Source organism: Nicotiana tabacum, chromosome 13, assembly GCF_000715075.1.
Source record: "Nicotiana tabacum cultivar K326 chromosome 13, ASM71507v2, whole genome shotgun sequence".
Taxonomy (NCBI): domain Eukaryota; kingdom Viridiplantae; phylum Streptophyta; class Magnoliopsida; order Solanales; family Solanaceae; genus Nicotiana; species Nicotiana tabacum.
Window position 1 is genome coordinate 52,326,851 of NC_134092.1, and position 72,089 is coordinate 52,398,939.

Consider the following 72,089-nt stretch of genomic DNA (forward strand, 5'->3'; position numbering starts at 1 on the left):
CAGCCAGCTCGGGGTGGGTCCCAGTCAGCTAGAGGTCGCCCTAGAGGGGGAGGCCGATCAGGTGGCGGTCAGGCCCGATTCTATGCTCTTCCCGCCAGACCAGATGCCATTTCTTCGGATGCTGTGATCACAGGTATTATCTCAGTTTGCCACAAAGATGCCTCTGTATTATTTGATCCTAGTTCCACTTATTCATATGTGTCATCATATTTTGCCCATTATATGGATATGCCCCATGAGTCTCTAGTTTCATCTGTTCATGTATCTACGTCGGTAGGAGATACTATTATTGTGGACCGGGTATACCGGTCGTGTGTAGTGACTATTGGGGGATTGGAGACCAGAGTTGACCTCTTGTTACTTAGTATGGTTGATTTCGATGTGATCTTGGGTATGGATTGGTTATCTCCATGTCATGTTGTTGTAGATTGTCACGCTAAGACGGTGACATTGGCTATGCCGGGAATTCCGAGGGTTGAGTGGAGCGGTTCTGTAGATTATGTACCAAGTAGGGTGATTTCATATTTGAAGGCTCAGCGCATGGTTGAGAAGGGTTGCCTATCTTATTTGGCTTTTGTGAGGGATGTTAGTGCAGAGACTCCTGTCATTGATTCTGTTCCGGTGGTACATGATTTTTCGGATGTGTTTCCTGCAGACCTGCCGGGCATGCCACCTGACAGGGATATTGACTTTGGTATTGATTTGGTGCCGGGCCCATCAGCCCATTTCTATTCCTCCATACCGTATGGCACCAGTTGAGTTGAAGGAGCTGAAGGAGCAACTTTAGGAACTCCTTGATAAGGGGTTTATTAGGCCTAGTGTGTCACCTTGGGGTGCACCTGTTCTATTTGTGAAGAAGAAAGATGGTACTATGAGAATGTGCATTGATTATAGGCAGTTGAACAAAGTCACAATCAAGAACAAGTATACTTTTCCGCGTATTGATGATCTGTTTGACCAGCTATAGGGACTGAGGGTGTTCTCCAAGATTGATTTGAGGTCTGGGTATCACTAGTTGAAGATTCGGGACTCGGATATTCTTAAGACAGCTTCAGGTTTAGTTATAGTCATTATGAGTTCTTTGTGATGTCCTTTGGGCTGACCAACGGCCCAGCATCATTCATGCATCTGATGAACATTGTATTTCAGCCTTATCTCGACTCGTTTGTTATTGTGTTCATTGACGATATCCTGGTGTACTCTCATAGTCAGGAGGAGCACGCCCAACATTTGAGGGTTGTGTTGCAGCGGTTGAGGGAGGAGAAGCTTTATGCCAAGTTCTCCAAGTGTGAGTTTTGGCTCAGCTCGGTGGCATTCTTGGGGCACGTGGTGTCCAATGAGGGTATTCAGGTGGATCCGAAGAAGATAGAGGCGGTTCAGAGTTGGCCCAGACCGTCCTCAGCTACGGAGATTAGGAGCTTTCTTGGCCAGTTATTATCATCGCGTCATGGAGGGTTTCTCATCTATTGCTTCTCCCTTGACCAAATTGACCCAAAAGGGTGCTCCTTTTCAGTGGTCAGATGAGTGTGAGGAGAGCTTTCAGAAGCTCAAGACTACCTTGAACACAACTCCAGTTCTAGTTTTGCCGTCAGTTTCGGGCTCTTATACAGTGTATTGTGATGCTTCTCGGATCGACATTGGGTGTGTGTTGATGCAAGAGGGTAGAGTGATTGCTTATGCTTCATGCCAGTTAAAGCCTCATGAGAAGAACTACCCTGTTCATGATTTGGAACTAGCTGCCATCGTTCATGCATTGAAGATTTGGAGGCATTACCTCTGCGGTTTGTCTTGTGAGGTGTTTACGGATCATCGGAGCCTCCGGCATTTGTTCAAACATAAGAATATCAATTTGAGGCAGCAGAGATGGTTGGAGCTGCTAAGTGACTATGACATTACTATTCTGTATCATCCAGGGAAGGCCAATGTGGTGGCTGATGCCTTGAGTAGGAAGGCAATGAATATGGGTAGTCTTGATTTTCTTCCTGTTGGAGAGAGACCTCTTGCAGTTGATGTTCAGGCTTTGGCCAACCGGTTCGTGAGATTGGAGATTTCAGAGCCCAGTCGGGTTCTTGCTTGTGTGGTTTCTCTTTGTCTTCCTTATTTGATCGCATCAAAGAGCACCAGTATGATGATCCTTATTTGCTTGTCCTCAAGGACATGGTTCAGCACGCTGATGCCAGAGATGTGACTATTGGGGATGATGGGGTATTGAGGTTGCAGAGTTAGATTTGTGTGCCCAATGTGGATGGGCTACGTGAGTTGATTATTAAGGAGGGCCACAATTCACGATATTCCATTCATCCGGGTGCCACAAAAATGTATCAGGACTTGAGGCAGCACTATTGGTAGAGGAGGATGAAGAAGGAGATAGTGGGGTTTGTAGCTCGATGCCTTAACTGTCAGCAGGTAAAATATGAGCATCAGAGACTGGGTGGCTTGCTTCAGAGGATAGAGATTCCAGAGTGGAAGTGAGAGCAAATCACCATGGATTTCGTAGTTTGTCTCCCACGGACTTCGAGGAAGTTTGATGCTATTTAGGTGGTTGTGGATCGGCTGACCAAGTCCGCGCACTTCATTCCAGTGGGCACCACTTATTCTTCAGAGCGACTGACTGAGATTTAAATCCGAGAGATTGTCCGCCTTCACGGTGTGCCGATTTTTATCATTTCAGATAGAGGCACATAGTTTACATTGCAATTTTGGAGAGCCGTGCAACGAGAGTTGGGCAAGCATGTGGAGTTGAGTACAATATTTCACCCTCAGACGGACGGGCAGTCCGAGCGCACTTTTCAGATATTGGAGAATATGCTACGTGCGTGTGTCATTGATTTTGGGGGTTCATGGGACCAGTTTCTGCCACTCGCGGAGTTTGCTTACAACAATAGTTATTAGTTGAGCATCCAGATGGCCCAGTATGAGGCTTTGTATGGGAGGCGGTGTAGATCTCCGGTGGGTTAGTTTGAGCCTGGTGAGGCTAGGCTTTTGGGTACAGACTTGGTTCAGGATGCATTGAACAAGGTTAAATTGATACAGGAGCGGCTTCGCACGGCACAATCTAGACAGAAGAGCTATGCTGATAGAAAGTCCGTGATGTGTCTTACATGGTTGGGGAGAAGGTTCTGCTGAAGGTTTTCACCCATGAAGGGTGTTATGCGGTTCGGGAAGAAGGGGAAGTTGATCCCTCGGTTCATTGGGCCGTTTGAGGTACTTCAGAGGATTAGGGAGGTGGCCTACAAACTTGCCTTGCCACCTATCTTGTCGAGTGTGCATCCAGTATTTCATGTTTCTATGCTCCGAAAGTATGTTGGCGACCCGTCTCAAGTTTTGGATTTCAGCATGGTTCAGTTGGATGGTGATTTGACTTACGATGTGGAGCCGGTGGCTCTTTTGGGTTGACAGGTTTGAAAGTTGAGGTCAAAGGATATAGCTTCAGTAAAGGTGCAGTGGAGAGGTCAGCCCGTTGAGGAGGCTACTTGGGAGACCGATCGGGAGATGCGAAGCACATATCCACACCTATTTGAGACTCCAGGTATGTTTCTAGACCCGTTTAAGGGTGGACATTTGTTTAAGAGGGGGAGGATGTAACGACCAGATCGGTCATTTCGAGAGTTATAGCCCCGTTCCCCTTTTTCTGCTCATTTTTGTACTTCACCGTTGCTTTATGACTTATCGGGTTAGTTAGCTCGGGGCCGGAGAGAATTTAGAGTGAATTGAGACACTTAGTCTCTTAATTGAAAGCATAAGTTGGAAAAGTCGACCAGATGTCGACTTAAGTGTAAACGACCTCGGATTTGAATTTTGATAGTTCTGTTAGCTCCGTTGGGTGATTCTGGACTTAAAAGCATGTACTGATTGTGATTTGGAGGGCGGGAGTAGAATTAGGCTTGAAATGGCGAAAGTTGGAATTTTGGAAAGTTTGACCGAGAGTGAACTTTTTGATATCAGGGTCGAATTGGATTTTCGGAAGTTGGAGTAGGTTCGTGGTGTCATTTATGACTTATGTGCAAAATTTGGGGTCAATCGGACGTGATTTGATAGGTTTCGACGTCGTTTTTAGAATTTGGAAATTTCAAAGTTCATTAGGCTTGAATCTGTGTGAAATTCATGCTTTTGACGTTGTTTGAGGTCATTTGAGGGTTCGACTGAGTTTGTATTAGGTTATAAGACTTGTTGGTATGTTTGGTTGAGGTCCCGGGGGCCTCGGGTTGAATTCGGGTGGTTAACGGACTTGGAAGTAAGTTGAGGAAGTAGCTGAAGTTTTGCTGCTGCTGGTGTAATCGCACCTGCGGAATGGGAACCGCAGGTTCGAGCCCGCAGAAGCTGGAAGGAGCCCCTAGAAGCGAAAAGGAGGAGGCTTGGCAGTGGCCGCAGGTGCGAGGTCCTTTCCGCACATGCGAGGCCGCAGATGCGGACCTGTTGCACAGGAGCACTTCCGTAGAAGCGGAAAAGAGTGCGCAGGTGCGGTAGCTGGAGAAGTTAGTGATTTCCGCAGAAGCGGACTTTTTACCATAAAAGCGGGACCGCAAAAGCGTGATTTGGGCCGTAGGTGTGGAAGACCTGGGTAGAACATAGAAATATGAGGTTTCGAGATTTTTCACCATTTCTAACATTTTGTGCTCGGATTTTAGAGATTTTGAGAGGGATTTCAAGGAGAATTCTTGAGGTAAGATCCCTGTGTCCATTTTTCTTCAATAATTACGTTTCCCCACTGATTGTACACCTAGTTGGTAAGTTTTGAGGTGAAATTTGGGGGTTTGAGGCTAGGGATTTGGAGAGTTAATTTTGGGAAATTGAATGGCCATTTGATGTCGGATTTTTATAAATTTGGTATGGTTAGACTAGTGAGTGAATGAGCTTTTTGGTGACTTTTGTCGGATTTCGAGACATGGGCCCGGGGGCCGAGTTTGAGCCAATTTCGGATTTTGGCTTATAATTTATATTTTTCTTATGGAATTAATTCCTTTAGCCGTATTGATTGTATTGTATTACTTATGGCTAGATTCGGGACGTTGTGAGACCGATTCGTGAGGCAATGGCATTTTGGATTAGAGTTTTAGCTCGGTTTGAGGTAACAGATTTAAATCTGGTCCTGAGGGTATGAAACCCCGGATTTTGTTGTTATATGATTGTTTGCTGGTGACACTCATGCTGGGTGACGGGCATATAGGCGTGCACCGTAGGAATTGTGACTTGGTCCATTCCGTGGAACTGTTAAGTTGAATAACTTGTTGTTAGCTATATGCTCTCCATGTGTTATAGAAATTTGACTGCAAATCAAGTTAGGAGTCATTCTTAGGCTATGTAACTGCACTGTTGGGACCCGCAAAGGTCGTATACTCGTTGAATTAATTGCTAATTGCTATTTTGTACTCAGTCACGTTTTACTTGTGTATCATATCTCAGTCTCTTCTTGTTTCTTGCTGATACATTATATTATCTTTGTTTAGGCTGATTTTTATGATTTCTGAGAGCCCAAGAGACTGGAGAGGTTGGTGACTGAGTTAGGGCCTAAGTACCGAGATGTGAGCTATATGTAGGTATATGGATCGGGTTGCACGCCGCAACGAGCCTTAGGGCTATATATATGGATCGGGTTGCACGCCGCAACAAGCCTTAGGGCTGTATATATGGATCGGGTTGCATGCCGCAACGAGCCCCAGGGCTATATGTATATATGGATCGGGTTGCACGCCACAACGAGCCTTATGAATATTTATATGGATCGGGCTGCACGCCGCAACGATATAGCGCTTGGGCTGAAGGAGCCCTTCCTGAGTCTGTACACCCCCAGTGAGCACAGGTACCTATTGAGTGTGAGTGTTGAGGGCTGAGAGCTGAGTGATGATCTATTGAGATAGATTGAGTGACTGTTGCCCTGAGAGACGATATTTGCTTCTATTGTTGTTGCACATAGTTGTTATATGTCATTGTTTTGAAGCTTCTAAGGGATTTTGTATCAGGATTCTTCTCAAACTTGGCATTTATAAATTGATTGACTTAAACTGCCGAATTTGAAAGCAGGTCTACTTTCTTGTTGAGAATTCTGATAATGAACTATAACTGCATAGCTCATCACTATCTTTCAGTTCCTTATTTATTATTGTTACTTATTGAGTTGGTTGTACTCACGCTACACCCTGCACTTCGTGTGCCGATCCAGGTGTTCCCGATCATAGCGGGTGTTGATATTTGAGTAGTTGATCTCGGAGACTATCGAGGTAGTTGCATGGAGTTCGCAGGCCTTGGCTCTCCTTCATTATCTTTATCGCATTTCAGTTCTTATTCCTTAGATATTGTATTAGACTGTTCCTGGTATAGATGCTCATGTACTCGATGACTCCCCGGTTTTGGGATAGATTGTATTGTGTAGCGGGTTTATTTTTGTTCCTAAAAGGCTTTCTTAAATGTTAATTGCTTCCATCTAAAATTTTAAAGCTTTTACTGTGTTAAGATAGTTAAGTAGTGGCTTGCCTAGTACCACGATAGGCACGATCACGACGGTTGGTTTTTGGGTCGTGACAACCCCATTGCAATGCGTGACCCATCCAAACACTGGTCCATATGAAATACCTCAAGCCACAATGCTCAAAATCAACAACCACACGCGATTATACATCAAGGACATGAAGTGCATGACCATAACCATGGAGAAGTGAATAACACAATATACCACAGCTTGAAAAAACCATAACTGAGGCGCAATCCACCATTTAACACCCCAATAACCATCTCGCTCGAATTCTGCCGCAAGGCCTAAAAAGAAACTCATCTAGTGTGCAAATAACCAACATATCAAGACCCATTGTAGCATAGAAGAGTAACACATTGAACATATCGGAAAACGAACATGCTAAACTCCAACTGAATGACACACCCCTCAATAATAACAATGCTGAGTCAACAAATCCGACCCGGTGTAGAATACACATACTCATTGGCCCTACCAATGGGCTCCCATAACACATACTATTAACTGTCTAACTTTGGCTATACCTTCACAGTCTACAACCAAGGAATAATCTGCCTCTGAGAACTCCTCGTCTACAAATCCCTAGAATACCCGAATCACCATACCCTAAAACTGAACCGCAAACTTGTATATGCAAACCTCAATCCCAAACGACGCACCACATCTATCATATTATCAAATAAAATACGAGAATCCCATTATCAACTCTGAGTAATAAGCAGAATACATACTCAATCGGCCCCAAATCTTCCACTTGATCTCATCCAGGAAAAAAAAATGCACAACAAACTCCTTATGCCTGTAGAATATATCTGTAAGGCCCCGTAAAATTTTGCCAAGGAATTTAAGGTTTCATGGTGCCGAGGTAGGCTCACGTGTTTGAGAATTGTAGAAATTCTTGACCTTTTGGGTTGAGGAATGCAATGAGGAGTTGATGGAAATCTTTGGCTGAAGAAGGCGATTTTGCAATCAGTTTCGCAATCGCAGAACCATTTCACGGGCCGCATAATCATCGCAGAGTTGAGCAGAGAATTTGTTGAATTTTGAAGGTTGTTCTGTGGTCCATTATGCGATCGCATAGTTGTTTCGCGGTCCGCACATCCGTCGCAGACTTGGCATAAAGAATTTTGGAGAGTGATTCTGCGGTCCACGCGACCGCATATCTGCTGCAAACCTATCTAGACTAGCCCGGATTTGGAAGACCATTTTGTGTCCATTTTGCGGACCGCAGACGTGATCTATGGTGCATTCCGCGACTGTAAAATTGAGATCAGAGGGTCCATTTTCTGATTTTATAACCGACCCCAATTTAATTAAAAGCCCTTGAAGCTCATTTTGGAGCAAAATTGTGATATTTTTAGAGAGAAGTGAGAGTGTTCTAGAGAGAGGTGAGGAAACCATAGGCTATTTGTTCATCAATCCTTGCTCAAGACTTGGATAATTCACAAGGAAAACTCACAAGGTCTTCATCTAAGAGGTAAGGTTCTAACCCTAGTCTTCAAATTCAAGTTTGGGCAGAAGATGAGAGATTGAGAGTATGATTCTTGGGTATGAGAGTTGTTATTTATGCATGCATGTAAATATAAGGATAGTGGGAAGGTAATTGAGCTAATATGAGTAAACTCTTGGTATTGAATGGGTTATGGAGTGAAGGAAATCTTGTAGAAGAACCTTGTGGTCCAATTTGCACACCTAGTGTTTGATAAAATGCCCAAATGAGCTGAAACCATGAATATCTTTCTAATTTGTGTTCAATTGTGTTATGTCTCAAAATAGATTGGGATTTCTAGGATTTCCGGAACATTGTAGTAACTTAAGGAAAGCTCAAGAAAGGTATGTTGGCTAAACTACTCTCTTAGAATTGAATTTCATGATGTTCCCGTAAGTTTCAAGTATGGTTGGCTCAGGTTCCTTATTCCCATGTTCCGAGTTGTTCCCAATAAATTTGATTGTCCTGAGTAAGCAAATTGTCGAGAATTATGTATTCAAAATGTGTTCCGAATGTTCCTATCACATTATGTTATCCTTCAGGAATGTGTTCAAGAATGATATATGTATTAAAATGTTATGGCTTTGAGTCGTGCTTCAAATGGAAGTCCATTATGCTTAACTTGGAAAGAATACTCCATGCGTCTAAAACTCCTATTGCTCATATGTGTACTTAAGGCCTTGAATTCAAATGCTCATATTATTGATAATCCATAAAGATGCTTGAAAGTGAAAGAAGTGAGTTGGAGATATAAAGTGTGGCCACCGTGCCAAGAATGAAAGTTATATTTGTGGCCAATGGTGCCAATGAAAAGAAATTATGTGACAAAGGTTAAGAAATGAGCCTTGATTCAACTGTTCCAAATTGACTTCGAAAATAGATTTGCCTAAAAGCTTATCTACTCAAGTCGTGCCCAAATGTGGTTGTTTCAACTTATGCTATGCTTTGTAAGTATTTCCAAAGTGTTTTGAGCTCATATATATTCATGAGTTGTAATTGTGTATTTCCCTTTTGGGGAAAAGTATTTCAAGAATAAATGATGTGCTACTCGTTTATGATTTTAACTTGTGCTTCGATTGCCAATCAATTTACTCCATTTCTTGGAAAGAAATCCATTGTGTTTAACGTCTTCATCACTAATGAACCTAAAGTTGTGATTTTCGGAATATTTTATTTGTTGATATTTATGATGATGATCCATAAAAGGAAATAAATTAAAGTGTAGAATATGAAATACGGCCATTGTGCCATGAATGAAGAATCATATGTATGGCCAAGAGAGCCAATGAAATAATGATGTTGTAAGTGGTTGAAAGTGCCAATGAGGCTATAAATGGAGTGAAAGGTTATGAGGTAAATGAAATTGTATTTTTCTTTCCCTTGTATGAAAATCAAAAATATTTTTTTTCCAGGAGTATTGTTAGTCACTGAGGAAGGGTAGGTTAGTCACTGACATAACCTAACCCCGGAATACACCTCCACCCGCATACATTGGGGTGAGGCGGCAGGGCCGCTTTGTGTAGAGATTGTAATTGTGAATACACCTCCACCCGCATACATTAGGGTGAGGCGGCAGGGCCGTTTGTGTATGGATTGTGATTGTGAATACACCTCCACCCACACACATTAGGGTGAGGAGGCAGGGCCACTTTTTGTAGAGAATGTGATATTGAAATTACACCTCCACCCGCACACATTAGGGTGAGGCGGCAAGGCCGCTTTGTGTAGAGAATGTGGTATTGAAATTAAACCTCCACCCGCACACATTGGAGTAAAGCGGCGGGGCCACTTTGTGTAGAGGTTGTTACAAGGGATCTCCCAACCAAAAATAATATTACTATTGTATTTTGAAAATTATTATGTTTTAACTTGGCATTTGGATCTCATTGGTTGTTGTTGCTGTTTCCATGGTTCTCCCTTTTTATGTTGGCATTCTATTTTGAAAGAGGACAGTTATCTTTACATACTAGTACTATTCCATATGTACTAACGTACCTTTTGCCGGGGGCGCTGCATCTTCAATGGATGCAGGTGGCTCAACAACGGACAGCTTTGGACCTCGTTAGTAGTTACTCCCTATTCAGCAGGTTTTAGTAGGCCCTACTCTGTTCCGGGCTTTATGTCATTGTTGTACTTTACGTTTTGAGGTATAGCCGGGGCCTTATTATCGGCACTTCCATTATACTCTTCGGTTCTACTTAGAGGCTCCGTAGACAGGTTGTGGTTGATGTTTGAAGTTTGGAATTAAACTAGTAAGTGTTGCTATTGGGCAAACATGTTTCTCATCATATCTATAAACTTGGAATATTTTTGGAAATCATAAATGAATATCCTTTAGTAATGGAAAAAGAATGTGGAACACTTGACTCTTCTCATATCTATCACTTGTACTGGTTCTTATATTGTTAATGGGCAAGGTTGGGGTAGAAGGTATCTAACATGCTTGCTTAACCGGGGTATCTCGGTTGAGCGCCAGTTGCGCCCCCCGAGGTCGGGGCGTGACAATGTCCATCCCAAGCCATGGTAGAAATCATCGAGAACTCTACGAAGCCCATTTGCACATAACCAAGCCATCAAAACTGAATCCCTCTAAATCAACCAAGTCATGCAGGTCGCCAAACCCAGGAGAATTGCCACCTCACACCTACACAGCCTCGCCAAATTAGAGAACCAAAAGAACCGATCATATCCATTACCATGCTGATCCAACCTACTACCAAGCTGTCCTATTTATTTGAGTTCCCTCCGAATTGCCTTCAAGTTAACACTTCTCCTTGCCAATACACTACAACCCTTAACCCTATAAATCCTAGCATGAAAACACACCGTCCTAATGTCTATAAGCCACTGTATTCCCTCTTAAGTACCCAAAAATGCCACATCTGAGATACCCATTCTGAAGAGACCTTGCGTGAATATAAAGATGTTTCCTTAACCTCGCTGATACTGAAATATAGAATCCACAATGATACATAAATACCGCAAGCCTCGACACCATCCATTGCAAATATCAGATCATAGCCTTTTACAATTCCTGAAATTCATCAAATACCACATATGAATCTTGAATCCATTAGAACCTCCTCGAGGGTTATCCACCCTATCCAAATTAAATGCATCGCCCAAATGAGCTGAAAGACATGTGCTCCATTAGCACACCAACACCCAAGGAAGTAATCCACCCCTCTAAGCAATCGAGTGAATCCCTTTTATTAGTACATTACCTTCAACACGAGCAACAAACCTAAACCATTCCAAGACCTCTGTATATCTATAAGGTGTAATGCATCATGCATCTAAAAATTTCCTTGCTTAAGTCATCCTCAAAACCAACCTCTGCAAGTCATAACCGATCCACAAGTATGCCTGTGATCGAAACCAATACAACACATAACTATACAATCAAATTGTCGATAACACGCTCCCCCACTTGGCTTATATCCATAAAATAAACCATCCAATAACTCACAATACCCATACTATATTACCACTATACCCGCCACACTGAGGTTCAACTAAATCCTTCATGAGCCCCTGCAACACAAACCATAAAATGCCTCAAATCATCATCTAAGCTCGCATTCATCCTCGTGAAAGTCAAGTCAACTTTCTCAACCGACCCAAACTCAAATTGCAACACATATCACTCACCGGTAGAAAGAAACTCTCCACACAACATCATAAGGATCATATTTCCGTAGACCACCCTACAGGAGATAACCCACCTGCTTAGCTTCAAATTGGCATTTCACTACACCCTACCATGTCCACGACCATCATGCAATCACTTAATCTTCCCGAGTCAAAACTTATCAACAAGACATAAGAATCCGCTTCATCCCATAACTGGACAACATAAAAGATCCCTCGACACAATCATAACTCGAGACTGTACAACAGATCAAAATAGAAATCAAGCATCCAATAGTCCTTTTTACATCCCAAGAAACCCTTCTCGTCATATCAAAGTCATCTGAACATATCCCGCCGTCACCTCATATTCTGCATATAGCTATCCAACCACTCATCGAGCCATAAATCCCTCTCCTAGAGATACTATCGGACATATAAGTCCAAAAGCATATTCTTAAAAATTTGAAACTACCGAGCCCAAGCTGCGGCCCAAACCCGGCCTCAAGTCCTCAAGACTAACCCATCACCAAAACACAGAAAACACATCTCGCCCCTCATCCATGGAATCATAAGCCATCAATGCACAGCTAATTCCAAGCACTCACATAGCATATGAGTGAGTGGAAGGAATTCAAAGAGATACTCTTCAAACTGAACTAAAGTCACACGATAAGGAAAGAAAGATGGGAAGTTTATCCTAGATGCCCTATAGCCCCTTGAAGATAAGTATGGATGTAATCATACCGATCTGCAAGACTCTACTAGATACTTGCTCATGACTCGTAGAACCTATGAACCTTGAGCTCTGATACCAACTTGTCACGACCCAAAATCCAGCTAGTCGTGATGGCACCTAACCCAACCCACTAGGTAAACCAAATGATAGACAATACAACTAAAATAGGATAAAAGGAATCAACAAATAAAATAACTGAGCTTTCTATATATAATCCAAAGGATTGGTAGTACAAATCATGAGCTTCTAAGACTTTGAATTTACAAAGTTGGCACGAAATAAATACATCATATGTTCGGAGCATACATAAATAGATTTTACAAATCTGGAGCTACCAATGACAAGAGATAGCTATGACCAGAATGCAGGTACATCTTCAATGCCAGCTCTCGCCATATGCGACATCATCAGCTCTAAGGTCTGCTCGCAAGGTAAGAAGTGTAGTATGAGTATAACCGACCCTATGTACTCAATAAGTAACATACCTAACCTTAGGTTGAAAGTAGTGACGAGCTCGGGTAAAATGTTAGATTCCAACATCAATAGCCAATAACAGTTCATAACAGTATAGTGAAGACAATAAAGGTATATGACTCAGGAGATGCAATGCCAACTCATTCACAGATACGGAAAATATGCTTTTCAAATATAATAGTCCCAGCCTAAATCTTAGAAATGAAATCAATTAAACATGAGTTTATCAAGGAGCTGTGTCTTTCCCAACTTACAACATCAGATAAGACCTTTCAGTTACCAGTTAGTATGAGGAAGATGCATCTCTATGCCTATATATCAGATATACATATCAAGTGATCAGGTGTCATGTCACTGTCTAGCATACGAAGATATATCTCTATGCCTACATGTCAAATACTCAGTTTCATAGTGGAATCATTAAGTACACACACAATCTTAGGACACTCAAGGTACCTGGCTCACCTCAATATCAATATTACTATTGCAACGTGCAACCCAATTAAATATCAATATCGGCTTTATGGCCACATCAGTCATCAATTCGCTCAAGTCTCAATATGCAAACATCTCACTGAAACACATTCCAATTATATAACCCGGGATAACACAATATGTCTCAACTATAGTTCAAACTCGTGTCACGTACATGGACACCAATAACATGTGAGATAGCATATCTAAAATGCACATAGACCGACATATAACATGCGGATGTAACTATCATGACTGTACAATATGACTACGGCTAAGGCAAATAGCTCAACATGGCGAAAATAGCCCTATCATGTCTCAAACAATTGAACAAGTAGCCTAGGCATGATATCAAACATGAATAATATCCCATGTAGTCACATAAATGGAGAAAACATGATACCAAAGAAGCATGATAGAAAAACAAGGCATGTAATAGTCTAGGAACTACCCGCATCATGAATACCTCGGTGCAAGCCCACACGCCTGTCACCTAGCACGTGCATCACCCCAATACATCTCATATAACATAGTTCCTAGGGTTAAATACCCTCAAATCCAAGTTTAGATATGTTACTTACCTCGAACAAGCCAAATCCAATACCGAGTAAGCCAAACAATACACTAGCAATGCCATCCCATGTGTATCAACCTCCGAATTTCTTGAAACTAGCCAAAATCAGCTCAAAAACATCAAATAATGCCTAAGGAAACAATACCAAATGATAAAGGTCAAATCTTTACACATTTACTCAAAGTCAACCAAAAAGTCAAACCCGAGCCCGCACCTCAGAACCTGACAAAACTTACAAAATCCGATAACCCATTCATTTACGAGTCCAATCATACTAACTTCACTCAAATCCAACTCCGAATCGATGTTCAAAACTCTAAAATTCACTTTAGGGAAGTTTAGACAAAACCCCCAATTTCTATTTAAAATTCACAATTCAAATTCCAAAATCGAAGATAGATTCATGAAATATAATCAAAACCAAATCAAGAATACTTCCCCAATCCACGTGGTGAAAATCCTTCCCAAAATCACCCAACACCGAGCTCCAAGTCTCAAATGTGAATAAAAATGACCCAGCCCTCGATATATAGCTTCTGCCCAGGCATTTCCACTTTTGCGGAACGAAGGTCGCTTCTACAACAGTGCCTCTGCAGTTATTCCATCGCAGATGCGAGACCCACTCAAATCTAGCCTTTCCTCTCATGCGCTCCAAAATGCACATCTGCAACCTCACAGGTGCGCTCCAGTTCCACATCTGCACTTATCGCACCTATGCGCACCTTTCGCGCCTGCGGACATACATGACCTCGCCCAAAATACGCTTCTGTAGCTCTATAGGTGCGTACAAAATCCCGTATTTGTGGAAACAACCCAACTCCAGCTTCCTCACAGGTGCGTTAATAAAATACGCTTCTGCGACCATCGCACCTGCATAATTCCAACCACAGGTGTGCAACACCAGAACCAGCTAAGACCATCAACCACACATTAATGAGAAATGGTTCGAAACAAGTTCGCAACTCCCTCGAGCCATCGAGGCCCTGTCCAAACATACCAACAAGTTCCAAAACATAACACGGGCCTACTCGAGGCCTCAAATCACACATAACAAAATCAAAACTATGAATCGCACCTTAAATCAAACTTAATGAACTTTTAAACTTTCAACTTCCAAAACTCGTGCCGAACCATTTCAAGTCAACTTGGAATGTCCTCAAATTTTGCACATAAGTCCTAAATGACATAACGAACTATTCCAATTCCCGGAACCACAAACCAAACCCGATATCATCAAGGTCAACTCCCGGTCAAGCTTATGAATATTTCAGACCTTCAAATTGCCAAATTTTTCCAAATAGTGTCGAAACCTTCTAAAAACATTCAAATGCAAATACATGCATACGCCCAAGTTCAAAATCACCATCCGGACCTAACGAAACCATCAAAACTCCGATCCGAAATCAAATACTCAAAAGTCAAACTTGGTAGACTCTTTCAACTTAAAGCTTCCTAGCTGAGAATCATTCTTTCGAATCAATCCCGAATCACCTGAAAACCAAAACTGATGATTCGCACGTGTCATAATATATCATATTAAGCTACTCAATACTCCAAACAGTTGAACATAATACAAATGCTCAAAATGACCTACTGGGCCGTTACATTCTCCCCTACTTAAACATACGTTTGTCCTCAAATGTGCCAAGAGTCATTCCAAAGCCATCCAATCACTATGAAAACTCATCCAGCACATTCCCATGGGTGATCCCATGTCACCCCAATCCATATAAGTTTGACAACACGACCTAACTGAAGATACTTCCTTCAACCTTAGCCTATATACCTTGGAATCAAATCTCCCAGACCCGGAATCCATTATAAGACCCGATTCTCACGTCTACACATTGTATAAGTTAGAACAAGATGTACCGATCCATAACCATAACCCGAAATGTAAACACAAGATATACCACATGACTCATATACTCACAACAGTAATTTCCGGCCACAATAGCTACTAAAAAACAAATCCGGTACCGATAACAAACCTCATATCAACTAAAACCTTGTCCTAAACCTTCGTACACGGGGAATGGTGAATGAAACACACATAACATCATAACCACTCATCAGATCAACAAGTCATGGAGCTCTCTCTCGTCCGACAAGAACCATAGCCAAATTCTAGTTGATCAGTGTCATAATCCTTCCAAATATACCGTAATCAAATTTGATAGCACCCATTCTAGGTCCAATGACCTCATCTCATCAAACATAGCTATTCTACTGACATTACACACCAATACAACCTAAATCCAAAAGCCATGCAATCTGCGCACCAATAAGCAACAATTCGAGTGTACTCAAACATGGAAAATGACTCAAATGAGAGAAACACCCCGCAAGCTCAACAAGTACCACCACAAATGTAATGCTATAAACCCATCATACATAGTAGAACCAAGACACACGAATCTATAACAAAGGATCATATCCTAACATAACCCCGCTGCAATGCGTCACTCATCTGAACACCGGTCCATATGAAATACCTCAAGCCACAATGCTCAAAATCAACAACCACACGCGATTATACATCAAGGACACGAACTGCATGACCATAACCATGGAGAAGTGAATAACACAATATACCACAACCCGAAAAGACCATAATCAAGGCTCAATCAACCATTCAACACCCCAATAACCATCTCGCTCGAATTTTGCTGGAAGGCCCAAATAGAAACACATCTAGTGTGAAAATAACCAACAGATCAAGACCCATTGTAGCATAAAAGAGTAAACATCAAACATATCGAAAAATGAACATGCTAAACTCCAACTGAATGACACACCCCTCAACAATAAAGTGTCGAGTCAACAAATCTGACCCGGTGTAGAATACACTTCCTCATTGGCCCTACCAATGGGCTCCCAAATTAACTTCGATCATCCACAATTAGATAAATAACCCCCCAAAATTCCATAATAACCTAACCATAACACATACTCTTAGCTGTCTAACTTTGCCTATACCTTCACAGTCCGCAACCAAGGAACAATCTGCCTCTAAGAACTCCTCGTCTCTAAATCCCTAGAATACCAGAATCACCATACCCGAAACTGAACCGCAAACTTGTACATGAAAACCTCAATCCCAAACGATGCAACACATCTATCGTACTATCAAATAAAATACGAGAATCCCATTATCAACTCTGAGTAACAAGCAGAATACAGACTTAATCAGCTCAAAATCTTTCACTTGATCTCATCCAGGAGAAAAGCACAATGCATAACAAATTCCATATGCCTGTAGAATATATCCATCCCAAGCCGTGGTAGAAATCATCGAGAACTCTATTAATACCATTTGCACATAACCAAGCCATCAAAACTGAATCTCTCTAAATCAACCAAGTCATAAAGTTTGCCAAGCCTAGGAGAACTGCCACCTCACACCTATAAAGCCTCGCCACATCAGAGAACCAAAAGAACTGATCATATCCATTACCATGCTGATCCAACCTACTACCAAGCTGACCTATTTCTATGAGTTCCCCCTGAATTGCCTTCAATTTAACACTTCTCCTTGCCAGTACACTACGACCCTTAACCCTATGCTCACCACAAGAAATCCTAGCATGAAACCACACCGTTCTAAGGCCCATAAGCCACTGTACTCCCTTTTAAGCACCCAAAAATACCACATCCGAGATACCCATTCTAAAGAGACCTTGTGTGAATCTAAAGATATTTCCTAAACTTCTCTGACACTAAAATATAGAATCCATAATGATACTGAAATACCGCAAGTCTCGACACCATCCATTAAAAATATCAGATCATAGCCTTTTACAATTCCTGAAGTTCCTCAAATGCCACATATGAATTTTGAATCCATTAGAACCTCGTCGGGGGTCCTCCACCCTATCCAAATCAAATGCATCGCCCAAATGATCCAAAAGACCTGTGCTCCATTAGCATACCAACACCCAAAAAAGTAATCCACCCCTCTAAGCAATCGAGTGAATCCCTTTTATTAGTACCTTACATCCATCATGAATAACAAACCTAAACCATTCCTAGACCTCCGTATATCTATAAGGTGTATTGCATTATGCATCCAAAAATTTCCTTGCTTAAGTCATCCTCAAAACCAACCTCTGCAAGTCATAACCGATCCACAAGTATGCCTCCGACCGAAACCAATACAACACATAACCATATAATCAAATCGTCAATAACAGACTCCCCCCACTTGGCTCATATCCATAAAATAAACCATCTGATAACTCACAATACCCATACTCTATTGCCACTATACTCGCCACACTGAGGTTCAACTAAATCCTTCATGAGACCATGCAACACAAACCATAAAATGCCTCAAATCATCAGCTAAGCTCGCATTCATCCTCGTGATAGTCAAGTCAACTTTCTCTCAACCGACCCAAACTCAAATTGCAACACATATAACTCACTGGTAGAAAGCAACTCTCCACACAACATCATAAGGATCATACTTCCGCAGACAACCCTGTAGGAGATAACCCACCCGCTTAGCCTCAAATTGGCATTTCACTACGCCCTACCATGGCCACGACCATCATGCAATCACGTAATCTTCACGAGTCTAAATTCGTCAACAAGACATAAGAATTCGCTTCATCCCATAACTTGACAACATGAAAGATCCCTCGACACGATCATAACTCGAGACTGTACAACACATAAAAATAGAAATCAAGCATCCAATAGTCCTTTTTAAATCCCAAGAAACCCTTCTCGTCATATCAAAGTCATTTGAACACATCCCGCTGTCACCTCATAGTTTTTATATAGCTATCCAATCACTCATCGAGCCATAAATCCCGCTCCCAGGGCTACTACTGGACATATAGGTCCAAAAGCATATTCTTACAAAATTGAAACTACCAAACCCAAGCTGCAGCTCAAACCCGGTCTCAAGTCCTCAAGACTAACCCATCACCAAAACACAGAAAATAGATCTTGCACCTCATCCATGGAATCATAAGCCGTCAATGCACAACTGATGCCAAGCACTCACATAGCATACGAGTGAGTGGAAGGAATTCAAAGAGATACTCTTCAAATGGAATTAAAGTCGCACGATAAGGAAAGAAAGATAGGAAGTTTATCCTAGATGCCCTATAGCCCCTCGAAGATAAGTATGGACGTCATCATACCAATCCGTAAGACTCTACTAGACACTTGCTCATGACTCATAGAACCTATGAACCTTGAGCTTTGATACCAACTTGTCACGACCCAAAATCTACCTAGTCGTGATGACACCTAACCCAACCCTCTAGGTAAACCAAATGATAGACAATACAACTCAAATAGGATAATATGAATCAATAAATAAAATGACAAAGCTTTCTATACAAAATCCCAAGGATTGGTAGTACAAATAATGAGCTTCTAAGACTTAGAATTTACAAAGTTAGTACGAAAAAAATACATCATCTGTTCGGAACATACATAAACATATTTTATAAATCTGAAGCTACCAATGACAAGAGGCAGTAATGACCAGAACGCAGGTACATCTTCAATGCCAGTTCCCACCATATGCGACATCATCAGCTCTAAGGTCTACACGCAAGGTACAAAAGTGTAGTATGAGTATAACCGATCCCATGTACTCAATAAGTAACATACCTAACCTTAGGTTGAAAGTAGTGACGAGCTCGGGTAAAATGTTAGAGTCCAACATCAATAGACAATAGCTGTTCATAATAGTATAGTGAAGACAATAAAGTTATATGACTCAGGAGATTCACTGCCAACTCATTCACAGATACGGAAAACATGCTTTTCAAATATAACAGTCCCACCCTAAATATTAGCAATAAAATCAATTAAACATGAGTTTATCAAGGAGTTGTGTCTTTCCCAACTTAAAACATCAGATAAGACCTTTCAGTTACCAGTTAGTATGAGGAAGATACATCTCTATGCCTACATGTCAGATATGTAGATCAAGTAATCAGGTGTCATGTCACTGTCTAGCATACGAAGGTATATATCTATGCCTACATGTCAAATATACATGTCAAATACTCAGTTTCACAGTGGAATCATTAAGTACACATACAATCTTAGGACACTCAAGGTACCTGGCTCAGATGCCCCAATAATATCACCGTGGATCCATCAAAATAATCACACTTAGCACTTTATGGGTGCCTGGCATAATTGCCCATCATCTAAGAACATATATGAAATATTGTGCCTGCTCCCACTACTGGCATGTCAGACTCCGGAGGGACGGATCCTACCCAAGCACTAATCATAATCACTTAGCCCAAATGGTGAGGCCTGGTGCCCGCGTAACCTCAAATCAATAAAACTTATCCCAATGCGGGGCCTAGCATTTGCATCACCTCAATATCAATATTACTGTTGCAGTGTGCAACCCGATTAAATATCAATATCGGCTTTATGGCCACATCAACCATCAATTCGCTTAAGTCTCAATATGCAGACATCTCACTGAAACACATTCCAATTATATAACCCGGGATAACACAATATGTCTCAAATATAGTTCAAACTCGTGTCACGTACATGGACACCAATAACATGTGAGATAGCATATCTAAAATGCACATAGATTGAAATATAACATGCGGATGTAACTATCATGACTATACAATATGACTACGGCTAAGGCAAATAGCTCAACATGGCGAAAATAGCCCTATCATGTCTCAAACAATTGAACATGTAGCCTAGGCATGCTATCAACGTGAATAATATCCCATGTAGTCACATAAATGGAGAAAACATGATACCAAAGAAGCATGATAGAAAAACAAGGCATGTAATAGTCTAGGAACTACCCGCATCATGAATACCTCGGTGCATACACCCGTGCCCATCACCTAGCACGTGCATCTCCCCAATTCATCTCATATAACATAGTTCCCAGGGTTAAATACCCTCAAATCCAAGTTTAGATATGTTACTTACCTCGAGCAAGCCAAATCCAATACCAAGTAAGCCAAACAATACTCTAGCACCGCCATCCCGTGCATACCAACCTCCGAATGGCTCAAAACTAGCCAAGTGCAACTCAAAAACATCAAATAATGCCTAAGGAAACAATCCCAAATGATAAAGGTCAAATCTTTACACATTTACTCAAAGTCAACCAAAAAGTCAAACCCGGGCTCGCACCTCGGAACCTGACAAAACTCATAAAATATGACAACCCATTCAATTACGAGTCCAATCATACTAACTTCACTCAAATCCAACTCCGAATCCATGTTCAAAACTCAAAAATTTACTTTACGAAAGTTTAGAAAAAACCCCCCAGTTTCTCTTTAAAATTCACAATCCAAATGCCAAAATCGAAGATAGATTTATGAAATATAATAAAAATCGAGTCAAGAATACTTACCCCAATCCACGTGGTGAAAATCCTTCCCAAAATCACCCAAACCCAAGCTCCAAGTCTCAAAATATGAATAAAAATGACCCAGCCCTCGATATATATCTTTTGCCCAGACATTTCCACTTTTGCGGAGCAAAGGTCGCTTCTACAACATCGCAGATGCGAGACCCACTCAAATCCAACTTTTCCACTCCTACGCTCCAAAATGCGCATCTGCAACCTCACAGGTGCGCTCCAATTTCACATCTGCACTTATCGCACCTACGTGAACCTTCCGTGCCTGCGGACATACATGATCTTGCCCAAAATGCGCTTATGCGGCTCCGAAGCTCCCGTCATATACATCATTAGCTCTAAGGTCTGCACGCAAGGTGTAGAAGTGTAGTATGAGTACAGCCGACCCCATGTACTCAATAAGTAACAAACCTAACCTTAGGTTAAAAGTAGTGACGAGCTCGGAAGAATAGTCAGAGTCTAACATCAATAGCCAATAACAATTCATAACAATATAGTGAAGACAATAAAGGTATATAACTCAGGAGATGTAATACCCAACTCGTTCACAGATATAGAAAAGCATACATGGTTTTTAAATATAATAGTCCTAGCCTAAATCTTACCACTGAAATCAATTAAACATTAGTTTATCAAGGAACTGTAACATCAGATAAGACCTTTTAGTTACCAGTTAGCATGAGGAACATACATCTCTATGCCTACATGTTAGATATACCTGTCAAGTAATTAGGTGTCATGTCACTGACTAGCATAAGGAAGGTATAACTCTATGCCTATATGTCAAATATACTTGTCAAATAATTAGTTTCACAGTGGAATCATTAAGTACACACACAATCTTAGCACACTGAAGGTGCCTGGCTCAAATGGCCTAACAATATCACCGTGGATCTATCAAAATAATCACACTTAGCATTGTAAGGGTGCCTGTCATAATTGCCCATCATCAAAACATGTATATGAAATGTTGTGCCTGTGCCCACTACTGGCATGTCAGACTCCGGAGGGGCGGATCCTACCCAAACGCTAATCATAATCACTTAGCCCAAATGGTGGGACCTGGTGGCCGCATAGCCTCAAATCAGTACAGCTTAGCCCGATGTGGGGCCTGGCATATGCGTTACCTCAATATCAATATAACCGTCGAGGCATGCAACCCGATCCAAATATCAATATAAATACGGCTCTATGGCCCACATCAGTCATCAATCCGCTCAAGTCTTAATATGCAGACATCTCACAGAAACACAATCCAATTATATAACATGGGATAACACAATATGTCCCAAATATAGTTCAAATTCGTGTCACGTACATGGACACCAATAACATGTGGGACAACATATCTAAAGTGCACAGAGACCGAGATATAACATACATATGTAACTATCATGACTGTACAATATGACTACGGCTAAGGCAAATAGCTCAACATGGCAAAAGTTTCCCTATCATGTCTCAAACAATTGAACATGTAGCCTAGGCATGCTATCAACGTGAATAATATCCCATGCAGTCACATAAATAGAGAAAACATGATATCAAAGAAACATGATGGCAAAACAAAGCATGTAATAGTCTAGGAACTACACGCATCATTAATACCTCGGTGCACGCACCCGCGCCCGTCACCTAGCACGTGCGTCACCCCAATAAATCTCATATATCATAGTTCCCAGGGTTAAATAACCTCAAATCCAAGTTTATATATGTTACTTACCTCGAACAAGCCAAATCCAATACCGATCAAGCCAAACAATACTCTAGAAACACCATCCTGTGCGTATTAATCTTTGAATGGCTCAAAACTAGCCAAAAGCAACTCAGAAACATCAAATAATGCATAAGGAAACAATCCCAAATGATAAAGGTCGAATCTTTACACATCTACTCAAAGTCAACCAAAATGTCAAACCCACGCTCGCACCTCGAAACCTGACAAAACTTACAAAATCTAACAACCCATTCAATTACGAGGGTAACCATACCGATTTCACTCAAATCGGACTCCGAATCGATGTTAAAACTCAAAAATTCACTTTAGGGAATTTTAGACACCCGAATCCATATGGTGAAAATCCTCTCAAAAATCACCCAAAACCGAGCTCCAAATCTCAAAATGTGAATAAAAATGACCCAGCCCTGGATATATAGCTTCTGCTTAAGCATTTCTGCTTTTGCGAAACAAATGTCGCTTCAGTGACACCGCATCAGCGGTTATTCCATCGCAGATGCGAGATCTACTCAAATCCAGCCTTTCCGCTCCTGCGCTCCAAAATGCGCATGTGCAACCTCGCAGGTGCGCTCCAGTTACACATCTGCACTTCTTGATGGTATGCTATAATATCGTATTTTAGTCGCTTATTGCACTCTAATTCACATGACTTTATTTGTGTTTGAGCTTTAATTGGTAGTGTTTTGCACTTATTGTGTGTTTTATACCTTGTAGGAGCAATTACGAGTTATGTAGATGTTGTGGAGCTAATTCAAGTTATTTGGAGCTTTGAAGTTTGAGTAAAGGCCCAAGGGATTAAGCCGAGATCATATTCGGGGATCAATGGACGAATAGTGCACTTAGTGGGAGGAAAAAGAGTTGAGAAGGAGGAAAACCCAGGTGCACGACCACGCATGAGAGACCCCCAGCGTGCACTTGAGAGCGCAAGTGATGCAGTGTACTGCTAGAGGTGCGTGGCCATGTGTGCGGTCACACCTCCAGGTGCGCGGCCGCGTACGTCCGCTTTCGGGAACTTTACCCAAACTTATTTTTGTAAATTTGGATGCTACTCTTTTTGACCTATACGAAGCCTAGCTCGCCTCAAAACAAGGTATCTCGGATTTTGGAGCAATGTTTGGAGAGAAGAAGGCAAGGAAACAACGGAGACTCTAAATACTTCATCCAATTCATTCAATACGGAAGTTTGGTTGATTTTGGGAATCGTAATGTCTTCTTGTTCTTCTAACACTATTGTGATAAACAACTTCTCCACTATGGAGTAGCTCCAATTAGGGTTTGATGGATTTAGTGTCTTGATGATTGTTTGTGGATTATAACTCTAGTTTTATGTCTTGAAGCATTTTTGGATGATTTAATTGCTTCATCTTTATTCACTAGTTCATATAATCAAGAGAGGTATAACTTGTGATGTTTTTGTATTATATTGTTGGTTGAATTCATAGATTCTTCTAAGTAATCGAAAGAGGCTAGTTGAATCATTGATTAAACCTAGTTAGGAGAATAATCGAAAGAGGTTTTCCTTAAACAAACCCATTATGCATTATTGCACATCTCCACGTGCTTAAATTGGTTCATCTTGTGAGGTTAAGACTTAATCGAGAGAGGAGTTTTTGCTGAACATTTGAACTAATAATTGAGTGAATTCGAAAGACTCACTTGAACATTAGAAGTGAATTATCTAGAGTTAGATCCCGAATAATTATCTTGCACCTATCCTATCAAAACCCTATCTTCTCCCATTGATAACCTTCTTTTCTTGTTCCTTGTTTCGATTGTCATTTGTCAATAGCTTTACATTCTTAGTTAATTTTAGTTAGACATCTTATAAATCTCAAATATTGATCATCTTGGATAATAACCAAGCTAGAAACTACGAGAATACTGTTTAAATCTAATCACTATGGATACGATATTATACTATACTATATTTGATTAGCGAGCAGAATTTAAGTGTGTGTTTTGAACTCGTCACTTCTCGCACCTGCGCGCACCTTCCGTGCCTACGGGCATACATGACCTCGCCCAAAATGCGCTTCTACGCCACTAGTGCCGCTTTTGCGGCTCCGCAGGTGCACACAAAATCTCGCATCTGCGGAAACAACCCAACTCCAGCCTCCTTGAAGGTGCGTTAATAAAATCCGCTTCGGCGACCATCGCACTTACGCAATTCCAATCGCAGGCGCGCAACACCAGAACCAGCTAAGACCAGCAACCACACATGAAGGAGAAATGGTCTGAAACACGTCCGCAACTCCCCCGAGCCATCGGGACCCCGTCCGAACATACCACAAGTTCCAAAACTTAACACGGGCCTACTCGAAGCCTCAAATCACACATAACAACATCAAAACTATGAATCATCCCTCAAATCAAACTTAATGAACTTTTGGACTTTCAACTTCCAAAACTCGTGCCGAACCATATCAAGTCAACTCGGAAAGTCCTCAAAGTTTTTGCACATAAGTTCAAAATGACATAACAAGATATTCCAATTCCCGGAACCACAATCCGAACCCGATATTATCAAGGTCAACTCCTGTTCAAACTTATAAAATTCCAAACCTTCAAATTGCCAACTTTTGCCAAATAGTGTCAAAACCTTCTAGAAATATCCAAATGCAAATACGGGCATACACCCAAGTCCAAAATCACCATCGGGACCTAACGGAACCATCAAAACACTGATCCGAGATCAAATACTCAAAAGTTAAACTTGATCAACTCTTCCAACTTAAAGCTTCCTAATTGAGAATCATTCTTCCGAATCAATCTCGAATCACCTGAAAACCAAAACCGATGATTCACACAAGTCATAATATACCACATGAAGCTACTCAAGATTTCAAACAGCTGAACAGAATGCAAATTCTTGAAACGACCGATTGGGTCGTTACACAAAGTTATAAAAACTCACAAACATTTAAACATCATCCTTTTAAAGGGAAATACACAACCTTTCTCAAAACTATGAGTTTTCAGACAAGACTTAAAACATATTCCTAAATCTTACTTAGCAACTTTAAGCACTAACTAAACATAATATAGACCTTTCTTTCCCCAAACCTAAGCCTAAGCTGAAGGAGCTACCTCAGGTAGATTGTAAGGGATGTCTAACACCTTCCCCGTAGAATAACTAGAACCATTACCCAAATCTCACCGGTTCGCAGACCATTAGGATAATAATTTTCACGGATTTATAGGTAAGCTAATATACCTTAAAATATTAGGCGGCGACTCTCTTTTATCAACTTTAGAAGAACCATTACTTGTATTTTGTTTTCACCTGTAGAAAATGGGGTGCAACAACATGGTACATAGATAACCAATCCATACCCAAGATCACATCAAAATCCACCATATATAATAATAGGAAGTCTGCCCTCGTATCAAAACCACAATAGTGACTACACCTGGCCGATAAACTCGATCCACCATATTAGAATCACCAACATGTGTAGACACATTTATACGAGCATCAAGAGAATTACAAGGCATATCCAAACAAGAAGCAAAGTATGATGACACAGATTAATAAGTAGAACCTGAATCAAACAATACTAAAGCATCCTATGGCACATATAAATAATACTTGTAATTATTACACTAGAAGAAATGACCTCGGTCCTTCCTGGGAATGCATAGCATCAAGCTTGACCTCCACTGGACTGAGCGCCCCCTCTAGGACATCCACATCTTGAATGACCTCCACCCTGAGCTGGTTGAGTGAGTGGTGTAGAAACTAGTGTGGGAATCATATCCTGACCTCCCTGCTGGACTGGACCTCTACGAATACGGGGGCGATATTCCTGACATGCTCCAACTCTCCACACTCCTAGCAACCTCTGATAAAAAATGGCTGCGAGGCCTAAGTCGGATCTCGTGAACTAGAATAACCACTTGAAGAACCCGGTATCGATGAACCCTAAACAGATGTAGCACGGTAAGAACTCTATGCTGGGAGTGCACTGAATGAAGACTGTGTAGAAGCTCCTCATCTAGGAGGTAATAAATGATATGGCCTTCTAGAATGGCCTCTCCCAAATCGACCTCGGCCTCCAGACGAGGCACCACTAAAGTTTCCTGAATATCGGGACCTCTTATCCCTACCATGCATCATCTCTCTAGTCTCGATGCGGATACGCTCTACACGACACGCTATCTCTACCATCCGATGAAATAAAATCCCAGTCTCGGTCTCTCTAGCTATATAAAGGCAAGTACTAAGCTGAAGACCCTCAATGAATCTCGTCACTCTCTCTTCTTCAGTGGGAATCAAAGAAGTAGCATGATGGGACAACTCTGTAAACCTTATCTCATTCTCAGTAACTGACATCTGACCTTACTTTAGGTACTCAAATTGCCTCATCAGCTCCTCTCTCCTGGTGCATGGCACAAACTGCTCCAAAAAGACCCTAGAGAACTGAGCCAATGTAAGAGGAGGTGATTCTGCTGGTCAACCATCTCATAAATCTGCCACCACCTCTTAGACGGATCCTACATCTTGAAGGCGGTGAAGTCAACTACATTGTAATCAACTGGTCCCAAATTGCACAAAGTCTCATGACAACGATCCAAGAATCCCTGAGCATCCTCTGAAGGTGTACCACTGAAGTGAGGAGGACGCAACTTCGTGAACTTATCTAACCTCTTCAGATCATCAACTGACATCGCGGGCCTATCCTCAGGCTACATGGCAACAGTAGGCTGAACTCCCCCAACTGGAAACACTGTAGGAGTTTGATAACTATGGGCCACAATCTCTAGGGTACGAGTAGCTGGAGTGTACACCCCGCCCCCTACCGGGGACGTAGCTTGTATAGTAGGAAATGCCCCAGCCTGAGCAAAACACTCGAACAAAACAACCATGTGGATCAAAGCAACCTTAACAACTAGCGAAACAAATAGACCCTGGGGAATTGCAAACCTAGTGTCGCAATTGCGACATCTGCAACTGAACAAAAGGGTTGGGAGTCAAGATTTTATATCATTTTCTCTCATTTTAGAACCCTAGAATAGATATTTGGAGAGGGGATTTTCATATACAAACTTTGGGTAAGTAATTCTAATCAACCTTCAATATATTTCATGATTATATCTTAGATTGAACATCAAATTTATGAGAATCAAAGAGTAAAATTGGGGATTTTTGTCAAAGTTTTAAAAAACAATGAAGATTTGAGTTTTGAAAGTCAATTTGGACTCAAATTTGATAACAAAATACATATATGGACTCGTGGGGTTATGGGTAGTCGAAATCTACCCTTGGACCCGAGTTTTGATCGGACGAGCCGGGGGTTGACTTTTGCTGAATTTTTTGAAATTGTGTAAAGATAAAAGCTTTATCTATTGTAATTGGTTTCCCTTGCATTATTTGGTGATAATAAGTCATTTTTGGTTAGATTTGAGCCGTATGGAAGCAAATATTAGGGGAAAAGCTATATTCGAGGGTTGATTTGCCCTAGTTGAGGTAAGTATCTTGCCTAACTTTGTGTGGGGGAAACTATCCCTTAGGATTCGGGTTGTTTGTGCTAGTTATACTATGTGGAAGACGTGTACACAAGGTGACGAGTTTGTACACGGGCTATATGTGGTATTTTGACCGGTTTAGACTTTTAGACTTCTTCCATACCTTTACTTGAATTTGTTATAATATGTTACATCTTTTATTGATTAAATTTACTCTCATATGTTCTAATTGATGTTGTTAGCATATTTTATACCCTTTATTGTTGTAATTGCTCTCATATGCTTTAGTTGAAGTTACTACCCGTCTTATTGTCTGCTAATCCTTATTTGTTAAATTACTCTTACTTGAAGTTGTTCTTTAGTAGATTATCTTCTTTTTGAGTTATTGATATTGAAGTTGTGGAAGCCATTATCACATTGAGGTTGAAGTTGTTAATTGTTGAGCATTCCTCATTTATTTTGTTGTTATTGAGATTCTTGTACACATTGTAATTGAGCCATGGGCTATATGTTGTGATGGCATCAGTGTTGTTGATCTTGGCAAGTGTTGTGGCATATGGGCACATGTGGTGCAAGTTGAATATTATGTTATGATATTGATACGCATGCGGTGGTATAAGGATAGGGGTTGATACGCATGCAGTGAGATAACGTGGAACTTATACGCATGTTGCTAGTAAGGGAATTACTTTAAGCCACGCGGTGAGATAAGGGGGCTAAAACGCGTGTAGCTATTTCGAGATAATATTTTCAAAAATAAATGCAAGGCTCACGCGGTGATATAAGGAAAGATTTTGATTGAAATTGTGAAATGTGAATATGAGGTGGTACCTCAGTTGTGATTCTTGTTGTAAATTCCATGCTAAAAGAGGCTTATTGGTTGAACAGTTCTTGTCGTTTTCTTCATTGTCTCACTTGTATTTGTCCGTGTTTGACTACTTGTTGTTTCATTATGTGTTCACTACTTGTTACCTTTACCGCTTAAATTGTCCGCTGTTAGCTTATATTATTGAACTACTTATCTGTCATTTACTTCCACGCTTTCCATTATTAGACTATGCTATATTCTGTTTAGCTTTCTTATCCTAGTAGGTATCTTGACATGGCCTCGTTATTACTCTACCGATGATAGGCTTGATACTTACTGGGTACTGTTGTGGTGTACTCATACTATGCTTCTGCACATTTTTGTGTAGATCCAGGTATATCTGCCTATGCTGGATGCCAGTGATTGGTTAGCTATCTCTGGAGATTTCAAGGTACACCTGCTCGACATTCGCAGGCCTTGAAGTCATCTTCTGCTTTTAGTTGTATTACTGTTTATCTCTTGTTCCCAAAATAGTACTGTATTTCGAGACTATTAGTACACTCTTGTAGAGCTTATAACTCGGTCCCACTGGGTTTTGGGGAGTTGTTGACAGTTGTACTATTGTATTTTTTTTTATAGTTTAATGGCTTAATTTGATGTTTTTATTATTATTTCTGTTGTTTCTCAATGTATGTTAGGCGTAGCTAGTCTTAGAGACTAGGTTCCATCACGATATCCTAAGGTGAAAAATTGGAGTCGTGACAGATTTTCACCCCAAACTTGAGAGTAATTAATTCTTATTTAATTTTGATTATATATCTTGATTTCCCATGAATTTCTACACCTAAAATATGCAAAAAGTAACATTTGGGGTTTTTGTCTACAACTTAAGAGAGCGTATTTTGAGGTTTTGAACATCGATTTAGACTCGAATTTCAGAACTAATCATATATTGGACTTGTAGAGTTATGGATCATCATAATTTGGTCTTGGTTGCAGGTTTTGACCATGTGGACTTGGGTTGGCTTTTGTTAACTTTTTGAGATTTGTTTAAAAATCAAAATTTTATTGATTGGGATTTTTTCTTTTAGCATTGTTTGACTTATGTGAATGATATTTGGCTAGATTTTGGGAAATTGGCGGTCAAGAACAAAGGAAATAGTGTGATTTGGGGTTGATGATTGTTGCTACTCAATTTTGACCTCCTAATATTCTATTCAACTTCTGTTGGCCATTCATATTTTATAATATTTTAAATACTATTTATATTATATTTTTGTGTTATTACTTCCTATTACATGTTTAAAGTGGTAATTTTATTCTTTATTATTACTTTTGGCAGATTTAAAATTATTGTTATAATAATCGATATGCAAATAATTTGTACAAACGAAAGTGATAACATGACATCCTAATACCACTGTGAACAACTAAGAACCAAAATATAAGTTTTTACTAATCCTACCGTTACCATCATTCTCTCTCTCTCTCTCTCTCTCTCTCTCTCTCTCTATATATATATATATATATATATATATATATATATATATATATATATATATATATATATATATAAATAGCTTTTCTTATGATTTATGGCCTTTTATTTTGTTTTCGCATTATTTATAATAATAAGCTTATGTATCATAAATAATCACATATTTCTTTATTTAAGTAATATTTCTTTATTTTTACGTCTTAATTTACTATGTTAATATTAATGTTTCAACTAACTTTCCCTATGATTTTTATCACACTCTTATATGATTTTATATTATTTTCAATAATAGCCTATTCTATTGCAATTAATTACATATTTCTTTATTTAAGTAATATTTCTTTATTTTTACGTCTTAATTTACTATGTTAATATTAATGTTTCAACTAACTTTCCCTATGATTTTTATCACACTCTTATATGATTTTATATTATTTTCAATAATAGCCTATTCTATTTTAATTAATTACATATTTCTTTATTTAAATAATATTTCTTTATTTTTACATATTAATTTACTATGTTAATATTATTCAATTTTTCTAATAATAATTGCTTTCTTGTGTTGTTTATATTAGTTTTTACATTACTATAATAATAATCTATGTTTATTACAATTAATTACATATTTTTAATCCGCTCTCATCGAAAATAATATTTTATATTTTATGACTTAATAAACCATATTATATTATTTAATTTTCGTAAAAATAGCATTTTTATCTTTATTTAATATTCTTATGAATTATTTTATTAATTTTGCATTGCATTTTGAAAGACATCCCAATGAAAGGCTAAAATTCAGACAAAAGCGGCCAAATAACCTTCAAGCCCAATCCAGTAGCCCAAAAAATTGAATGACTCAACCGTTGAACCCAACCGGTTAACTAGTTAACCTGATCCGGTTCATTTAAACACCATCCATTGATCTCAGATGATCAATGGCTCACAATATGTTACATCTCGTGTTTTCGTACGTTAAAGTTTCGTCGTAAGTTAATCAACGTAAGTTCGGGAATGAGGTTATTTTGGAATTATAAGCATTATGCTATTTCAAACAAGTGATGAGTAAATTCGTGAAGGTGAGAGGATAAGCAAATCGAAGAAAATGAATATCGTCGAAGTTTTACATTTTGGGAAAAAATACGGCACGAGCTAAAATACCCGGTATTTATGGATTAGTGCCATAAAATGTACCACATGACCATGATAGGAAGGTATATAAAGTGTGTTAAGAGCGAATAGTATTTTTAGTAATTTGAGATAATTGTTAATTATGTGGGTAATTGGGTAATTATTGATTTGAGTAGGAAGTTAACAAATTAATTAGAAGTTGTGGATAATTATTTTGAGATTTGGATAATTATTAAGGGGGGCAACTATCCACGTGGGGGAGGGGGGGAGGGGAGGGGTATGGAAGTGTGGCAACAAATTGCCAACTAATCAAGCCTATGGAGATGGTGGCACAAAATAAATCAAACATGGATAATTGGAGTCATTGTTACTGGACCAACAATTGGGAATGAATATATTTTCCAATGATGAAACTGGATGCTTGAGTCTATGCATCAGAAAGGACTCCAACAAATGTTAATGATTTTTTTCCAAATCAAAGTTAAAAGGAATCTTGCACGAAACTATATCCACCAGTGACCAAGAACGCAAGTGAAGATGCAACAACCATTAAATCAGTTTTGACTTCAAATAAATTAGCTGCAAAAGTGCTGCAGCTTCGCATTGCCTGACGAAGCATACAAACTTTTAATTCGGGATGTGTGTTAGAGGGATTGTCAAGAAAATCGGCTCAGGTATGTTAAGGCTAAGCCCTTCCTTCATTTTGGCATGATCTCGTAATTACATATGTTTGATAACGAGGCATAAAGAGAAGTTCATACTCCCGAATTTATATACATTATCTTAGTCTCATAAATTACAGTACTCTCCTTATCGGGACTTTATATTCATTTGAGCATTGTCTTCTTCCAGTCAAGAGAGCAGAGGGTCTATATATGTATACAGTATTACAGTATTTTCATCACTATCGAGCTATAATCGATGGGCAGGCCCCTATTGGGCTACCTCTAATCAGATGGTAAGTTATATACCGAGCCTACTGTGGCCGAGCGCCTATAAGGGAGCCCAATTGGCCAAGATACAGAGCCTAGTATGGTCGAACGCCTATGAGCGAGCCTACTACGGCAGAGCAGTTGTATATATACCGAGCCTTATAGGGCCGTACATCTATTTTACTTACTATATTGAGAGAGTTGAGTCAGTATCAGCAGGTAAGCATATCTTCAGATTATCTTTGACTCCCAGTTACTTTCAATTATTATATTATCAGTTCAATTTCAGCTTTCAGTTATTCTGTTGCCTTACATACTCGGTACATTATTTTGTACTAATGTACCTTTCTCTGAGGACACTGTATTTTATGCGTGCAGGTTCAGACAGATAGGAGGGTAGACCTCCTCAGTAGGTGTTGCCCGAGTTCAGCTTTATTGGTAAGCTCTACGTCCTTCGGAGTTATCGGGTATAAGAGTTTTGTGTACATCTTGTGTATATATGTATCAGTAGAGGCTTATAGACATAACCTGTCAGTTAGTGCAGTATGTTGGGCTTGTAGGCCTTGTATGTATATTTTGTTGGTTTGTCAGCTGTAGTAGTCATGACGGCCTTGCCGGCCCAACTTTATATTGATATTTTGTCAGCTTTGGTATCTATTCAGTTTTATATTTTGCTTTGCAAATTGTATTGCATTGTGGCCCATGGCCAAAGTATGACATTATATGTTCAGATTTCCTTAGTCGCAAGTTGGTAGTCAACGATAGGTAAGGCACCGGGTGCCGGTCTCACTCCTCAGGTTCGGGGCGTGACAAAAGTGGTATCGGAGCAGTTCTGTCCTAGGGAGTCTACAAGCCGTGTCTAGTAGGGTCTTGTTTATAGATATGTTATGCACCACATTATATAAGCAGGGGACTACAGGGTATTTAGGAATTGGTTACCCTTCTTTCAAATCTAAATCGTGCTATAGAATTGAGTTATAGGAAAATTGAGTTAAACTTACGTGTTGGTATTTGCATGCACAGATGACGGTGACTAGGAAGAATACGGCTAGTCAGAGGAGAGATACAACAGTAGGTGAGGGGACCAGCAGGGTACCCCCAGTAGATGGGGCCCAATCAGAGGCCCAGGGAGAGATTCCTACCCAGCCATTACCAGCTCCTCCACCACCTGAGGAGATTCCTAAGAGACCGCACATCCAGCTCCCCCTCTGCTTCCATCAGATCAGGACTTGAGGAGTACGGTGCATTTGGTGACAAAGTTGGTAGCTACCCAGCAACAGGCTAGGGCACCCGCTGGTGTAGGCTCCTCTGAGGGGTTTGGGAGTTTAAGGGTCCGAGAGTTTATTGCTTTGAGTCCCCCAGAGTTCACGGAGACAGATCAGAGGGAGGACCTACATGATTTCATAGATCAGCTTCGCAGGAGCTTTCAGGTTATGCATGCCACGGAGAAAGAGGCAGTTGAGCTAGCAGCTTTTCGACTTCGAGATATAACCATACTTTGGTACGAGGGATGGGACAGGTCCAGGGGACGTGATGCACCTCTAGCTATTTGGGAGAATTTTTCGGATGCCTTCCTTGACCAGTACTTACCACGAGAGATTCGACAGGCTCGAGTCGATCAGTTTCTAGCCCTCAAGCAGGGCAATATGAGTGTTCGAGAGTATAGTCTCCGTTTTGACTCATTGGCCAGATATGCACCATCTATAGTTGCTACTATGCGGGACACGATTCACAGGTTTATAGCAGGGTTGGCCCCAGAGTTGACCGAGGCATATCCCACCGCTGCATTGCAGGATAGTATGGATATCTCCCGAATTCAGGCATTCGCCCAGAATATAGAAAGGGGTAGGTGTTGGCAGTAGGGTACCGAGAGGACTGAGTCAGGACAGCATAAGAGGATGAGATTTTCCAGTTCTTAGGAGCAGTCTCAGGGTAGTTATAGGCCCAGTACTTCGAACGGCCACCTAGGATTCTGCCACCTCAGTTACAGGGTTACATGTATGACCGCTATACTCAATCAGTACCAGGTGAGAGCTCATGGGTGTCGGGTTTGCAGCGACAGCAAGGTTCAGGGCAGACATGGTCATTTCCGCCGCGGTATGACATCTGTGGTAGAGGACACTTGGGCCAATGCCGATCTAATTCCAATGCTTGTTATATATGTGGACGTCCGAGGCATATGATGCGAGATTACCCAAATAGAGATTCTGGAGGTATGGCACAACCAACGAATTTAACAACAGGATCATCTATGTCCGTGCATCCTTCAAGGCGTGAGTCTCAGTCTTCGGCTAGTAGAGGTCGAGGTAGAGGTAGAGGTTTCAGTTCCAGCGGTAAGCAGAATTGTAGCTATGCTTTAGCGAGTCGACAAGACCAGGAGACTTCACCAGATGTTGTGACAGGTATGTTGACCATTTGCTCTCACGATACTCATGCTTTGATAGACCCAGGATCTACTTTATCGTGTATTACCCCATTTGTCGCAGGGAAGTTTGGTATAGTGCCTGAAATACTAAGTGATCCTTTTGCGTTATCTACACCGGTCGGAGAATCGATTATTGCTAGACATGTTTACCGAGGTTGTACGGTGGCAGTTTGTGGTCGTCAGACCTCAGCCGACCTAGTTGAGCTAGAGATATTGGATTTTGATGCTATCATGGGCATGGACTGGTTGGTAGCTTCCTATGCCACAGTTGATTGTCGAGCAAAGACAGCCAGATTTCATTTTGCGGGTGAGCCAGTCCTTGAATGGGTAGGTAATACAACGACACCCAGAGGTAGGTTTATTTCCTGTCTGAAGGTGAGGATAATGATCGCAAAAGGGTGCATTTATCATATTGTGTGAGTTAGAGATGCAGATGCTGAGATACCTACACTTCAATCTATTCCAGTAGTCAAAGAGTACAAATGTATTTCCAGATGAACTTCCAGGTATACCTCCAGAGCGAGAGATTGATTTTGGCGTCGATTTGCTTCCGGGAACTCAACCAATATCCATCCCTCCGTATAGAATGGCACTTACCGAATTGAAGGAGTTGAAGGAGCAGTTAAAAGATTTGTTGGAGAAAGGTTTCATCAGGCCCAGTACCTCACTTTGGGGTGCACCGGTACTGTTTATGCGGAAGAAAGATGGCTCGCTAAGGATGTGTATCGATTATAGGCAGCTGAACAAGGTAACTATTAAGAATAATTATCCACTTCCAAGGATAAATGACTTGTTTGATCAGTTGCAGGGGGATAGATGTTTTTCAAAGATAGATTTGAGGTCAGGGTACCATCAGGTCCGAGTTCAGGAGAAAGATATTCCGAAGACAGCCTTCAGGACCTGATATGGCCACTTCGAGTTCCTTGTCATGTCCTTCATGTTGACGAATGCACCTGCCTATTTATGGACTTGATGAATAGCCTATTCCGGCCATTTTTAGATCTGTTCATGATAGTATTTATTGATGATATTCTGGTTTATTCACGTTCAGAGGATGAGCGTGCAGACCACCTGCGAGCGGTACTTCAAACCCTCCGTGATAGTAAATTGTATGCTAAGTTTTCTAAATGTGAGTTCTGGTTGAAGTGTGTCGCATTCTTGGGGCACATTGTATCCGATGGAGGCATAGAGGTAGACACTCAGAAGATTGAGGCTGTGAAATCCTAGCATAGACCTACCACTCCGACAGAGGTTCGTAGCTTTATAGGCTTAGCAGGATACTACCAGAGGTTCGTAGAGGGTTTTTCTTCCCTTTCGGCACCATTGACAAAGTTTACGCAGAAAGAAACTAAGTTTCAGTGGACAGAGGCTTGCGAACAGAGTTTCCAAGACCTTAAGAATAGATTGACCTCGGTGTCAGTCCTAACACTTCCAGAGGGTCCAGATGGTTATGCCATGTATTGTGATACCTCAGGTGTCGGGTTAGGATATGTCCTGATGCAACATAGGAAGGTAATTGCGTATGATTCAAGGCAGTTAAGGAAGCACGAGCAGATTTATCCGACCCACGACCTCGAGTTAGCTGCAGTTGCTCATGCACTTAAGATATGGCAGCATTATTTATATGGTGTTCATGTTGATATATTCACAGATCATAAAAACCTGCAATATATCCTCAAGCAAAAAGAGTTAAATTTGCGACAGAGGTGATGGCTTGAGTTATTGAAAGATTACGATGTTAACATTCTCTACCATCCATGGAAAGCTAATGTTGTAGCAGATGCCTTAAGTCACCGGTCTATGGGTAGCTTAGCACATGTAGAGGCCGAGAAAAGACAATTAACTAGAGAAATTCATCAATTGGCTTGTTTGGGGGTTCGATTAGTAGAATCTGGCGATGGTGGAGTTGTACTCCAAAATACTGCAAAATTATCTCTCATAGCTGAAGTAAAGGAGAGGCAGTACGAGGACCCAGAGTTGGTCGAGTTGAGAGAGCGAGTTCTGCAGTAGAAGAAGCCGTTGTTAGAGCTCAAGGGAGATGGGGTTCTCAGATATAGGGGTTGTTTGTGTGTTCGAGATGTAGCAGGGCTACGAGACATGATTGTGTTAGAGGCACATTATTCGTGGTACTCCATTCACCCTGGGTCGGCGAAGATGTACCATGACATTAAGGATGTGTACTGGTGGAACGATATGAAGAAGAATATTGCTGAGTTTGTCGCTCAGTGTCCTACTTACCAGCAGGTGAAGGTAGAGCACCAGAAGCCCGGAGGGCTAATGTAGAATATAAAGATCCCGATGTGGAAATGAGAGGCGATAAACATGGACTTTGTCACGGGTTTACCCCATTCTCATCGTAAGTTCGATTCCATATGGGTGATAGTCGATAGGCTCACAAAATCAGCTCATTTCCTACCGGTTAGATCTATATATACAACAGAAGATTATGCAAAGTTATATATTAAGGAGATAGTGCGGCTACATAGAGTACCAGGATCTATTATATCTGACCGTGGGGCCCAGTTTACAGCACATTTTTGGAGGTCATTTCAGAGAGGTCTAGGGACTCTGGTGAATCTCAGTACAACTTTTCATCCACAGATTGATGGACAAGCCGAGCGCACAATTCAGACGCTCGAGGATATGTTACGAGCATGTGTGTTAGATTTTAAAAGAAGTTGGGATGAACATTTACCTCTTATCGAGTTTGCATATAATAACAATTACCACTCAAGTATCCAGATGGCTCCGTACGAGCCTTGCATGGGCGTAAGTGCAGATCTCCTATAGGGTGGTTTGATGTTGGAGAATCTGGGTTACATGGGCCAGACCTGCTTCAGCAAGCCGTAGAGAAAGTAAAGCTTATTCGGGAGCGACTGTTGACAACCCAGAGTCGTCAGAAGTCATATTCTGACGTGTGGCAACGAGACTTAGGGTTCGCGGTTAATGACTGGGTATTCATAAAGGTGTCACCTATGAAGGGCGTGATGAGGTTTGGCAAGAAAGGAGTCTGTCCATAGGATCATTCGGAGAGTGGGCCAAGTAGCTTATGAGTTAGAATTGCCCTCGAAATTGGAGTCTGTCCGTCCAGTTTTTCACGTGTCTATGTTACGGAAGTGCATTGGAGATCCTACCCGAGTGGTGCCCACATATGATGTACAGATTACAGAGGACTTGTCATACGAGGAAATTTCATTTGCCATCCTAGACCGACAAATCCATAAGCCACGAAATAAGGAGGTAGCCTCCGTGAAGGTTTTATGGAGAAGCAAGAATGTGGAAGAGATGACGTGGGAAACGGAGGAAGAAATGAAGTCTAAATACCCCACCTATTTCAAACCGAAGATATGGCTCAAGGTGGGATACCTCAGCATAGCTCGATTCAGGCCAGTAGGACTTTAGGTAAGCTCTTATTTTTGACTTTCAGAATTTATAATGGACAGCTGTGTGAGGCCAAGTGTTGCTATTTGTAGACATTGGCCATGCGTGGCATGTATAGTATATTTTCTGGCTGTGTACAAGTTGGTTTTAATCTAGTGTACTGAGGAGACTCTGGCAAAAGTTTCCCAAAGTCTCTTAGAATAAAGATTTGAGGACGAATGTTTCTAAGGGGGGAAGGATATTACATCTCGCATTTTCGTACGTTAAAGTTTCGTCGTAAGTTAATCAACGTAAGTTTGGGAATGAGGTTATTTTGGAATTATAAGCATTATGCTATTTCAAACAAGGGATGAGTAAATTCGTGAAGGTGAGAGGGTAAGCAAATCGAAGAAAATGAATTTCGTCGAAGTTTGACATTTTGGGATAACATACGACCCGATCTAAAATACCCGATATTTATGGATTAGTGCCATAAAAAGTAACACATGATCATGATAGGAAGGTATATAAAGTGTGTTAAGAGCGAGTAGTATTTTAAGTAATTTGAGTTAATTGTTAATTATATGGTTAATTGGGTAATTATTGATTTGAGTGGGAAGTTAACAAATTAATTAAAAGTTGTGGATAATTATTTTGAGATTTGGATAATTATTAAGGGGGGCAACTATCCACGTGGGGGGTATGGAAGTGTATAGAAGTGTGGCAACAAATTGCTTCGAGCCTAAGGAGGTGGTGGCACAAAATAAATCAAACATGGATAATTGGAGTCATTGTTGTTGGACCAACTATTGGGAATGAATATATTTTCCAATGATGAAAGTGGATGCTTGGGTCTATGCATCAGAAAGGACTCCAACAAATGTTAATGATTTTTTTCCAAATCAAAGTTAAAAGGAATTTTGCACAAAACCATATCCACCGGTGACCAAGAACGCAAGTGAGGATGCAACAACCATTAAACTAGTTTTAACTTCAAATAAATTAGCTGCAAAAGTGCTGCAGCTTCGCATTGCATGACGAAGCATACAAACTTTTAATTCGGGACGTGTGTTATACGGATTGTCAAGAAAATCGGCTCAGGTATGTTAAGGCTAAGCTCTTACTTTATTTTGGCATGATCTCGTAATTACATACGTTTGATAACGAGGCATAAAGAGAAGTTCATACTCCCGAATTTATATACATTATCTTAGTCTCATAAATTACAGTACTCTCCTTATCGGGACTTTATATTCATTTGAGCATTGTCTTCTTCCGGTCATGAGAGCAGAGGGTCAATATATGTATACACTATTATAGTATTTTTATTACCATCGAGCTATAATCGATGGGCAGGCCCCTATTGGGCAACCTCTAATCAAATGGTAAGTTATATACCGAGCCTACTGTGGCCGAGCGCATATGAGAGAGCCCAGTTGGCCAAGATACAGATCCTAGTATGGCCGGGCGCCTATGAGCGAGCTTACTATGGCAGAGCAGTTGTATATATACCAAGGCTTATAAGGCCGGACAACTATTTTACTTACTATATTGAGAGAGTTGAGTCAGTATCAGTAGGTAAGCATATCTTCAGATTATCTTTGACTCCCAGTTACTTTCAATTATTATATTATCAGTTCAGTTTTAGCTTTCAGTTATTTTGTTTCCTTACATACTCGGTACATTATTTTGTACTTACATCCCTTTCTCTGGGGACGCTGCATTTCATGCGTGCAGGTTCAGACAGACAGGCGGGTAGACCTCCTCAGTAGGTGTTGCTTGAGTTTAGCTTTATCGGTAAGCTCCACGTCCTTCAGAGTTGCCGGGTCTAATGTATATATGTCTATAGGTTATGAGTAGGTCGGGGCCCTGCTCCGATCACGGTACATCCATCAGTAGAGGCTTGTAGACATAACCTGTCAGTTAGTGTAGTATGTTGGGCTTGTAGGCCTTGTATGTATATTTTGTTGGTTTGTCAACTGTAGTAGTCATGACGGCCTTGCCGGCCCAACTTTATATTGATGTTTAGTCAGATTTGGTATCCATTTAGTTTTATGTTTTGCTTCGCAAATTGTCTTGCAATATGGCCCATGGCCAAAGTATGACATTATATGTTTAGATTCCCTTAGTCGCAAGTTGGTACGCAAGGATAGGTGAGGCACCGGGTGCTGGTCTCGCTCCCAAGATTCGAGGCATGACACAATACCCCTCTCTTTTCCTTATTTCCCCAAACCCCCAAATCCTAGCTCATTTTCCACTCTCTCAGCCGCCCACCTCCCTCTTTCTCTCTTCTTTCTTAGCCGTAATTACCCTTTTCCTCCTCGGAACACTCACCAACAAGAATGACGTCCTTTCTTTTCTTTCCTTTCCTTTTTACACAACAATCAGGGACCTACTTACCTTAATCGACCTCTTCCCCTCTATTCTGTCACTCATTCAATTGTGGAAGTTTTTGTTCTGATTTCATTTTGGTACTTGAAGGACAGATTTCCAATATTATCCGAATCAAAAAAGGAAAAGATCTTTTCCTTCAAAGACTCGTCTGATACTAAACCTATTATTTGGGAAATATCTCTAGCTCTACGATTCAATGAGGAATAAAGATGTTCTTTTGGATTCATACTCCATATGGGAAAGAAATACGGTTTTCCTTTGGCACTAGGATTTCCAGTTTTAAATTCGTACCTTGCATATTTTCACCTATGGTTATTTAGCGGTGCCCTAATTGTGATTTGCATGCCACCGATTCAAAATTGCCTTATTTATTTGCATGAGTATTAGATATAAAACCCAATTTCCTTTTCCTCTATAGACAAACTTAAGTCGTTCATCGCCTCTCACTCTCACTCCAAAAATTTATCACTGGTTTTTCTTATCATCTTTCTCTTGGCTGTTCTTGTTTGTTGGCTATAAGCTAAGGCAAACTCTTGGTTATATTCGTTCATCCCCACGACATAAATACTGCTTAGGTCTATAAAGACTTCGTGAACTCTGACTTGCCTGGACCTGGGATTTATTGGTTCGAAGCTTGCTCCTCTGCCTATTGTGGAATTGTTCCGGAATTCTTTGGTTTTTTTTCACTATTGTTATTCTTCACAAATGGTTAGTGGTTTAAACTTTGAAATTTTAATCCACTACTTGTTAAACTAGAATTACCTTTCGATATCCTATGTGTGTCTAATAGAAAACATGACTATAGGAAATTATGGTTGCTCGTCATATTTTGGTAATTCTTGTTGACAGAATAGATATTTGCTTCTGGTTTTTCTCAAAAGATTTATGTATGCTTATGCGGGTAGATCTTTACTAGGTTGATCATTAGTCAAATTCATGTGAATTAGAGCTGCTGCTCATGTTAGCATGACTATTCGCTAAACTCTCTGACATATATCTGTAATCTTGCTGATGAGTTATTTCTTTGTTCTAATTATCTGAGAATTGGTTTGTCACGACCCAAAATATAGCTTGTCGCGATGGCACCTAACGTGGTACTAGGCAAGTCGACACTTTAAAATACTTCCACATTTTTAAATGAAAAATAAGAATAATACATGTTTAAATCATCAAAACTCTCAAAATGGATAGAAAGTCAAAACCAATATAGAAATTCCTAACATCGGGGTATCACTGAGTACATGAGCATCTAAACATCATAATTCTGGGAGTACAGTCTATAATAGTCTGAAACTAAATACATAAAGTGGAAAGACAGGGAAGGAGAGACAAGGTCTGTGAAATGCCAGCCAGCAACCTTGAAGTCTCCACACGATCAACTGTGCAAAGGAATCAACACCCACCGTGTCCAGAAATACCTGGATCTGCACACGAAGTGCAGGGTGTAGCGTGAGTATAACCAACTCAGTGAGTAACAAGACAATAAAGGACTAAAAGTAGTGACGAGCTTCACAGTTATAGTTTAATTACAGTAATTTCAACATAGGAAGGTAGGCATGCTTTCAAGTTCGACAATTTAGGCCACAACAGTTAATTCATGTCAGGTTGAGGTGAAACAGAATATAATCTCTCAGAAATTACAAGACGGTGATATATGACAGCTGAAGTGCAACAGAAATGAAAGTCAAATGCATCCTCTCAGAACAACAATCACTCATTCCTCCCATTCACTCCAACCTCACCATCACTCATTCCTCACAGTCGCTCATTCCTCTTAATCACTCAGCACTCAACATTCGCACTCAGTAGGTACCTGCGCTCACTAGGGGTGTGTACAGACTCTGGAGGGGCTCCTTCAGCCCAAGCACTATAACAAGCCAATCATTGCATAAATCAATGAAACATGTTGTGGCATGCAGCCCGATCCCATAAATATCCTCACAATCAGGCCCTCGGCCTCACTCAGTCATCAACCTCTCCAATCTCTCGGGCTCTCAGAAATCATGATAATCAGCTCAAACATCAATAATATAATGCAAACAATAGAGACTGAGATGTAATATGCAAGTAAAACTGTGACTGAGTGCAAAACTGCATTTTAGCAGATAATTCAACATGTACACGATCTCTGTGGGTCCCTACAGTGCCAACACATAGTCTAAACATGATTTCTGACATGATTTGTAGTTCAATTTCTCTAATACATGGGGAATGTACGGATAACAATAGATTATTCAACTACACAGTTCCATGGAATTGACCAAGTCACAATTCCAACGGTGCATGCCCACACGCCCATCACCTAGCATGTGCGTCACCTCAAAACCAAATACATGACACATAATACGGGGTTTCATACCCTTAGAATCAAATTTAGAACTGTTACTTACCTCAATCTGAGTAAATCTCTACTCCAACACACCCTTGCCTCGCGAAATGGCCTCCGAATGCCTCGAATCTAGCCACAAACAATTCGATACATTCGGAGGCCGTTTCGCGGGCTAAAGGAATTTATCAAGAGTCAAAATTGACTCAAAAGCCAACCCCCGGGCCCACGTCTCAAAATCCGCTAAAAGTCACAAAACCCGAAAGCCCATTCATCCATGAGTCCAACCATACCAAATTTACCAAAATCCGATACCAAATCATCACCCAAATCCCCAAATTCAACTCTTCAAATCCCTAACCTCAAACTCCCAAATTTCACCTTAAATACACACAAACTAGGTGGTAAATTCAATGGGGAAACGAGATTATTGATAAAAAATGAGCACAAGGGACTTATCTCAAGAAACCCCTCTAAAATCCTCACAAGAATCGCCCAAACCCGAGCTTGAAATGTTTAAAATGAAGCAAAATTGCGAACCCTCATTTTAAATAATCTGCCCAGCATTCTCGCTTCTGCGGCACCGCTTTTGCGGTCCATCATCCACATCTGCGGAGGCCACTAAGCCGACCAACCACTTCTGCGATCGAAACCCCCGCTTCTGCGGGCGCGCATCTGCGCAAACAATCCGCTTAGGCGGACCAGCCTAACCACTCTCGCACCTGCAGAATACTTTCCGCATCTGCGCTCCACAGTCCCCAATCCAATCCTCCGCTTTTGCGCTTCCTAGCTTGCTTCTACGAGCTCGCTCCTGCGACCAATGTTCCGCAGGTGCAATTGCACCAGAAAGCTTCAGCTACTGCAGTCTCTCAAACTCAAACTTTGATCCGAAAACCATCAGAAATAAACCCGAGGCTCCCGGGACCTCAACCAAGCATACCAACAAGTCCTAAAACACAATACGAATCTAGTTGATTCCTCAAATCACATCAAACAACATCAAAAACACGAATCGCACCCCAATTCAAGCCTATTGAAACTAAGGAAATTCCAACTTCTACAAATGATGCAGAAACCTATCCAATCACGTCCGATTAACCCCAAATCTTGCATATAAGTCACAAATGACACCACAGACCTACTCCAACTCCCGGAACTCCAATCCGAGCCCGGTAAGCACAAATTCCACTCTTGGTCAAACTTCTAAATTTCTAACTTTTGCCATTTCAAGCCTATTTCAACTACGAACCTCCAAAACACAATCCTGACACGCTTCTAAGTCCAAAATCACCTAACGAAGCTAAAGGAATCGTCAAAATTCCATTCCAAAGTCGTTTACTCATAAGTCAACATCCGGTCAACCCTTTCAACTTAAGCTTCCAAGTTTGAGACTAAGTGTCTCAATTCATTCCAAAATCTCTCCGGGCCCGAACCAACCACCCCTGGTAAGTCACATAACATCTATAAAGAATAAAAGGAGCAGTAAATGGGGTAACGGGACTACAACTCTCAAAATGACCGGTCGGGTCGTTACATCCTCCCCCTCTTAAATAAATGTTCATCCGCGAACGGGTCTAGAAACGTACCTTGAGTCTCAAATAGGTGTGGATATATGCTCTGCATCTCCCACTTGGTCTCCCAAGCAGCCTCCTCAACTAGCTGACCTCTCCACTGCACCTTCACTGAAGCTATGTCCTTGGACCTCAACTTTCGAACCTGCCAATCCAAAATGGCCACCGGCTCCACATCATAACTCAAATCACCATCCAACTAAATCGTGCTGAAATTTAAAACATGAGACAGATCGCCGACATACTTTCAGAGCATAGAAACATGAAACACTGGATGCATGCTCGACAACCTAGGTGGCAAGGCAAGCATGTAAGCGACCTCTCCAATCCTCTGAAGTACCTCAAATGGCCCAATATACCGAGGGCTCAACTTGCCATTCTTCCCGAACATCATAACACCCTTCATGGGTGAAACCTTGAGCAGTACCTTTTCCCCAACCATGAAAGCAACATCACGAACCTTCCTATCGGCATAACTCTTCTGTCTAGACTATGCCATGCGAGGCCGATCCTGAATCAATTTAACCTTGTCCAAAACATCCTGAACCAAGTCAGTACCCAATAGCCTAGCCTCACCTGGCTCAAACCAACCCACCGGAGATTGACACCGTGTCCCATACAAAGCCTCGTACGACGCCATCTGAATGCTCGACTGGTAACTGTTGTTGTAGGAAAACTCCACAAGCGGTAAAAACTAATCCCATGAACCCCTAAAATCAATAAAACAAGCGCGTAGCATGTCCTCCAATATCTGAATAGTGTGCTCGGACTGTCCGTCCATCTAAGGGTGAAATGCTGTACTCAACTCAACCTGGGTGCCCAACTCTCGCTGCACAGCTCTCCAAAACTATGATGTAATCTGCGTGCCTCGATTTGAAATTGTGGATACCGACACACCGTGAAGGCAAACGATCTCGCGGATGTAAATCTCAGCCAACCACTCTGAAGAATAAGTAGTCCCAACTGGAATGAAGTGCGAGTACTTGGTTAGCCGATCCATAATCACCCAAATAGCATCGAACTTTCTCGAAGTCCGTGGGAGCCCAACTACAAAATCCATGGTGATCCGCTCCCATTTCCAATCTGGAATCTTTAACCTCTGAAACAATCCACCCGGTCTCTGATGCTCATATTTCATCGGCTGACAGTTGAGGCACAGAGCCACAAACCCCACTATATCTTTGCGGCACCCGGATGAATGGAATACCGCAAACTGTGGACCTCCTGAAGAATCAACTCACGTAGCCCATCAACATTAGGCACACAAATCCGACCCTACATCCTCAATACCCTATCATCCCCAATAGTAACATCTCTGGCATCATCGTGCTGAACCGTGTCCTTAAGGACAAGCAAATGGGGATCATCATATTGGCGCTCTCTAATGCGATCATATAAGGAAGACCGAGAAACCACACAAGCTAGAACCCGTCTTGCTCCGAAACATCTAATCTCACGAACTGGTTGGCCAAGGCCTGAACATTAACTGCAAGAGGTCTCTTACCAACAGGAATGAATGCAAGGCTACCCATACACACTGACTTTCTACTCAAGGCATCGACTACCTTATTGGCCTTCCCGGGATGATACATAATAGTGATATCATAGTCCTTTAGTAGCTCCAACCATCTCATCTATCTCAAATTTAGATCCTTCTATTTGAACAAGTGCCGGAGGCTCCAATGATCCATAAATACCTCACAAGACACACCGTAGAGATAATGCCTCCAAATCTTCAATGCATGAACGATGGCAACCAACTCCAAATCATGAACAAGGTAGTTCTTCTCATGGGGCTTCAACTGACACAAAAAATAAGTGATCACTTTACCCTCATGCATCAAGACACACCCAATACCGATTCGAGAAGCATCACAATACACTGTATAAGAACCAGAAGCTGAAGGAAAAACTAGAACTGGAGCTGTGGTCAAAGCAGTCTTGAGCTTCTAGAAGCTCTCCTCACACTCATCCGACCACCTGAAAGGAGCACCCTTCTAGGTCAATTTGGTCAAAGGCGATGCAATAGACGAGAAACCCTCCACGAAGCGACGATAATAACCGGCTAAACCGAGAAAGCTCTGAATATATCTAGTTAAGGATGATCTAGGCCAACTCTGAACTGCCTCTATCTTCTTTGGATCCACCTAAATCCCCTCACTGGACACCACGTGCCCCAAGAATGCCACTGAACTAAGCCAAAACTCACATTTGGAGAATTTGGCATAAAGCTTCTCCTCCCTCAACCGCTGTAACACAATCCTCAAATGTTGGGCATGCTCCTCCTGGTTACGAGAGTACACCAGGATGTCATCAATGAATACTATGACAAACGAGTCGAGATAAGGCTGAAATACACTGTTCATCAGATGCATGAATGTTGCTGGGGTGTTGGTCAGCCCAAAAGCCATCACAAGGAACTCATAATGACCATAACGGGTCATGAATGTTATCTTTAGAATATCCGAGTCCCAAATCTTCAACTGGTGATACCCAGACCTCAAATCAATCTTGGAGAATACCCTCACTCCCTGAAGCTGGTCAAATAGATCATCAATACGCGGCAAAGGATATTTGTTCTTGATTGTAACTTTGTTCAACTGCCTATAATCAATGCACATCCGCATAGTACCATCATTCTTCTTGACGAACAGAACCGGTGAACCCCAAAGTGACACACTAGGCCTAATAAACCCCTTATCAAGAAGTTCCTGAAGTTGCTCTTTCAATTTCTTCAACTCAGTTGGTATCATATGATACAGAGGAATAGAAATGGGCTGAGTGCCCAGCACCAAGTCAATACCAAAGTCAATATCCCTGTCGGGCGGCATGCCCGACAGGACTGTAGGAAACACATCCGGAAAATCTCGCACCACCGGAACATAATCAATAGTAGGAGTATCAGCACCAACATCCCTCACAAAGGCAAAATAAGATAAACAACGCTTCCCAAGCATCCGCTGGTCCTTCAAATATGAAATCACTCTGCTGGGAATATAGTCTAGAGAACCTCTCCACTCAATCCTCGGCAACCCTGGCATCACTAACGTCACAGTCTTAGCGTGGCAATCCAGCATAGCATAACATGGAGACAACCAATCCATACCCAAGATCACGTCGAAATCAACCATACTAAGCAACAAATGATCAACTCTAGTATCCAATCTCTCAATAGTCACTACACACGACCGATATACACGGTCCACAATAATAGTATCACCCACTGGTGTAGATCCATGAACAGATGAAACTAGGGACTCACAGGGCATATCCAGATAATGAGCAAAATATGATGATACATACGAATAAGTGGAAACTGGGGTCAAATAATACAGAGGCTTCCCTGTGGCATACTGAGACAATACCTGTGATCACTTCGTCTGAAGAAACAACATCTGGTATGGCAGGAATAACATAGAATCGGGCATGGCTGCCACTTGATCGACCTCCCCCTCTTGGGAGACCCCTAGCTGACTGAGCCCCACCCGGAGCTGGCTGGGCGGGTGGTGAAGTAACTGGTGCTGAAGTCGCAGCCTGACTCTTCTGCTGCACTGGAACTCTCGGACGACGAGGACACTGCCTCCACATATTCCCAAACTCCCCGCACACGAAGCAACTCCTCGGTGTTGGTGGTGGGGACTGAAGGGAGCCCCGAGCACCGGGATAACTACTAGAAGGACCTGGCACAGATGAACCCTGAACCGATGGATCACGGGACAAACTCTAAGCTAGAAGGGCACTAAGAGATGACTGACCATGATGAGCACTAGATGAACCATGGCTGGATGATGCACCATGGTGAGATGGACGAGTCGTGTGAGCCTGCCTATAAGGACAACCCCTGTTGTGGTAGAACTAACCCCCAGAAGGAACATCGCTGAAAGGACCCAATCGACGAGGCCTCTTGGCCTTCCTCTCCCCATGCTCCTGACTACAGACCATCTCTATCTGCCGAGCAATATCAACCACCTCGTCAAAAGTAGCACTAGATACCCTCTCCCGAGTCATAAGCAACTGCAACTGATATGTGAGGCCATCAATAAACCTCCTAATCCTCTCCCTATCAGTGGTAACCATCCAAACTGCGTGACAAGCCAACTCAGAAAACCTCATCTTGTACTGGGTTACTGACATGCCATCCTGACGTAGCTGCTCAAACTGTCTGCGCAGCTCCTACCTGTGAGACTGCGGCACGAACTTCTCCAAAAAGAGAACGGAGAACTCCTGCCATAAAACTGGTGCTGCACCGACTGATATGTGCCTCTCATAATCCTCCCACCATCTGAAGGCAGCCCCAACGAACTAAAAAGTAGTGAACGATACCCCACTGGTCTCCAGAATACCAGTCGAAACCCAGGGCATCCTCTCACTTGGCCTCGCCAAATGATGAAGGCTAGAGCCTCCCAAATCTCTCTAGTCTCCTCTACTCATCATCAGTCATAACGGGGACCACCTGGGCCTGAGCAGCTGCAACCAGCTGGGCTAGTAGTACCCCCCGTGTCTGGAGTCCCTGCATCACCTGCTCTAGAGTACGGGCGGCGGGAGTCTGAGTACCTCCTCCAGCCTGAGAAGTGGCTGCTCTGGCCGGAATAGAGACTGCTTGAGCAAGGCTAGTGCACACCATCAAAATCTGATCCAAGGCCTCCTGAAGGTTTGAAATCATAATGGAAACAACTGGTGCCTGAGTTGGCCCCTCTTGCTCAACCGTATCTAGTACCTGCTCCTGAGCTGGAGCGACTAGTGGATCTGCAGGTGCTGCTCTAGCTTCTGTACGAGCTGCACCTCTGCCCCTACCGCGACCTCGACCTCTCGTGGCCCTTACCATGACCTCGGCCTCTCGTGGCCCCTACCGCAACCTCGGCCTCTCGCGGCCCTAGCTGGTAGTACTGGTGGCTGTCCGTCCTGTTCGGTAGCACGTGTCCTCACCATATGTGAAAGAATAGAATACAAAAGTTTAGTTATCAGAATCAACAAATCTGCATGACAAGAATACAAGAATATAAAGTTTCCTAAGGGTTCGACAACCTCTCGAAGATAAGTACAAACGTCTCCGAACTGATCTGCAAGACTCTAATAAACTTGCTCATAACTCGTGAGACCTATATAACCTAGGCTATGATACCAACTTGTCACGACCCAAAACTTAGCCTGTCATGATGGCGCCTAACGTGGTACTAGGCAAGACGACAGTTCAAAATACTTCCATATTTTCAAATGAAAAATAAGAATAACACAGGTTTAAATCATCAAAACTCTCAAAATGGATAGAAAGTCAAAACCTATACAAAAATTCCCAACAGCGGGGTTTCACTGAGTACATGAGCTTCTAAACATCAAAATTCTGGGAGTACTGTCTATAATAGTCTGAAACTAAATACATAAAGCGGAAAGATAGGGAAGGAGAGACAAGGTCTGCGAAACGCCAGAAAGCTACCTTGAAGTCTCCACACGATCAACTGTGCAAAGGAATCAACACCCACCGTGTCCGAAAACACCTGGATCTGCACACGAAGTGCAGGGTGTAGCGTGAGTACACCCAACTCAGTAAGTAACAAGACTAAATAAAGGACTGAAAGTAGTGACGAGCTTCACAATTATAGTTCAATTATAGTAATTTCAACATAGGAAGGTGGGCATGCTTTCAAGTTCGGCAATTTAGGCCATAATAGTTAATCCATGTCAAGTTTAGGTGAAACAAAAATTACAGGACGGTGATATATGACAGCTGAAGTGCAACAGAAACGAAAGTCAAATGCATTCTCGCAGAGCAACAGTCACTCAGTCCTCCCATTCACTCTAACCTCACCATCACTCACTCCTCACAGTCACTCATTCATCTCAATTACTCAGCACTCGGCAGTCGCACTTAGTAGGTACCTGCACTCACTGGTGGTGTGTACAGACTCCGGATGGGCTCTTTCAGCCCAAGCACTATAACATGCCAATCATGGCATAAATCAATGAAACATGCTGCGACATGCATCCCGATCTCATAAATAACCTCACAATCAAGCCCTCAGACTCACTCAGTCATCAGCCTCTCCAGTCTTTCGGGCTCTCAGAAATCATGATAATTAGCCCAAATAGCAATGATATAATCCATCAATAACGAACAATAGAGACCTAGATGTAATATGCAAGTAAAGTGTAAATGTGCACAAAATAACATTTTAGCAGATAATTCAACATGTACACGACCTCTGTGGATCCTTACAGTGCCAACACATAGTCTAAACATGATTTCTAACATGATTTGTAGTTCAATTTCTCTAATACATGGAGAATGTACGGATAACAACAGATTATTCAACTACATAGTTCTATAGAATTGACCAAGTCACAATTCCTACGGTGCACGCCTACACACCCGTTACCTAACATGTGCGTCACCTCAAAACCATACACATGACACATAATACGGGGTTTCATACCCTTAGAACCAAATTTAGAACTGTTACTTACCTCAATCCGAAAAAATCTCTACTCCAACACACCCTTGTCTCGCGAAACGGCCTCTGAATGCCTCGAATCTAGCCACAAACAATTCGATATAATCAACACGGGCTAAAGGAATTAACTCCATAAGAAAATTCTAAGTTATTAATCAAGAGTCAAACCATACAAAATTTACCAAAACCTAAAAGCCCATTCATCCATGAGTCCAACCATACCAAATTTACCACAATCCGACACCAAATCGTCACCCAAATCCCCAAATTCAACTCTCCAAATACCTAGCCTCAAACTCCCAAATTCCACATTAAATACACACAAAATTACCCAACGGAGCTAACAGAACCGTGAAAACTCCATTCCAAAGTCGTTTACTCATAAGTCAACACTCGGTCAACCCTTTAAACTTAAGTTTTCAACTATGAGACTACGTGTCTTAATTCATTCCGAAATCTCTCCGGGCTCGAACCAACCACCCCGGCAAGTCACATAACAGCTATAAAGCATAAAAAGAGTAGTAAATGGGGGAACATGGCTATAACTCTCAAAACGATCGGCCGGATCATTACATGGGTATTATTTTAAATTCTATTGTGCACGTCTCACTTGGTTAGTCACATATGCTTTAGAGGAAATTCTAGATTTCCCTATGATGTTATTCTCTATTTACTAGCCTGAAACTCCACACCTAGTTAATAGGTGTAAAATGACCCAATCGGTCGTTTTGAGCTCTAGTATTCTGTTCGATGGTTTGAGGTCTTGAGTAGATTCATATGATGCATTATGACTTGATGTATAGTTGGTTTTGATTTTTGAGAAGTTAGGGACTGATTTGGAAGAGTGATTCTTAATTTGGAAACTTTATGTTGAAAAAGTTGAACAAGATTTAACTTTTGAGTAAACAACCTCAAAATCGAGATTTGATAGTTTAGTAGGTTCTAGGGTTAGAATTAGGTGTATGTTCATATTTGGATTTGGAGGTTCCTAGAAGGTTTTGGCCCTATTTGTCGAAAGTTGGCAATTCGAAGGTTTCGAGAGTTCATAGGTTTGACCAGGAGTTGACTTTGATGTTATGGGATTTCGATTGTGGTTTCGAGACTTGGAATACGTTTGTTTTGTTGAATGGAACTTGTGTGCAAAGTTCGATTGTTATTCGAAGTGGTTAGCCATGAGTCAAACGCTTCGTTGAAAGTTAGAAGCTTATGAACTTAAGAGTAGTTCAACTTGTGGTTTGACCTATGATTCGTAGATGTAATCATCTCGTATGTATTTGGAAGCTTTGGATAGGCCCAAGTAGTATTTGCGGACTTGTTGGTATGATTAGATAGGGTCTCGAGTGGCTTGGGTGAGTTTCGGACCACCCAGAGAATGTTCGCGATCGCGAAAGGCTTTTGGGAGCCAGCTGGTTTTGTTCTTCACATACGGGGACTGCGGTTCGTGTTCATGATGTGTTGTGGTTAGTTGGTCTTCGTGTTCATGAAGAGATGAGGTAGGCTAGAGGCTTGGCCTACACGCACACGATGGGAAGCTCGCATTCGCGTAGGAGGATGGTCATTTGTATATCCCATTCGCGATGAGTATTTTCTGGGCAAGGCTGATGTTTTCTTCCCAAACTCAAGGCTTTGGCCACGTTCGCGAAGGATACTGCTGGGCAGACCACTTAAGTTCTATATTTCAGGATTTTTTTGCATTCTTCCATATTTTGAGCCATAGACTTCGAGAAGAGGATAATGTGAAGAGGAATTTCACTACTACATCGGAGGTAAGTAATATTTACTTGGATTTGTCTTTATATATTTTTTCCCATGGAATTTTTACACTTTAATCATGGAAAGTTTAAGAAATATTTGAGGGTTTTGCCTACAATTCAAGAGAGTGTAAAATTGGAATTTGGGAGTCGAATTGGGCTTGGTTTTGCAATCTAATCATTTATTTGGACTCGTGGGATTGTGGGTAGTCGAGATTTACCCTTTAACTTGGGTTTTGTTCATGTGGGCCCAGGTTAACTTTTAGGAATTTGATTAAAGATTGAAGCTTTATTATTTGGAATTGATTCTTAAGGCTTTTTTGGACATTATTGAGTTGTATTTAACTAGATTTGATTCATTTGGAGTTGGATTTTAAAGGAAACATGGTTTGTTGTTGATAGCTTGCCAGGTGGAGGTAAGTCTCTTGTCTATCCTTGTAAGTGGGAATTCTTCCCATAGGTGATCTATTTGATACTTGTTCCTCGATTTAGGAGCCTCGTATATGCGAGGTGATGAGCGTATATGCTTAGCTAGGTCATGACCATAGCTGATAAAGTTTTGCTTAAGCTTTTGGCTTGTTTGGACTATGTGAACTTATTATTTATGTTTCATTGACTCTATGACTACGTGATGATTTGATTGTGGCTTAGAAGCATGCTTAAGGTTATGACTTGTTGAAATTGTGTATAAAAGATGACTTTGCCATATTGAGCTTCTTTGTTAAGAGGTTATGACTTGTTGAAATTGGGTAAAACGATGACTTTTCCATATTGAGCTTCTTTGTTAAGCCGTATTCATATGCTTACCTTATTGATTCATGATTTGGTGCTTACATAGCTTCATCTATTCATGTTCAATGTTATGAAAAAACTGTTAGATATGAAATTGTTCATTGAATTATTGAGATGAATTGATTACATGATTTGCCATAGCCATCTTTTAGCCTTATGGGCTTTTTTTGCATTTATATTATTATTGATCCTATGCTTTTAATTATGTTGCCTCATACATATATTTATGAGTTGGAGAGTTGAATATTGTGTAAAGATGAGAATTCTGGCACCACAGACATTATGAGCGGATATTGGTTATTGATGATATATGTGTGGATCGGGTTGCACGCTGTAATAGTACAATGTGTGGATCGGGTTGCACGCTGTAACAGTACAATGTGTGGATCGAGTTGCACGCTGCAACAGTACTATGTGTGCATCGGGTTGCATGCCGCAATAGTATTATGCATGGATCGGATTTCATGCTGCAACGATAAATTATTATTAGTGGATCGAGTTTCGCGCTGCAACGATATTTGGATATGGTACCGTCCCTCTGTAGTCAAGTGATTACCCATATTACTTTAGGCCATGTGAGCGCAGGCACTGAGATTGATGCTAGTTTGGACACTTGGCCAGTGTCCGATACATATACACATTGTATTGTGAGATTTGGTATTGAATTATGAGCATGTACTGACAACCTTGACTCGTTCAATGGCTCTTACACACACACACACTCATGCACGCATGCACACACACACACATACATGTAAATATTTCATTAAGAAAGATTGAGAAAACTGATATTGTGCTATCCATCTTGTCTGCACATACATTTGAAGCTTAGACTCGTGCATTGGCTCTTATATTATGTATGAACATTACTTTACTCGTATCATGATTATGGAAAGAACTGAGATAATCGGTATTGTATTCTATCTCCCTATTTGAAAAGCATGTCTAAATTCCTGCTTTTACTGAGTTTCTTTTGGCAGACCTATTTGATGATATCATGCTTTATTCTATGCTCTATGTATGCCTCATATGTTTATTGAGCTAGTAGTAGGTGTCAGAATCAAACCCTCGCCACTACTTCTTCGAGGCTAGACTTGATACTTACTGAGTACCGTAGTTTTGTACTCATACTATATTTTTGCATAATTTGTGCAGGTTTTGAGACCGACATTGCACTACCCTTTGAGTTGATTAGGAGTGTGTTATTGTGTAACGACCTGGCCGGTCGTTTTGAGTATTTTAGCCCTGATCTCCTAAATTATGCTTCCTCTATGCTATATTGTGGTTATGTAACTTTCCGGAGTGGTTGGTTTTGGTTTCGGGTGAGTTTCGGAGTAAATTTGGACACATAGTCCCTAAGTTGGAAGGTTAAGTCGTACGAGTTGACCGTAGTTTGATTTGTGTGAAGATGACTCTATAATGGAGTTTTGATGGTTTCGATAGCTCTGTATGGTGATTTTGGTCTTAGGAGCGTACCCGGATGTTGATTTGGAGATCCGTAGGTCGTTTCGGCGTGAAATAGCAAAGTTGGAAAATGAAAGATTTTGGAATGTTTGATCGGGAGTTGACTTTAGTGATATCGGGGTCGTATCACGATTCCGGAAGTTGGAATAGGTCTGTAATGTCATTTATGACTTGTGTGCAAAGTTTGAAACAATCAGAATTGTTTTGGTATGAATCGACATTAGTTTTGGAATTCAGAAGTTCATAAGTTCTTAGGCTTGAATCGATGCGCAAATTGTGATTCTAGTATTGTTTGATGTGATTTGACGCTTCGAGCGTGTTTTTATGATGTTTTAGTACTTGTTGGTATGTTTGGTTGAGGTTCTGGGGGCCTCGGGTGTAATTCGGATCATGTTCGGCGCATTTCAAAACATTGAAGATTGCTGAATCTGGTGGTTCTGGTTTCCTTATATATGATCGCGAGTAGATTAACGCGATCACGAAGAGTAGTTTAGCACTGGGGGAATTTTGCTTCATGCAATCGCGAAAGGATGTATGCGATCTCAGAGGTTTGGTTTGCAGTGAATCGTGAACACGTGAAGGTGGTCGCATTCATGAAGAAGGAATGGCGAAACTGGGGGGCTGAGGCAGTTATGCTACGCGATCGCGTGGCCTGGGACGCGATTGCGATGTTGAGGCAGCTTGTTAATCACGTTCGCGGGTGCTTTTATGCGATCATGGAGAGTAAATTTGAGTTGGGCAGAAATTGTCTTACATGATCGCGAATGGATTTCCGCGATCGCGATGTGTAAATAACTGGGCAATAGAACTTAAGTTTGAAATCGAGGGTTTATTTCATATTTCACAATTTGGACATAGAGAGCTCGGTTTGAGGCAACATTTTGAGGGATTTTCAGAGAGACCATTGGGGTAAGAATTTCTAACTCGATTTTGGTTAAATTACTCGAATCTATCATTGTTTTTATCATGTAATTAGGGATTGGAGTTGAAACAATTGGGGAAAAGTGGTAGAACTTCTTAGGCGAAAGTTTTGAATTTTGAAAGGCGAAATAAGGTCGGATTTGAATAATTCTTGTATGGTTGGTGTCACGACCCAAAACCTAACCCGTCGTGATGGCTCCTTTTGTGATACTAGGAAAGTCGACATTTCCAAAACACTTTCAACATTTAACATAAATGAATTAAGACATTTAAAATAACTGGAGTTTTTCATAAAAACAAAGTAAAACCCAAAACATAAGTGCAGAAAAATAGCCCGACATCGAGGTGTCACTTAGTCACGAGCATCTAACAACCAATCTAGAAAACAGAGTCTACTACAGTCTGTGCCAAATGCCAATAATCAGCTCGCGCACGAACTCAGCGATCGCCAGAACCGTACACGCCCGGATCTGCACATGAAGTGCAGGGTGTAGCATGACTACAACCAACTCAGCAAGTAATAGAATTAAATAAGGAACTGAGAAGCAGTGACGAATTATAATAATACAGATCATTTCAAAAGTTTTCAGTAAAGAGTGAACATGCTTTCAAATCCGGTGGTATAAGTCAAATCAGTTTGAGCTCAAGTAAAACAGATATGAATCTTCCAGAAATTTCACAACAACATCAGATAGCTACTAAGTGCAACAATAAATAAAAGAAAGTATAGCCTCTCAAGGCAGTAGTCACTCAACTCATCTCAACAGCTCATACCCTCGGCTCTCAGCCCTCAATACACACTCTCAATAGGTACTTGTGCTCACTAGGGGTGTAAAGACTCGGGAGGGGCTTCTTCAGCCCAAGCGCTATATTGTTGCGATGCGCAACCCGATCCAATATTGTTGCGGCATGCAACCCGATCCTAATATATATATATATATATATTTGTCAAGACCCAACTGGAGGGTCATGACTAGCACCCGGGCCATACTTGCCGAGCACCAACGTACATTTTATCTAACCTTCCTTATTATTTTTAAGGGCCGACAAGATCAATATAAATAGTAGACATGGATCATGAACATCCAACAATGAAAGATAATGTCATGAACATACATAACATGGGACGACAAGACTGTCAAGAAACTATATATAAGGTACGAGCTATCATGATGCCATGAAAGACTATACAACAAAAATCAGCCGAAAAGGCATTCTAAACCATACATAAGTCGACACCTGTCTATGAGCCTCTAAAGGAACATAAGTGCTACAACATTGCCAGAACAGGGCCCCGACATACCCATAATGTCTATAACAAAAATGCATACCAAGACCACGGCAAGTCCGGAGAAGGGATCTCGCCAATAACTGCTGAACTGGACAGCCTACTGTGGTGGGGGAGCTACGTCTACCTGTCTATCAGGACCTGCAGCACGACATGCAGCATCCACAAATAAAAAGGACGTCAGTACGAATAAAGTACTGAGTATGTGAGGCAAGAAAGCATAAGTAAGAACAGTAATGTAAACAGGGATAGAAAATATACAACCTGTGACATCTGGGCACCTCTGAGGGCTACTGACATGAAATACATGATACATACATATATATACATAAACTTTTAAAACATACGCCTTTGTGGGCATCACCATCATCATATCGTACCCGGCCATAATAGGCTCGGTAAAACGTACCCGGCCATCATAGGGCTCGGTAGAATCGTACCCGGCCACGTGGAGCTCGGTAAAATCCAACTGATCAGTGGTTGCACAATAGGTGCCATACCCAGCCGACTATAGCGCGGCTCGGTAGAGTAAAATAGATACATATATATGATGCATGCTGGACTCATTGGAATCACATTTTGAACCTTTCGGAGTGACGTAAGGTCGGTATCCTTCGTACACGTTATTAGGATTAACTCTTCATCAAGAATCTTATAAGAATCAGGAACTACCAACAACATTGATAATATAAGAATAAGAGAAGTAACATCAATATCAATCGTTTCATAAGAAGGGCAGCAATGTAAGTACTGCTAGCTTCTAAGAGTAGAGTATCTTTGGGAGCTCGTCATTACATTATGTACAATCAGAGTCGTGCAAAAGAATGAAGGGGATAGCCTCACATACCTTGTATATACTGCCCAACCTCAAGCTATGCAAATGTCACGACTCCTTAGTCTACAATAAGACAAATGACACTATCATTATCGTTTAAGCGTCGTAACTATTATGTATCGACCACAACCTATTTTACGATGAAACGGACAGCACCTCCCCTATTTATATGACTTCCCACAAGTCAATACAATCACCAAACAGCCCAAACAACATCATTAATAATCATATTGAGCCTCCAAAACAGTCCACCAACCAACAACATTACTACCAAGCCTTTCGATATATATTTCACAAGTTCTAGCTTCAACGACTTAGCTGCAACTTGGATAATCTTAAATATATATAGAGTAAGAGGTTCCTTACCTTTAAACATAAAGAACAACTCCAATTTGACCTTAATATTCCACGAAATATCCCTTCAATTCTGCCACAAGAACAAGGAAGCGAAACTAGCAATTAATTCGGGTTTTTCGGCACTAGAATTACTTTAGAAGACTTGAAATCACCTAGGGTTGATATTAAAAACTTGAAGGTGTATTTACAGGACATAAAACACTTAAAACAACCTCCCACACGAGCTGGAACAACACAAAAATCAGCAACAACAAGAAGAACAAGAAACTTACTAGCGCCACGGGATTCCCGACATTTGATTTGTGTTGTTTGCCCTTTGTTTGGGTCTTGGATCATGAGAGAACCTTGAGAGACTGTTTTTAGGGTTATAAGGTCTGAATATACTGAAAAATAATGACTTAAAACGGGGTTGAGGTATCTTATATATGTCCATATGTCTTAAACCGCCTTTGTGGGCCCCATAGAGAGCAGCTTGGCGCACTCTCGCGAAAATGCGAATATCTCTCTATTCCAAGATCGTATCGACGAACGGTTTAATGCGTTGGAAACTAGACTCATAGATCTTCAATTTGATAGATAGATCACCCCATAATTCCAAGCACATTGGGAGAAAAATGCAGTAACATTTGACCTAAAGTTTAAGTAAAATTATAAACCTAAGTTGCGATAACTTTTATCGACTTTTGTTTCATAACTCGCTTGACTTCAAGACTTATGATGCGGATATTATATGATTCAAATACATTAAAACAAGACCTCTTGGGACAATTAATCACCTCTAGTGTTACCCGAAAATACGGGTTACAACATCCTTGATTCGTTTAACTTCAAATACTTGTTAACCACTCTTATACACCCGTGTATCGTTTAATACCAATAGGATTAACTTCTTATCATCTCAAAGATAATCTCTTCTTGGATTTACGTCGACTAACTTACGGCGTGATCTACGGTATGCGAATTTGGGTTGTAACACCCTCTCCCCCTTAGGAATATTCGTCCTCGAATGTAAGGGTTTATGGGGTGTCTAACTCGTTGTGGATTCCGACGGAGATTTCCGGCTGAGTTTCCCCTATAAAATGGACACTAGCCACACTTGCAAGCAGTTAAACCTAACCTATGGCCTTACAAGACTATACAAAGCATTATGGATATGTACATTATCTGCATATTACCATTTTGTATTAAAAAAAGAGTATTCACAAGCTATTGCTTACCTCATAGAGCCGTTTCACCTTATAATGCGTCCTTCTTTCCCCCGGCATCCTCGTTATCTTCACTCTGGAATAGGTAAGGGTATTTAGACTTCATCTCCTCTTCTGCTTCCTATGTCATTTCTTCTATATTCTTGTTCCTCCATAATACTTTCACGGAAGCTACATCCTTTGTTCTCAGCTTGCGGACTTGTCGATCTAATATAGCAACTGGCACTTCATCATATGATAGATCCTTTGTAACTTGTATATCTTTGATAGGGACGACCCGAGAAGGGTCTCCAATACATTTCCTCAACATAGATACATGGAATACCGGGTGGACAAATTCCAATTCAGATGGCAATTCTAACTCGTAAGCAACCTATCCAATTCGTCGAAGAATTTTGTATGGCCCAATATACCACGGACTCAACTTACCCTTCTTCCCAAAATGCATAACACCCTTCATCGGCGAGATCTTCAGGAAAACCCAATCACCAACCTCAAATTCCAGATCACGACGTCGGACGTCGGAATAAGACTTTTGCCTGCTTTGTGCCGTCCTCAGTCGCTCTTGTATCACTTTCACCTTCTCAATGGCTTGGTGAATCAAATCTGGCCCATATAATTCTGTCTCACTGACTTCGAACCATCCAACTGGTGATCTACATCTCCTCCCGTACAGTGCCTCATACGGGGCCATTTTATGGAATGGTAGCTATTATTGTAGGCAAATTCTATAAGTGCCAGATGGTCATCCCAATTCCCCTTGAAATCTAGAACACATGCTCGTAGCATATCTTCAAGCATCTGGATGGTACGTTCAGCCTGTCCGTCAGTCTGCGGATGGAATGCAGTGCTGAGATTTACTTGTATGCCTAAACCCTTCTGAAAAGACCTCCAAAAGTTAGCCATAAATTGAGCTCCTCGGTCTGATATAATAGATACCGGCACACCATGAAGCCTAACAATCTCCTTGATATACAACTTCGCATAATCTTCAGCCGTGTAAGTTGTCTTAACTGGCAGAAAATGGGCAGATTTTGTAAGTCGATCAACTATCACCCAGATGGAGTCAAACTTATGATAAGAGCGAGGTAATCCAATAATGAAGTCCATATTAATCACCTCCCATTTCCAGGTCGGAATCTCTATATTCTGAATCAATCCACTAGGTTTCTGATGCTCGATCTTTACTTGTTGATAATTAGGACACTGGGCTACAAATTCTGCAATAGACTTCTTCATGTTATCCCACCAATACTGCTCCTTAACGTCATGATACATCTTTGTCGAGCCAGGATGGATAGAATATCGGGACTGGTGAATCTCAATCATAATCTTCTCTCGCAACCCTGCCACACTAGGTACACATAATCGGCCCTGGTATCTCAGTGTCCCATCTCCTCCGATCTTGAAAGCTGTAATCTTACACTGCTGAATTCCCTCTCTCAACTTACTAAGGTAGGATCTTCATATTGCCGTGCTTTTACCTCGGCTACCAAAGATGATTCTGCTGTATTCTGTACAGTAACACCTCCGTCATCAGAGTCCAACAATCTGATTCTCATATTGGCCAGCTGGTGAAGCTCTTTGGTCAACCCTTGTCTACATGCCTCAATATGTATTAAGCTTCCCATTGACTTACGGCTGAGAGCGTCTGCCACAACATTAGCTTTACCGGGATGGTACAATATCTCGACATCGTAGTCTTTCAGTAATTCAAGCCACCTACGCTGCCTCAAATTCAACTCCTTCTGCTTGAAGATGTATTGTAAACTCTTGTGATCTGTGTAGATGTCAACATGGATGCCGTATAAGTAGTGCTGCCATATCTTCAAAGCATATATTACTGCAACCAATTCCAAATCATGAGTCGGGTAATTCTTTTCATGCTTCTTCAATTGTCTTGATGCATAAGCAATCACCTTCCCACGTTGCATCAATACGCACCCCAAACCTATACCTGAGGCATCACAATATACCACATAACCTTCTGTTCCTTCTGGGAGAGTGAGCACTGGCGCGGATGTCAATCGATTCTTTAGCTCCTGAAAACTATGTTCACAAGCATCAGACCACTGGAACTTGGTAGCTTTTTGTGTTAACTTAGTCAATGGTGCTGATATAGAGGAAAACCCTTCTACAAACCGCCTATAATATCCTGCTAGCCCCAGGAAGCTGCGGACTTCTGACGGTGTTGTAGGTCTCGGCCAATTCTTCACTGCATCGATCTTCTGAGTGTCGACACTAATACCCTCATCAGATATCACATGGCCAAGGAATGCTACTGAGTTCAGCCAGAATTCACATTTAGAGAGCTTAGCATATAACTTATGATCCTGAAGGGTCTGTAATACTATCCGCAAGTGGCCCGCATGTTCCGCCTCCGAACGAGAATACACCAGAATGTCATCAATGAATACGATCATGAACACATCAAGATAGGGCCTGAATACACTATTCATGAGATCCATAAAAGCTGCCGGGGCATTTGTTAGCCCGAACGACATCACCAAGAACTCAAAATGCCCATATCTTGTTCGGAAGGCCGTCTTTGGAATATCCTTCTCCTTAACCCTCACCTGATGATACCCTGAACGCAAGTCAATCTTGGAGAAATACTTGGCACCCTGGAGTTGGTCAAACAGGTCATCAATTCTTGGAAGTGGATACTTGTTCTTTATTGTAAACTTATTCAACTGTCGATAATCGATACACATCCTTAACGACCCATCTTTCTTCCGCACGAACAAGACTGGCGCACCCCAAGGTGAAGTGCTAGGCCTAATGAAACCCTTATCCAGCAAGTCCTTCAACTGTGCCTTCAACTCTCGCAACTCTACCGGGGCCATCCTGTATGGAGGGATAGAGATCGGTTGAGTGTTAGGCAATGCATCAATGCTAAACTCAATCTCCCTTTCAGGAGGAAGGCCTGGGAGTTCATCTGGGAAAACATCTGGAAATTCATTGACCACGGGGATTAATTGTAGAGTAGGCGGCTTTGCCTCCGCATCCCTAACGCGAACAAGATGATAAATGTAACCTTTTGAGATCATCTTCCTTGCCTTAAGATAGGAAATAAACCTACCTTTCGGCGTAGCAATGTTCCCCTTCCATTCAATGGCGGGTTCACAAGGAAACTGAAACCTAACCATCTTCGTACGACAGTCAACATTTGCATAGCATGAGGCCAACCAGTCCATTCCCATTATCACATCGAAATCAACCATTTCTAACTCAAATAAATTTGCCGAGGTTTGACGACTACAAATCATCACAGTGCAACCTTTATATACCCTTCTAGCAATCACAGAATCTCCTATCAGAGTGGATACCGCAAGTGGTTTACTTATCAATTCAGGTTCAATACCAAACTTATTAGCCACAAAGGGTGTAACATATGATAAGGTAGATCCTGGATCAATTAGCGCATATACATCATAAGAAAACACAGACAATATACCTGTAACAACATCCGGAGATGACTCGAGATCTTGTCGACCTATTAGAGCATAGGTTCGATTTTGAGCACCACTCGAACTCAGCACTGAACCTCTACCTCTACCACGACCTGTCGACTGTTGAAAACCTTGTGCTGGAGGTCGAACTGATGAGGAAGAACCAGACACAGATCCAGTCGGTTGAGCCATACCACCACCTCCTCTGTTAGGACAATCCCGCATCATATGGCCACGCTGTCCGCAAGAATAGCACGCATCAGAACCTCGACGGCACAGTCCAAAGTGGGCCTTGCCGCACTAATCACAACGAGGTGTTGGGGGTCTCGTCTGACTAGTATCTCTATGAAATTGTGAGCCCGATGCCCTCAAACTCTGACCTGAACCAGAATAGGTAAATAGATCATACCGAGGCCTCTGAAACTTTGGAGGAGCACTAGCTACAGGTGGAGCCGAACTCCTCGAAGATTGGGGCCTGATACTGCCTCTGAACTCATCAGAATACCCTGCAAATCTCGCCCTCTTATGCTGGCCCATATCCTGCTCCCTATCTGCCCTTTGCTGGCGCTTACGATCCTCTAGGGTCTGGGCATAAGCCTGAATACGGGAAATATCCATGTCCTCTACCAAGGAGGCTGTTGTGCACTCATTTATCAAATGTGGTCCCAACCCGTTCACGAACAGATGCACCCTATCACTCATCTCGGCCACCATATGGGGAGCATACCTTTCTAAAGAATCAAACTGTATACTATACTCTCATACACTCATATTACCCTGTCGAAGGTTCAAGAACTTATCAGCTCTAGCTCGTCGTATCTCAACTGGCAAGTAGTGATGAAGAAAGGCCTCAGAAAATTCCTTCCACACGGCTGGAGGAGCGTTCAGACCCCTAGATCTCTCCCAACTATCATACCAGAAAACCGCTAAATCCTGTAACCGATAAGAAGCCAACTCTACTGCCTCCGTATCACTAGCATGCATAACCCGCAATGTACGATGAATCTGATCAATAAATGTTTGTGGGTCCTCCTTGGGGTCTGATCCGGTAAACATTGGAGGGTCTAGATTAATAAAATCACGAACTCTCGCACTAACCGGTTTATCAGCAGCACCGGTATTCTGCCTCTGAGCCTGAGCAGCTACCAAGCTAGTCAATAATTGCACCGCACTGCACATATCGTGGTCTGTAGTGCTAGACGGAGGAACTGGATGTACTGGGTGCCTCCTAATATCCTCTGGAGGAGACGGAGGGGTATGAGACGGCATCTCACTCTGAGCCTCACTTTGGCCTGTTCTGGCTGGAGGCACCTGAATGTTACCCTCTCCCACAGCTGTATCAAGCCGTTTACTAATTGCTTGCTTCCTAGTCGAAGGCATCGCTGAAAGAAAACAAGATGAATATTAGATATGAACACTTACTACTCAACTCTATGCACGATCTAGATTCAGGAAGAAGGTAACAACCCTAGATGTCACGTAGCCTCCTGATTATAAATGTGGCGCGCTACACATCCATAATCAAAACTCTACTAGACACGGCTCATAGACATCCCCTAGGACAGACTTGCTCTGATACCAAGTTTGTCACGACCCAACTGGAGGGTCATGACTAGCACCCGGGCCATACTTTCTGAGCACCAACGTACATTTTATCTAACCTTCCTTATTATCTTTAAGGGCCGACAAGATCAATATAAATAGTAGACATGGATCATGAACATCCAACAATAAAAGATAATGTCATGAACATACATAACATGGGACGACAAGACTGTCAAGAAACTATATATAAGGTACGAGCTATCATGATGCCATGAAAGACTATACAACAAAAATCAGCCGAAAAGGCATTCTAAACCATACATAAGTCGACACCTGTCTATGAGCCTCTAAAGGAACATAAGTGCTACAACATTGCCGGAACAGGGCCCCGACATACCCATAATGTCTATAACAAAAATGCATACCAAGACCACGGCAAGTCCGGAGAAGGGATCTCGCCAATAACTGCTGAACTGGACAGCCTACTGTGGTGGGGGAGCTACGTCTACCTGTCTATCAGGACCTGCAGCACGACATGCAGCATCCACAAATAAAAAGGACGTCAGTACGAATAAAGTACTGAGTATGTGAGGCAAGAAAGCATAAGTAAGAACAGTAATGTAAACAGGGATAGAAAATATACAACCTGTGACATCTGGGTACCTCTGAGGGCTACTGACATGAAATACATGATACATACATATATATACATAAACTTTTAAAACATACGCCTTTGTGGGCATCACCATCATCATATCATACCCGACCATAATAGGCTCGGTAAAACGTACCCGGCCATCATAGGGCTCGGTAGAATCGTACCCGGCCACGTGGAGCTCGGTAAAACCCAACTGATCAGTGGTTGCACAATAGGTGCCATACCCGACCGACTATAGCGCGGCTCGGTAGAGTAAAATAGATACATATATATGATGCATGCTGGACTCATTGGAATCATATTTTGAACCTTTCGGAGTGACGTAAGATCGGTATCCTTCGTACACGTTATTAGGATTAACTCTTCATCAAGAATCTTATAAGAATCAGGAACTACCAACAACATTGATAATATAAGAATAAGAGAAGTAACATCAATATCAATCGTTTCATAAGAAGGGCAGCAATGTAAGTACTGCTAGCTTCTAAGAGTAGAGTATCTTTGGGAGCTCGTCATTACATTATGTACAATCGGAGTCGTGCAAAAGAATGAAGGGGATAGCCTCACATACCTTGTATATACTGCCCAACCTCAAGCTATGCAAATGTCACGACTCCTTAGTCTACAATAAGACAAATGACACTATCATTATCATTTAAGCGTCGTAACTATTATGTATCGACCACAACCTATTTTACGATGAAACGGACAGCACCTCCCCTATTTATATGACTTCCCACAAGTCAATACAATCACCAAACAGCCCAAACAACATCATTAATAATCATATTGAGCCTCCAAAACAGTCCACCAACCAACAACATTACTACCAAGCCTTTCGATATATATTTCACAAGTTCTAGCTTCAACGACTTAGCTGCAACTTGGATAATCTTAAATATATATAGAGTAAGAGGTTCCTTACCTTTAAACAGAAAGAACAACTCCAATTTGACCTTAAGTTTCCACGAAATATCCCTTCAATTCTGCCACAAGAACAAGGAAGCGAAACTAGCAATTAATTCGGGTTTTTCGGCACTAGAATTACTTTAGAAGACTTGAAATCACCTAGGGTTGATATTAAAAACTTGAAGGTGTATTTACAGGACATAAAACACTTAAAACAACCTCCCACACGAGCTGGAACAACACAAAAATCAGCAACAACAAGAAGAACAAGAAACTTACTAGCGCCACGGGATTCCCGACATTTGATTTGTGTTGTTTGCCCTTTGTTTGGGTCTTGGATCATGAGAGAACCTTGAGAGACTGTTTTTAGGGTTATAAGGTCTGAATATACTGAAAAATAATGACTTAAAATGGGGTTGAGGTATCTTATATATGTCCATATGTCTTAAACCGCCTTTGTGGGCTGTGGGCCCCATAGAGAGCAGCTTGGCGCACTCTCGCGAAAATGCGAATATCTCTATTCCGAGATCGTATCGACGAATGATTTAATGCGTTGGAAACTAGACTCATAGATCTTCAATTTGATAGGTAGATCACCCCATAATTCCAAGCACATTGGGAGAAAAATGCAGTAACATTTGACCTAAAGTTTAAGTAAAATTATAAACCTAAGTTGCGACAACTTTTATCGACTTTTGTTTCATAACTCGCTTGACTTCAAGACTTATGATGCGGATATTATATGATTCAAATACATTAAAACAAGACCTCTTGGGACAATTAATCACCTCTAGTGTTACCCGAAAATACGGGTTACAACATCCTTGATTCGTTTAACTTCAAATACTTGTTAACCACTCTTATACACCCTTGTATCGTTTAAGACCAATAGGATTAACTTCTTATCATCTCAAAGATAATCTCTTCTTGGATTTACGTCGACTAACTTACGGCGTGATCTATGGTATGCGAATTTGGGTTGTAACAATAAGGTTCTTGAGGTTTATTGAATTGTTATTGGCTTGAAAGCCGTGATTCATGTTCATTTGCAACCCGATCCATATACCTCACAGCTCGTAGCTCGGCACTCAGGCCCTATCTCAGTCACTAACCTCTCCAGCCCCTAGGGCTCACTGAATATCATAATCACCATCCCAAGCAGAAAATACAACAAGTATCAACAAGGAAGGAGAGGAAACAGAGATATAACACACAAGTAAGATTGTGACTGAGTACAAGACAACAATTAGCAGTCAATTCAACAAGTATATGACCGTTGCAAGTCCCCACAGTGGTATCATATGGTTTAAGAATGATTTCTAACATGAAAGGCAGTCAATTGCTCAAAGAAAAGGAAAACAAGTAATAACAATGGCTATTCGACTTTACAGTCTCACGGGACGGACCAAGTCACAATCCCTCACGGTGCATGCTCGCACGCCCATCTCCTAGCATGTGCGTCACCTCCAATATTCACATTATACAAATTCTCGGGGTTTCATACCCTCAAAACCAGATTTAAGACTGTTACTTACCTCAAACTGAGAAAATCTCTACTCCGAAATGCCTTTGCCTCTCAAATCGGTCTCCAAACGTCCCGAATCTAGCCACAAGTAGAACAATACAATCAATATAGGCTAAAGGGATCAATTCCACAAGAAAAGTACTAAATTATAGCCAAAAATCCGAAATTGGCTCGAACCTGGCCCTCGGGCCCACATCTCGAAATCTGACAAATACCGAAAACCCATTCACTCACGAGTCTAACCATACCAAATTTGCTCAAATCCGATAACAAAATCCTATTCAAAACCTCAAAATCCCAACTCAAGAATTCTTCCTCTTTATCCCCAATTTCTTACCCCAAATCACAAATTAGATGATAAAATTAAAGATGAAATCATGGGATTTAACCAAAACTAAGTAAGAATCACTTACCCCAATCAACTCCACGAAAATCCCTTCAAGAATCGCCCAATTCCGCGTTCTCTAGCTCAAAATATGTAAAATAGGTTCAAACCCTCGTTTTTGAAATTAATACTGTCTGCCCAGATATCCTTTATCGCGATCGCGGAACATTCCTCGCGATCGCGAAGCACAACTAATCTGCCCCACATTTTCACCCTACGCAAATGCGGAATCACCCACGCGATCGCGGATCACTGCCTCTGATACCTACGCGATCACATCCTGCCTCTCGCGATCGCACAGAGCATTGGCCACACCTCCTCTCCTACTCAAATCCTTCTACACGAACGCAACCTTAGCCACGCGTTCGCGAAGCATATCTTCGCACACCCACGCAATCGCGTTCCTAACTCTGCGATCACGTATAACAAACTCACCTCTGCCCCAAATAAGCTTACGCGATCGCGTACAAGGAAACCAGAACCTGCTGAAACCAGAACTTCAGCTATCAAGCCAAGTCCAAAAATGATCCGTTAATCACCCGAAACTCACCCGAGGCCCCCGGGACCTCAACCAAACATACCAAACCCATCCCAAAATATCATACAAACTTAGTCAAATCCTCAAATCACCTCCATCAACATCTAAAACACGAATTATGCATGGATTCAAGCCTAATGAACTTCGAAATTTCCAAATTCTACAAACGACGCCGAATCATACCAAACCACGTCCGATTGACCTCCAATTTTGCACACAAGTCATATTCAACATTACAGACCTACTCCAACTTCCGAAATTGGAATCTGACCCCGATATGAAAAAGTCAACCCCCCGGTCAATCTTCTCAAAATTCAACTTTCGCCATTTCAAGCCTAAATTAGCTACAGACCTCAAATTCACAGTCCGAACATGCTCCTAAGTCAAAAATCACCCAATGGATCTAACGAAACTGATGGAATTCCATTCCGAAGTCGTCTTCACACACTTCCGACTACGGTCAAAATCCCGAGACTTAAGCTTCCATTTTAGGAACTAAGTGTCCCGAAACACTCCAAAACCAAAAACAAGACCTCTCGGCAAGTCACTTAAGAAAAAACAGATACGGGAAAAATAGTAAATAGGAGATCGAGGCTAGTACACTCAAAACGACCAGCCGGGTCATTACATCCTCCCCCTCTTAAAACAATCGTTCGTCCTCGAATGAGTATACAGACATACCTAAAGTAGTGAAAAAATGAGAATAACGGCTGTGCATATCGTGCTCGGTCTCCCAAGTCGCCTCCTCGACTGGCTGACCCCTCCACTGAACCTTCACAGAAGCAATATTCTTCGACCTCAGCTTTCGAACTTGCCTATCTAAGATCGCCACCGGCTCCTCAACATAAGATAAATCCTTGTCCAACTGGACTGAGCTGAAATCCAATACGTGAGATGGATCACCGTGATACTTCCGGAGCATAGAAACATGAAATACTGGATGAACTCCTGCTAGACTGGGAGGCAAGGCAAGCTCATAAGCAACCTCCCCAACACGCCGCAGTACTTCAAATGGACCGATAAACCTTGGGCTCAGCTTGCCCTTCTTTCCAAACCTCATAACACCCTTCATGAGTGACACCCGGAGCAAGACCCGCTCTCTAACCATGAATGAAACATCACGAACCTTCCGATCCGCATAACTCTTTTGTCTGGGCTGGACTGTGCGTAGTCTATCCTGAATTACCCTAACCTTCTCCAGAGCATCCTGAACCAAGTCTGTACCCAATAATCTAGCCTCACCCGGCTCGAACAAACCTACTGGAGACCTACCCCGCCTACCATACAGAGCCTCATACGGTGCCATCTGGATGCTCGACTGTTAACTGTTGTTGTAAGCAAACTCCGCTAGAGGCAAGAATTGATCCCACGAACCCGCAAACTCCATCACACATGCATGGAACATATCCTCTAATATCTGAATAGTGTGCTCGGACTGTCCGTTCGTCTAAGTGTGAAATGTTATGCTCAACGCCACTCGAGTACCCAACTCATGTTGTACGGCCCTCTAGAACCGTGATGTAAACTGCGTACCCCGGTCAGAAATGATAGATACTGGTACGCCATGAAGCCTGACAATCTCACGGATATACACTCGAGCCAACTGCTCAGAAGAATAGGTAGTCATCATAGGGATGAAATGAGCTGACTCGGTCCACAATCACCCAAACTGCATCAAACTTCTGCTGAGTCCGTGAGAGCCCAACAATGAAATCCATAGTGATCCGCTCCCATTTCCACTCCGGAATCTCTAACTTCTGAAACAACCCACCTGGTCGCTGATGCTCATACTTCACCTGCTGGCAATTAAGGCACCGAGCTACATACTCCACTATGTCCTTTTTCATTCTCCTCCACCAGTATTGTTGTCTCAAGTTCTGATACATCTTCGTGGCACCCAGATGAATAGAATACTGCGAACTGTGAGCCTCCTAGAGAATTAACTCACGCAAACCATCTACATTGGGCACACATAGCCTATCCTGCATCCTCAATGCACCATCATCCCCAATAGTGACCTCCTTAGCATCATCGTGCTGGACCGTGTCCTTAAGGACAAATAGATAGGGGTCCTCATACTGATGCTCCCTGATACGATCATAAAGAGAAGACCAAGAGACTACACAAGCCAATACTCGACTCGGCTCAGAAATATCCAATCTAACAAACTGACTAGCTAGGGCATGAACATCCAATGCCAATGGCCTCTCTACTGTTGGAAGATATGCTAAGCTCCCCAAACTCTTTGCTCGACGACTCAAGGCATCGGCCACCATATTGGCCTTCCTGGGATGGTATAAAATGGTGATATCATAGTCCTTAAGAAGCTCCAACCACCTCCGCTGATGCAAATTAGGATGCTTCTGTTTGAACAAATGCTCCAAACTCCGATGATCAGTGCAAATCTCACAATGGACCCCGTACAAATAGTGCCGCCAAATCTTCAAGGATTGAACAATAGCTGCTAACTCAAGGTCATGGACAGGATAATTCTTTTCATGGGGCTTCAACTAGCGCGAGGCATAAGCAATTACTCTACCCCCTTGCATCAGAACACACCCAATGCCGATCCATGAGGAATCACAATACACTATGTAAGAACTAGAAGCTGATGGTAGAACTAGAACTGGAGTCGTGGTCAAAGCAGTCTTGAGCTTCTGAAAGCTCTCCTCGCACTCCTCCGACCACCTGAAAGAAGCACCCTTCTAGGTCAATTTAGTCGAGGGTGATGCAATAGATGAGAAACCCTCCACAAAATGACGGTAATAGCCTGCCAACCCAAGAAAGCTCCGAATCTCCATGGCTGAGGATGGTCTGGGCCAACTCTGCACCGCCTCTATCTTCTTCGGATCCATCTGAATACCCTCACTGGACACAACGTACCCCAAGAACGCTCACACTTGGAGAACTTTTCATAAAGCTTATCCTCCCTCAATCATGTAACACAATCCTCAGATGCCGGGCATGCTCCTCCTGGATACGAGAGTACACCAGGATATCATCAATGAATATAATGGCAAACAAGTCCACATACGGCTGAATCACATAGTTCATCAGATGCATGAACGATGCTGGGATGTTAGTCAGCCCAAAAGATATCACAAGGTACTCATAATGGCCATATCGG